General features: G+C 39.5%; 3 protein-coding genes, 2 long non-coding RNA genes and 1 pseudogene across 5 annotated transcripts in view; 4 read left to right on the top strand and 2 right to left on the bottom strand.

Moving 5' to 3' along the window:
- Positions 1 to 23, top strand: part of LOC120620879 (C-C motif chemokine 4) — a 4768-nt gene extending 4745 nt beyond the window's left edge. Inside the window, exon 3 of the mRNA XM_039885932.1 lies at positions 1 to 23. This exon is cut by the window's left edge and continues 590 nt beyond it. The gene's annotated coding sequence lies outside the window, so the exon portion shown is untranslated.
- An 8840-nt stretch (positions 24 to 8863) lies between these two features.
- Positions 8864 to 10695, top strand: LOC120620880 (WAP four-disulfide core domain protein 18-like). Its single transcript, XM_039885933.1, has 3 exons — positions 8864 to 8999; positions 9604 to 9752; positions 10455 to 10695. The coding sequence occupies exons 1-3, from the start codon at positions 8918 to 8920 to the stop codon at positions 10497 to 10499; spliced, it is 276 nt and encodes a 91-aa protein (XP_039741867.1). The 5' UTR covers positions 8864 to 8917; the 3' UTR covers positions 10500 to 10695.
- A 4393-nt stretch (positions 10696 to 15088) lies between these two features.
- Positions 15089 to 15531, bottom strand: LOC120621152 (60S ribosomal protein L26-like 1; annotated as a pseudogene).
- Positions 15532 to 28214: 12683 nt separating this feature from the next.
- LOC120620874 (uncharacterized) lies at positions 28215 to 31532 on the top strand. Its single transcript, XR_005658018.1, has 3 exons — positions 28215 to 28364; positions 30267 to 30382; positions 31383 to 31532. It is a non-coding gene; the product is annotated as an uncharacterized LOC120620874 (long non-coding RNA).
- Positions 31533 to 33419: 1887 nt separating this feature from the next.
- On the top strand, positions 33420 to 64468 carry HEATR6 (HEAT repeat containing 6). The gene is made up of 20 exons (XM_039885926.1): positions 33420 to 33663; positions 35880 to 35987; positions 38136 to 38276; positions 38725 to 38840; positions 39707 to 39821; positions 41270 to 41371; positions 42532 to 42669; positions 44621 to 44919; positions 45696 to 45873; positions 50644 to 50850; positions 51241 to 51340; positions 53152 to 53507; positions 54337 to 54459; positions 54832 to 54918; positions 57552 to 57686; positions 58404 to 58526; positions 59249 to 59373; positions 60179 to 60275; positions 61283 to 61487; positions 63134 to 64468. Exons 1-20 carry the CDS (start codon positions 33445 to 33447, stop codon positions 63673 to 63675), a joined length of 3516 nt encoding a protein of 1171 aa, XP_039741860.1. The 5' UTR covers positions 33420 to 33444; the 3' UTR covers positions 63676 to 64468.
- A 5463-nt stretch (positions 64469 to 69931) lies between these two features.
- Positions 69932 to 70381, bottom strand: LOC120621157 (uncharacterized). Its single transcript, XR_005658091.1, has 3 exons — positions 70370 to 70381; positions 70100 to 70221; positions 69932 to 69983 (listed from the first exon to the last, which is right to left on the bottom strand). It is a non-coding gene; the product is annotated as an uncharacterized LOC120621157 (long non-coding RNA).
- Positions 70382 to 71543: the final 1162 nt, after the last annotated feature.

The following is a 71543-nucleotide window of genomic DNA, read 5'->3' as shown; positions in this document are numbered from 1 at the left end:
GAAGTAGGGATTCTCACCTCCCAGCTTTACAGATGAGGAAACAGAGGCACAGAGGTGATGTGACTTGTTAAGGTCTGTAGGTCTGCTTGGAGAGCACCATGAAAGATGACCCCAAAGGATAGCCGTGATGCTAAGGTTATCATTTCAATATCTTATAGGGAAGTTGTAAATAGCAGCAGCAGCACAACATAGAGGGCAGACAAGGTAGTTCAGAATCAGAAAAGTGGGCCTCCATCACTTTTTACCAGTGTACTGTAGGGTGGAGGTAATATTATCTACTTTGAAGGGCTGTTATAAGTTGATGTGTAAAGCACCCACCACAGGGCCTGGTATCTGGAAGATTCTCTCTTTCCCTCTCTGAGCCTTAGCTTTTTCACTTCCAACAGGCATAGCAGCTATCTTCCCAGGGTCATTATGTGAATTAGATGAGTTAATGGATCAGCTCTCTAAAGCCCAAAGGAAATGTGAAGTGTTGTCATGTGCACAGAAGAATGAATGTCAGATTTGGTTCTGGAGTGTTGTGGGAGTAACCTAAAGGCATGTGTCCTTAATAGCCTTTCAATCAGAACTTCCTATTACAAAGGTCAGAGAGAACATGGGTCTGAGATAGAATGCATGCACAATCAAGCCTTGATCCACAGGACATAAAATCGTCTATTAAAGCTGGCAGGAACCTCTCAGATTATCTGGTCCAGCCCTCTCATATTATGAAAACCAAGGGCCAGGGACAGGGAAGTGACTCGCTAAAGGCCACTGAGCAGGTGTGTGATAGAGTAGGATGGTCAGTGCCAAGTCCCAAGTTAGCCCTATTTTCTGTGCTACTTGCTACTCTGTGGTCCCCCAAAGAAAAACCCATTGTGTAAATATACGGGAAAGAGGGGGCAACCTTGATCATTATTTTCTTAGTCCAGTGCAAAAGCAGAACTGGGAGCCTGTTCCACTCTGGGGCCAACAGATACAATTCCTTTCCTTGCCCTGTCCTCAGCCCATCATCCCAGAGCCCCAGTAGATTCCACAAGGACTGAGAGAAGGAGGTTGGGGCAGAGCTGGTCCAAAAAAGTATGAGAAGAGGCTAGCAGCAAGGAATCTCACTGGTCGTGGCTTCTGCTTTTCATCTACCTAGAGCTGAGCTGTTCAATATGTTAGCTGCTTGCCACAAAGTGGCTATTTAAATTTCAGTTAAATTTAATTCTTCAGTTGCACTAGTCACATTTCAAGTTTTCACTGGTCATCTCTTAGAGAGTGAAGGTATAGAACAGTTTCATCATGGCGGAAAGTCCCATAGCATGGCACTGTCCTAAAATAGTCTGAGGGCATAAAGGAAATGAAAGGAGAGGGTGCTGGGGTGGCCTGGAAGGTTAGAGTGTGGTCTTCTGTGAAAGATACACAAATCTATTCTGAGGGAAGTGGTAGGAGAGAGAATGGATGATCCCCAGACCTGAGACAGTATAGATCACTGTGGTAGGCTGAATAATGACCCCCCAAATGTCCACATCCTGATTCCCAGAACCTGTGAATATTACCTTCCATGGCAAAAAGGACTTTGCAGATATGATCAAGTTAAAAATTTTGAGATGGAGAGATTATCTTGGATTATCAGGTTAGGCCATAAATGTAGTCATAAGTGTCCTTATAAGAGTGGGCAGAGGAAAACTTGGTGACAGAAGACAAGAAGACAATGTGTCAGCTGAAGGAAGATGCTATGCTACTGGCTTTGATGTTGGAGGAAGGCGCCAGGAGCCAAGGAATGAAATAAAGCAGCTGTAGAAGCTAGAAAAGGCAAGGAAATGGTTTCTCCCCTAAACCCCCCAGAGGGAACTCAGTCCTATTGACACCTTGATTTTAGCTCAGTGAAACAGATTTTGGACTTCCGACTTGTAGAACTTTAAGAGAATAAATATGTGCTGTTTTAGGACACTGCATTTGTAGTAATTTGTTACAGCAGCAATAGGAAGCTAACACAATCACCAACTGAAGAGTCACCAACAGTGACCCCCTCCAGCTCAGTGTAAAAGGTGATGGAACATTCTAGAAGGTGATACAAAACTTTCCTGCAGAAGAAACCCTGGGTGGAATGACCACATTCCAAGGCGATGGAATATAACGAGGTGAGACATCTCAAGAGGAGGATCTGCTTCAGCAGCTGAGAATGAGGACAGAGGCTTCACCAAGGGTACAAAACCCACAAGCCAGACTAAGAGGAAGCCTGCTTCTTCTTGAGACTCCTGTGTTCTTCTGGGGGAGCAGATGTCTTGGATTCCTGTTTGGAAGATTCTATCCTCTCATTTGTCAAATGAAGTCTAGAGCAGAGCCATGACTTGCTTTTGGTTATATTATTAGAGGTTTGGGGCCAGAGTCTCCTCCCTCACAATGGAATCCTTTCCCCCACACTTCCCCACCCCTGAGCAAATTGAAAGGGAGGAACTTAGTTCCACAGGGGCCGCATCGCCAGGGAAGGTTGCTGGAGAGCTGAATACCCTCATGAAGAAAGGCTTCACCCAGGAATGACAAATGAAAGCATGGAATCCTCACTGTGGGGCAATGTTAGACTTCACCTGTTGCACAATACGACTTTTGTTTTTTCCTTTCTCCTCTTTTCTAAAACTTCCTTCCCCGCTCCGAAACCAGGCAGTTGGTATTTGTGTACTTGACTTTTTAGTTGCGGTTTCTCTGTGTTTCTTGGATGGGGGCCGGAGCGAGAACAAACAAAGCAGGACAGGGGATGGGAGCTGTTTGCGGAACAACTTCTGTCAGTCAGGCTTGTGTTTTTCTACTCTTGCAGTGCCTGTCTCTGACATTTCCCTTTCCAGATAGGAGGGACTCTGTTTCCTCGTGTTCTGGTTTATGCAAACTTTCTGTCCTCTCTCTCTCTCTCACCCTAACCCAGAATCTTCTGTAATGCTCTCATGACATAGGCATTTTCCTCCTGGGCGGCAAAGAGCTGAGAAAGCAGAAGTAGGGACCAAGGATGCGAGTCAAACTGCAGACAGTGAAAGAAACCACAGTTCTTCCTGATGACCGAGCCCAGTGGCCACGCAGCTGCTCTCCATACTCACCCTTCACAGACTCAAGGGGCTTGTCCTCTCTCTTTTCTAGTTGTCTCCACTTGTTCGCCCTTCTTAACTGCTCACTGCTCAGGTTCCAGTGAGTCTAAGCAGACAAGAAAATGGAAAAAGATGTAGAAGTTGAAACAAAATTATAACTGCATTTTTCTACTTTTAAAATAGTGTGGATGAAAAAGGGCCATGTACTAAACCTGACAAGCTCAAGGAGGCCTGCATGGCTGGCCTTACGAACTCGGAGACCAAAAGTAACCACATAGGATGGCCTGAACATAAAAATTCCTGATGAAAAGTGGGTCATGATGGGTAGTTATATCCTAGGCCTGGAGCTTCCTTGACAAAGGTTACTCTTTGCCTTAGGTGAGACTGTCTCTTATCTTTGTGTATCTAAGATAACATACCTTTGAGTCAGCATAATTTTCTTTTCCAGATCACTTGAAGGCACAACCGCCGGCACCAGAGCATGAGACCACATTGTTATCTTGTTGCCCACAAACCATCTCTATGTGCTGTAAATGTTAACTAGCCTGTACCTGCCAGTGTAAAAGAAGTACATGTCTCTCCATTTTGATTTTTTTATCCAATTCCAGATATTCTCCCTTTGCTTTCTCCTGCCCTCTTAATCTATTACCAATGGATTTCATGTAACCCTCCTAATATCTCCTTCTTTGATTCTAATGTATAAGATAAGCTGCAAAACTGCCATTCTCTAGAGCGTTTTCTCAATCTGTTGAGAGTTTGCTTCCTGGCAATTGTCATCAGTTTAGCTCAAATAAACCCATAAAAACTCTCTACAGGTTTGGACGTTTCTTATGTCAATGAAAGTTTTGTTGCAGAAAAATCATACCGGCAAGAAACCAAGCACCACTCAGAGTGTTGGAGAACTCAGATTTATTACTCCAGCGGTCCCAGAAAAGCTAGCACTCTAAAGATCTGGGCCCTGAGCTCAGGGGCAACCTTGCTTTTATAGAACTTATCCACGCAGTTACAGTTGGCATGGGCCGATTGATTAATTTGTCCTGAGGCAGTTACAGAGTGCTGGAGTTGCTATGGATTACAGGCAGGCACAGAGCACGAGATATTCAGACAGGAACTCAAGCAATACATCTGTTATCTAGACAGAACAAGCAAAAGGGAGGATGAGTCTTTAGTTAATTTCAAGGTCACCCTGCCTTTTGGCCTATGCGGCAAGCATATCTTATCTACAGAAGCAGAACAAAGAGCTGTTTACAGCCTTTTGAGTGGAAAATTCCTCTTCAGTTTCATTTTTATATATATAATTGTGTAAAATACATACATTCAGAAGAAAAGAGAAAATTACAAATTTTTTTTTAGAGAAAGACAGGCTTGATACTAACAAGATGGTTTGGGGGACTCCTCTTGACCAAACAATTTGATATCATACACCCAATGGTCTTGAAATTAATAATTTTTAAATAGGTAACGATGGACATTGTATAAAATTTAAAAGGATATGCAACGAAAAATAAAAGTCTCCCTCTTAACTTTGTCACCCAAATATCCATTTCTCTTCCCTAGAAACAATGAATGACTACTATCACTCTTTTATGAATTCCTTCAGAGGTTCAACAGCTTTTTAAAAGTATTAGGAAATGAAACGACAAACGCAAGAATCGGGAATGCCCAAACAAATGGGCCCGAGGTTTCTAGCCTTTATCCTGAGGTGCTTTCAATTTCTCCTTCTATATGTCTAGATTTACAAAGTTCTCCACAACTGTGCTCTGGGACGATTTAATTCTGACCATTAAATTCCTGAAGCTTTGAAAATGCTAACTTCTCTTCCCTTTATTCGATTCTCTAACTAAGAGGTTGCTGGAAACATTTTTGATAGGTTTCATAGGACTGCTTATTTCACGTGATGCTTATAAATTTCAAAGTCACAGCGTTTGAGATACAAAAAATGTAATTTTATTTTTTCCACGACTGAACCCAACTCTGCAGTCCTCATTTCTTTTAATTTAATCTGGCCCCAAGGTAAACATAATTGCTTCCTGATGTTTTTTTTTTTTCCAGTCGAGAATCTTGCACCTGCCGTCCTTCTTTCTTCCCTTTCTCCTTCTCCTATTTTTCTCGGGCCCATCTACATCTTAGAGGGTGTGCGATTAGGCTGTGGGGCTCTCAGGAATCTTGCTCTTTGTTGTCTCCTGACCTCTGCTAGCATCTGCTGAGGTGCATCTCAGCCCTTGGTCACTGGGCATTACCTCTATGCTTTTTCACTTGTCCTCCCATGACCTTCTGGGTCTAGTCTATGACTCTGCCCCTTTTTGTCCCACTCTAAGCTCCTCCAGGCCTGGGGCTTCTTGGAAAGGCCGGCAGTCTTCTCGGGCCACATCTCCCTCCTGCTCCCTGTAGTCCACACTCTTCCAGGGCAGGGTCGGGGCCCGATTAGGATCATTCTCAGATGTCTAACTTGTTGCCTCACTTTTGTCACTTTATTCTCCCACTAGTGTCTATCTTACTTTCTTTTCCAATATGTGGGAAACTAGCTCTTATAATCATTATAGATTTAAAAAATACACGCGTCATTTATGGCATCAACCCTACCCCCAGTTTCTTTTGAGGCTTGGTCTTATAAACATCCTCTGTTCCCTAACTCAAATCCTTTTCTCTCAAGACGCCCAGGTCTTCAAATGGAAAGCCTGTGCTTTCAAAGCTGTAATGTCAATTAGAGTTTTAAGAAAAACCCACTGAGGAACTCAATTGACTTGTTTCTTTTTAAGCCATGTCTGCCCTCCCCCGAGGGCAGTGAGTCTAGTTTACAACTGAAGGCTTGCAACAGAGGAGAATGGGAGTAAGTATAAAGAATTGGGGGAGTAAGATACGGCACATTATACATTTTTCAAAATATTACCTGTTACAAAATATTACCTGTAACATAGAAAGGTAAACAAGCTCACCTGTGCCCAAGAGACCTCCTTGGCCAGATCTGTGCCACCTGATTTTTAAATTTTTATTGTCTATGACCTCTCATGCTCTCTAACAAAATGTCTTGGTATTTATCCTCAGCTTTCCAAGAACCAGGACAAAGATGCAACATGAACAAGGTCTGGGACTGTTGGGCGGAGCACCTGGTTAGGTGTTGGCAGGGATAGGAAATGACTTTTTGAAATATGAAATTCCAGGAAAAATGGAATTCCATCTGCTGCACCCTCCAGGTTTTACATACTAGCCTGAAAAAAAAAAAAAGAATAAACCTTTGATGACTATAGGTATAAAGGGTGGGTTTTGTAGGCTGAGGATGTTTGGGATTCCCAACGTCTGGATTCAGTCTTTTCCCTTAATTTTTTTATTGTGTTAAAATACACGCAACATAAAATTTACCATCTTAACCATTTTTAAGTGTACAGTTCAATGGTATTAAATACATTCACATTGTTGTGCAGCCATCACCACCATCCATCCTCATAACTCTTTACATCTTGTCAATCTGAAACGCTATACCTGTTAACAACTCCCCATTTTCTGCTCCCTCTCTGCCAGCTTCTGGCAACCACCTTTAAAGTTTCTGTCTCTATGATTTGACTACTCCGAATACTTCATATAAGTGGAACCACACAGTATTTGTCTATTTGCAACTGGCTTATTTCACTGAGCATGATGTCCCTGAGGTTCATCCATGTTGTGGTATATTGGAGAATTTCCTTCCTTTTTAAGGCTAAGAAATATTCCATTATATGTATACTACGTTTTGCTTATCCACTCATCGATAGACACTTGGGTTGTTTCCATGTTTAATTATTGCAAATAATGCTGCTATGAACATGGGTATACAACTATCTCTTTGAGATCCTGCTTTCAATTCTATTGAGTATATACTCAGAAGTGGAATTGCAGGGTTATATGATAATTCTATATTTAATTTTTTGAGGAACTTCTATACTGTTCCATCCTTAATTTTTTATATATGCCTGATAGTTGTTGCAGACACCTGACTATTATCAAATGATAATATGTCATGAGAATTTGCCAAATGCTCAAATTTGTGATTGTTAGTAGAGCACTAGAAATCAAATTTTTATGGAGATATTTCTTTTTTTTTTCTTTTCACAAAGAAATGAAGGTTTTATTAAGTAGGTGAACTGTTCCTCACTTCTATGTGCATGAAAGCAACTGGGGAGCTTTCCTGAAGTCCACCACTGGAGGTTCCCCATCAGCGGGCCCATGATGGGGTTGAAGTGTTTGCAAGGCATGAACTTCTCTTGAGTCTCAGTTTCTCCATGTGTGACATGGGGCTGCCAATGGAAGCAGCCCCATAGGCTTATGAGGCTTCAGTGAGATGACAGCTGTGAAGTACGAACACAGGGTCTAACGTACAATTGCGTGCTTAATAAAGGTCAAGTATTGTTGTTATAATTGAAGAGAGGCCCTGCTTAGCAACCTTGCAGCTCCCATTATTGAAATGCACACTTTAGCATAACTGCAATAGACCCTAATTACTCTTTGCCTCATACTGGAAACTTCAAGTGCTAGAGTAGCAAACACCAGATTATATTGTCTTAATGTCTGCTAACTGAATTTTTTTACATAACTGGAGTGAGAGTTTTTTGCCTCACAAATGGGATACATCCTGAAGCGAGTATGAGAATATATACAGATTGAAATATTCCATTAAAAATTTAACTTGGGGAAGCAAGATTACAAATGCATTGGGTCAGTGTAAATAGGTAATCTTTATAGGGGACAGTTTGGGACAGTAGACACATCTTTTGTATTTCCATGTTTAGGTATCTCTTCTGGGGGGAAATACTGACATGTATAAACAAAGAAGCATTTACAAAGTGTATGATGCATATAACAGCAAATCATTTATGATAAACCAAAACCAAAACAAAACAAAAAAAACCAGAAACCACCTAAATGTTCAACAACTTAAGTCTGGTTAAATAAATCATAAACCACACAGGTAATGAAATTTTAGATAGTGGTCGTTTTTAAAAAAGGGAAAAAAAGATACTTATCCAGGCCTCCCCATAGGTGCTCATGAGGTACTTGACCCAGCTCTGACCACCAAGTACAAAACAGGCTTTTTCTTGTTTCCGTGGTCATTGGAGTTTTATCTCTACACCCCTTTCTCTAAGATTCTGTAACTGTGGTAGGAAGGAGGGCGGCTTCTTACTGGGGTCCCTGTACAACATTTAGTATTCTTCTCCTGTGTTCAGCTCATTGTAGCTCACCAACACAGCTCTCTCTCTAAGAACCTTTCAGTATGGAGCAGGATAGGCTCAGAGACCACAAACCATGAAGATGGACCCTGTCTCTTAATCCCGAAAGGCCCTGCCAGCTTGCGATCTTTGAACATCCATCTCCTTGGATGAGTGACCTTACTTTCTTCTTATTACTACCTTTGTGATAAAGTGTGACACACATTCCACCCCTGCTTAGGGATCTCAGCCCCGGGCAGTTTCAAAGCACAAATTCACCAACTTTCCCAGAAGCATGTCAAAGCCTCCTGGAATGGACTTCCAGGAAGCCCCAGATGGGCCCCGATGAAGAGTACCTAGCTTCATTGTTTAAGCTCTTACTCTGAATTCTAAATTACACAGAGGAAGTTTTTTTCTTTGGCTACTGTTCCTAAAGGCACTAGGGAAACCAGTGCCAAGCTGTAACGTAGCAATGCACAAAGCATTTTGGAATGCTCCTGTCTGATACTTGCATTTCCAAGAAAATGATTAGAGAAAAATAAGTTGTGAAATAGAACAATCTAGATCATCCAGGGGAATTCCCTAGAGAGCCAATGTTTATATATCCTCCTGCTCTATTGCCTTTCACCCACATTCCTTTCTGAGTATAAATTGGGGCTGGGCTCTGTGTGTGCATTCACATCAAATGCCAATATGAAGACAGGCACGGTCTTTCTTCTAGTGGTTTTCATCACTCTGGGGATGGAGATGGTCTGCTCTCAGAGACCTTCCAGAGGTGAGAGTGCTGAGGCGGGTCTTACCAGAGAGTAGAGAAGGCTCAGAGCCCAGCTTCAGACCTGGGAGTAGTTTGGCACAGAAGCAGGCAGTACGCCGACTGCAGAGTGGAGTTTTGGCATTGATCAGATCCATTTCTTTTGACCTACTCGAGCAATCACCCTGCATTCCCATTCTTCTTATCAGGTCAGGTTGGGTCTGATTAGAAGTTGGGTTCTCTCTAGGTAGGAAATTTGCCTTGGGTGTGGGACTCCAACAGAGAGTAGCTGTGGGATGAACATGGGGTGTGTGAGGTGGGGAGATGGCTGTCTGTGATCAGAGATTTTCTAATTTCTTCTTACAAAGTGGTAAGAAGTGGGTTATGACAGTGCAGGTTTCTTGCCTGCTGGGACTGTGCAGCCCTTGGAATAGGTAAAAATTCTCCCGAGGGCTTGACTGTGAAAATAGGGGCTGAAGAGTGAGAGGGAGGAGTACAGGAGCACAAAGGAAGAAACAGCAGAGGTGGAAGTTCTGCCAGAGATGAGGCTTTCAGACTTCCAACACCAGTTCTCATGCCTGTTTTAGTGACTGTTCCAGACTCCACAAAAAAACATTATATGTTTCAGGATCACAAAGATCTGGAGTCTGCCCAGAGGTGCCCAAAGGAGTCTTTGGGATTTGTGCTGAACTGTGTGCAGGAGATAGATCATGTCCCAGGGGAATGAAATGCTGCAGCAATGGATGTGGTCATGTCTGCGAATATCCTGTCTTCAGAGTGAGTATATATCACTTAAGAGCTGTCCAAAGATGCAAACAACTTCCCAGTGGACTTTGCTGATGCTCATGTGTCCACTGCACACAGGAGTCTGGATAACTCCAAGAGAAAGGGGCTGGAAATAAATGGCAGAAGGACATCTAGTTGCATTATCTAAGGCCCTCTCCGAGAAGAGAAGCCCTATCCCAGGACAATCCAGGGATCTCTCAGTTAAGACAAGTAACCACGATCCTAGATTCATAGGCCATTAATAACCTCCTTCCTCTCCCCCACCAACAGGGCTTATTTCTTCCTGGAAAATGGGTGATCATGGGAGGAGGAGAGAAAGGAAAGCGAACCCCAATTTACTGAGTATCTCCTGTGTCAGGATTTCTACTAAGTTCTGTGGGAGCAAAGGGAAGAGTTCTTGGGTAGGTGGGTATAGGGAAAGTTGACAGAGACTAGAGAACATTTAATGGAGAGCTTAAAAGATGCATAATTTGCTGGAGGAAGGAAGGGCAGTTGAGATGATGAAAGAAATGTGGGCCCTCCATTGGAGATGGGAAAGTGACTGTGGTGGTAGAAGGTGCAGCATCGCAGGGGCATGACAGAGGGTCATCCAAGCCAGAGTCCAAAGAGGAATGAGCTGCCTGACAAAGAGTTTGGTAAACTGCTGGAGGTTTTCGAGTAGAGAAAATGTCATGATCGAATTTGTCTTTTTAGAAGCGTGGAAATGATGACGGTGTAGTAACTATAATGGAAGGTTAGAAGGCATGCTTGGAGACCAGCCCCAGAAGATTTCTTATGAATCCAATGCTTGGTATACCAGCAAGACCCTTTCACAAACCATTCCTGGCTATTCTCTATCCCTAGAATTGCAGCTCTAAAAGATGAAGATCTAAAATGTCAGACTGATTGCTTTCTAAAGAGCTTGTGTCCAAAATAAACTGTATCTGTAGCATTATTTAGTCTGTGTCATTCTTCCCATTTGAGCATTCTAATGGACCCTCTGTGGATGAGCAGGACCATATACACTGCACTAAGCCCATGAATATAGGCACTCAGGATACCAATACATCAGAGGCAAGGTCCTCTCAACTAGTTCTTTTCCTCTTTCCATGTCCATGTCTCTAGACAGGGCAAAGGGCATTCTGTGAATCTGATTTTTATCAAGCAAATTAATAATAATAATAATAATAATAATAATAATAATATAACCACCTAGCACATAGCAGACCTGTTGGAGCAGCCTTTATTAGGGCAAGACTCAGAAGGAACAGGAGCAGGAGCTGCAGTAAGTGGGAGATATCCCATTCTAAGGCAACACACTGACATTTAGCAGGAACACATGCCTAACTCTAGGGGAGCAACCCTGGTCCTTGGGATGTGGGGCTTTGCGTGGCATAGGCCAGGAGTGCCGGCTCCTGCGCTGGAGTGATTAGGAGTTAGGATATTGTTAGGAGATAGGCTCTGAGGGTGGAGCCTCTGAATCAGACTGTATCTGAAGCAGAGGATAAACTCAGGTCTCCCAAAGAAGCCCTGACAAAAATGATGGTCTGGGCTGGCTGCTACAATCTTCATTCCCCAGGCCTCTCGCTTCACTTCTTTCTACCTAGATTCCCCCGCTTAACCTGCTGAATTTTGTATCCCATATCTGCATGTCCTTGTTCCTTACACTGCTCTTGCTTCTCATACAGCACATCTTACAATCCAAATGGCCTATGGCCTCACCAGCCTGTACATCGGGATGCAGACATATTAGCATTGATATCTTCTTTATTGGTTGGTCATCCACATCCCAAATCCCATCACGCTCCAGTCTTGCTTATTTATGGGGGTTCACCGTACGTGCAAACATATTGATAACTTTAATTTTTTTACTCATTAAAATATTTTGAACATCCCTCGGCATACTTTATTTTTAACTTTTTATTATGGCAAATTTTAAACACATACAAAGCAGACAGAATAGTATAATGATAGACCACGTACTGATCAGCTTCAACCCTTATCAACATGTGATCTTTCATTGCTAATCTCATCCACTTCCCCTCATCCCATGTTATTTTGAAGCAAATTCCAAATAATATGTAATTATTTTATTACATATTATTTCTACATGTATCTCTAAAAGATAAGAACTCTTTTTTATCATATGGTTTATCCTACCTTTTTAGTTATTATTTTATTTACTATTATAGTTTTATTCCCTCTTTATTAGCTATATGATCTTTCATTGTGTAACCTATTTTATTTGTGTAATCTCTGTCTTCCTTTTCCTCTCTCTTACTATATGTTTCATATTTAGAAAGGTTTATATATTTTTTCTTTTTGATATCCTAACTGCTTTTCTCTTGCTGCTTTTAATATTCTCTCTTTGTATTTAACCTTTGGCATTTTAATTATGATGTGTCTTGGTGTGGGCCTTTTTGGGTTCCTGAATTTTGGGACTCTCTGAGTTTCCGGGGGTTTTATGTCTATTTCTTTCACCAGGCGAGGGAAGTTTTCCATCATTATTTCTTCAAATAACTCTTCAACGTCTTGTTTTTTTTCCGGTACCCTTATGATACGGATATTTTTACCTTTAATAGTGTCCCATAGGCTCCTTAAATTATTATTATAGTCTTGGCTTTTTTCTTGCCATTCTGATTGAGTGCCCTTGGCTTTCGCATCCTCTATATAGGTCATTTGATCTTCTTCTTTATTCATTCTGTTTATTCCATTTAATATACTTCTCATCTCAGATAATGTGTTCTTCGTTTCTGACTGGTTCCCTTTTATAATTTCTATTTCTATTTTTATTTTTTCTATCTCTTTGTTAAAGTTCTCACTGAATTCATCTACACTTCCCCTAAGTTCATTGAGCATGTTTATAACCAGTGTTTGGAACTCTGCATCTGTTAGATTGCTTGACTCCATTATTTCTGGATCTCTGTTCTGTTCTCTCATATGGTTTCTGCTTCTTTGTCTTCCCATTTTGGCTGCCTTTCTGAGTCTGTTTCTATGTACTTAGCAAAGCTCTCAAATTTCTCAGTCTTATTAGTGAGGCTTTGTGTGGTAAGTGTCCAGTAGCACAGTCCTGAGCGTGGTTCAGCTGCAGGCCAAATTTAGCCCTAGCCTGTGCCTTCCCGGGGCCAGCTGTTAAGATTCAGCAAGCAATCCACAGATGGTGTGCCTATAGTTGCCTCAAAAGGCCACACCAGAAACCGAGGCCAGCTGCCACCATTGTGAGTCTAGGCGCTGCTCAGCAAGAGGCACCTAACTAAGAGAGGACACACCTGGATGTGGCTTGGGTGGAGCCCTGAGTTGGGGGAGGCAGAGTTTCAGGGAATCCTCTGGGCGGAGTGACCTCTGTTATCCAGTTTGATGGAGTCTCTGCTATGGCCACACTGAGTCCACGCACTGGGAGGAGAGTGGGCTCAACAGAGGAACAATAGATACTGCTGGCACTTCTGTATAGAGTGCATCTCGCCTTGGCTCTCACTGCAACAACTCAGTGTCTCCCAGTAAGTCCCTGGTGCCCCCCGCACAGCCTAACTGGCGCTGGTGCTCAGAACGAGCAGGTCTGTCACTGCAAAAGTCCGCTCGTGGACATGGCCCCTTTAAAAGGCATCTGATGCTGCCACAGCTTCAATACCACTCAGCCTCTCGGGACTGGCAGACTCGCGTCCTCACCCTGTCCTACCTTCTGCTGTTGCAGAGTGATTTCTTCGTTCTCTCCCTAGTTATATGGCTTGTTCATCTAGATCCCAGGTGATTTTTCCTTGCTGTTTGCTCCTTGTTTCTGTCACAACTTTGATTTGGTCGCCAGAGGGACGAACAGAGAGAGCCTTTATTATCTACACCATATTTTTTTTCCTAGAAAGGTTTAGATTTTTAAGAGTTACCTTATACTATGGCTTTTATGTACCATCCTCGGTCCTTTCTTTTCTGGGATTATTATCAATAGATGTCCTACTCCGAGTAATAGAATGATAGTGAAAAGTAGCTAATTTCCTCTTTTCCTCTTCCCCGCTCCCTTGAACCCCCAGCAACTTTATTTAACATTGTCTTGATTCAGGGCGAACACTTGGTAAGTTATATAAATGTCTAATCACTATGTCGTACACCTGAAACTAATAGAATATTGTATGTCAACTGTAATTGAAAAATAAAAAAAAAATAAGATTATCTTGATTATTCTTGATTTTTGGAATTTTGATATAAGTTTTAGAATCAGCTTATCAATGTTTATTTAAAAAATCCTAAGATTTTGATTGGAATTATATTAAATTTCAATTTGGGGAAAACTGACATCTTCATAATCACAAGTCTTCTAATCTATGAACATGGCATATCACTCAATTTATTAGAATATTTTAAAGTGTTTTCTTAGTAATGTAGTTTTTTTGAACATAATTTGTTAGATTTATACTTAGGTAATTGTTGATATTAGATGTCATTATAAAGACATTTTTCAATTTTATTTTCGAACTATAAGACTTAAAAACGCCTCACTGAGTCTTTCCTTTCGTCAGGCATCTGTGAGCACCAGTGCAGAGGAAGCAGGGTCTGTGGGAAAGGAAAACGGTGCATCTGGAAGGGTTGTGGTCACGTCTGCTCCCCCATCATTCAGATAGGCAAGTCGTGACTCCCACCCTGGCCTGTCCCGGGAGAATTAAGAGTTTGGTGTTTTCTGAACTTTCACAATTGTGCTCGTCCAGAAATATGGCAGAAATACACCCGAATGTCTGAGGTCTCCCTTCCTCTGCTGCTGCCCTTCCTGAGGGAAAGGTTGGTCATGAGGCCCTTTTTATCCCAACATTTTCAAGTAAAAGAACCCTAAAAAATTTTTTCACTTAATCTTTCTCAAGGAATACATACTCATTATAGAAAAGTCAGAAACTACAGAACAAATTGATGGCAAAATGTGCCAGTAATCTCATTACAAGGAGATAAACATACTTACATGTTTGTTCATATCCTTATGTATATGTATATATTCAGAGAGTGTGGTATAAAATAATCATTGCATTAAACTCCATGATCATTTTAAAACTTTCCCTTTTATTTTTTACACTCAATAATAAGTAGTGAACAGCTTTCCACGACTGTGGATGTATTTCTACAACTGTTTTTTCCCAAAGTCTTCAAAGCATTTTCATTATGGATATATCATGTTTTGCTAATTAATTCTTGACTAATGGACATTTAGGCTTCTCCAATATTTGCTATCAAAGGATTCCCTTGGAACTAAATCTTTTGGTGCACCCTTGATTATTTCCTTAGGAAATGTTCCTAGAAATTCTGGCTCAAAGGGCATGCATTTTTTTTTTCATTTTTACAAGTTTTTAATAAAAATTATATATAAGATTACTTTACCCCTGTATCTTCTCAATTATCTCTTTTTTATATTTGCCCTTTTTCTTTCCTATTTAGAAGGATTGGCTTTACTTTCAAGGATCTTTTCATGGTCTTTGTCCAACTTTAGTCTAGTAAAAACCACCTTGCTGAGGTGAATGCCCACATAAGCAGTTGTGTCATTAACCTTCTCCCACTGCCCTCATTCAAGGTAGATAACGTATTTCTTCCTGTAAACCTGGACTACTTTGCCAGTTTGCTGCCCTTTGTAGTGTCCTTGCACAACCTGAATTTCATCATCTTTTTTGATGGACATGGATCGAACATTGTACTTCTGTCTCAGCTCTTTGGAAAGAAAAGAAGACTTAATCTTCCTGCGAATATGTGAAGGTGCATTGAAATGCCTTTTACGGTTCTTGCTCCGGTCAGAAGTCAGAAAGGGATTGAACTTCATACTGGCCGGTGGCGCTTCAGTGATGACCACAGAAGGGAAGAGGCTCACACGCTGCTTCTGGTTCTATAAGTTTACTGGGCATGCATTTTTTAAAATTGGAAGCTACATTGCCAATTTGCTTTTGTGAGGATGTATTGTTTACACCAAAAATTTGATAAACTCCAAAATGCTGGATATATTTTAGTTTTCACTTTTTTTCTACAATAATAATAATTTCATATAAGTTTTCAGTTTTAAATCATATACTTTTAAAAACAACTTCAATTGTATTTATGAAATATTGACTTGTTTTTAGGGAATGTTTCAATCATTATTTGCAATGAGTTGGCATCCCCTAGAAAGAGAAGAGAGTAAAAAAAACAACCTCTCTGTGCCAGGTCTTTTCAAATATACTATATATATATTTTTTAATCTTGAGAGCTTTAGGTATGAGAAATGTAGGTATTCATCTCACCTCTATTTTACAGATGAGAAAACTGAGGCATGGATCAGGTACTTTCTTTTCTTTTGCTCACCTTGCCATGATTCTTCTCTACCCTCTTCCTTAAATCACTTGGATCACACTGTAATCAACGACACCAGGAGGCTATTATACTTAACGGTGTCCCCAATTTGCACTAAAGATTGGTGTCCCCTCCATTCGGGGAAAGCAAAGCCTGACTGCCTGCCTGGCTCAGGAGCAAAGCCTGGGATGGCTTTAACCCCATTGCGCCATCTGCTGGCTCTCACTGTCCAGTGCATGACCTAACCAGCAGTACCAGCTAGAGGCGATAATGTGGAAATATCTGTAAATCTCATACTTTTTCATTTGATCTCCATAACACCTTTTTGAAGTAAATATTATTACTCTTACTGAGAATTCTTAGAAACTGGGTCTCAAAGCACATAAGTTAATAAACGGCAGTTAATAAATGGCAGGGCTCATCACTTCCAAAGCCAGAACACTCTCTACCACACCATGCTGCCTCCCTCAATGAAGTAATTATGAGGGAACACTATTTATATCATTCTGCATTTTCCTCCAAACCATTCAAACTTTGAGAATAAAAACACCCAACATCTTTGCATAGAGTAGCCACAAGTGTGTGCTCTGGTGTGGCAGCTGCTGGCCATACTCTGACTGACTCTCATGGCCAAGTTCCCCATCTGGGACCCCTTCTTCCTGCTCAGACTCATCTTTTCCCGTTTTCTGAAAAGCTCAACTGGAACAAACAAGCTGTGCCCCAGTGGGGTTTCCCCATCTCTGCTGGCTGGCCAGGCTTTCTTCACAATCCCATCTCTTCCCCTAGTCAGGACGCACATAGCCCTAGCCTGAGGAGGCCATGGGGGCTCTGACTGGGGCAGCTCTTTCTAGGACATCATTGTCCTAGTTTGTGGGTGAACACAGCTGCTAGCTCCACAGAGACTTGGCAGTGGTAGTAGGAAGACATCTTTTCAAATCTTTCTTTGGAAATCAGACTTAGTTTAGATTCTATGTCCACCTTTTCCTAGCTCTGTAGTCTTGTATACATTGCTCAAGTTCTCAGAGACTCACTTTCTGTAAATTGGGATTAAGAATACCTACCTCACGGGCATCTGTGACAGATAAATGAGATCACAGTGTGGGCCATTTGCCTAGAGCTGGCACAATAACCAATAATCGCTAAATGGCAGGGAAAAAATCCTGGAAGCATGGGAGCCTGATATACCCCATTTCTCACCCTTGCACTGCCTCCACTGAAGAAACTGAGATACAGCAGATGATGGCCAGAGCCAGAGTGTCCTGGAGTCCTGCCAATCTCAAATTGAATCCCTGAGTTGTTGTGGACCTCCTCCTGTTATCACTTTGATCTCTGTTTGGAGGCTCATTGACAAGCCCCCATTCAAACCCACGGCCATGTATGCCTTTAAATATTTTGATTCTTATTTTCAAATTGCCCCACGAGGACCATTATAATGAAAAAAACGTTAGGCGACCCACGTAATGGTTGTAGTATCACACTGACCCAATTAAACTGCTTTGTATTTTATTGGATACAAGTTCCACATGTGTTTGAAAAATAGTCCCTTGTTCTTATTCTATAATATTTGGTGTCTAGGAGATTTTCGCAACCTCAGACAATCTCATGCTTCCCCAAAAGACATTCTCTGTGGGAAGAAACAACAAGTTCTAAGTTCCTGCCATTTACCAGGCAGGTTCTGAGATTATTGCTTTTAAATCTCAGAGTTACTCTGTAGAGTAGTTGATAGTATCACTGTTACAGAGATGAAGAAACTGAGGCTACAGCAGTGAAATGACTTACCCACAGCCACATAGAGAATGAATGGAAGAGCCCAGGTCTGTCTGTGCAGCATAAAGAAATTTGCACAGGCCCTGTACCGTGAACTCCATTTGCATAAATTAACAATATCATATTTTCTCATATGAAGTATCCTATTGTGCATAACATATTATATCTTTACAATTTAACATTGGTTATGGACAGCTTTCCATGCCAGCACAGATAGATCTCATTCTTTTTGGATTATGGGATTACTAATGAATGAATATACTGTAATTCGTTTATCCGATACCCTTTTGGTGGCCATTTATTTGCTTGACTTTTTTTTTGCTATTCTGCAGGTTGCTGTAATAAACATGAATTTATATTTTTGTCCACCTATGGAAGTGTTTCCTATAAAATAAATTCCTAAGAGTAAAGTGATAAGGTCAAAGGTTATGAATATTTGTTATCATAAATATTTTCTCTCCCTTCCTCTTCCCCTCTACTCGCTTTCTCTTTTCCTCTCCATTCTCCCCTTCCTTCTTTCCCTACCCCTTCTCTACATTCTCTTCCTCATTAACTGTAGGGACTTTCCTTTTTTCTCGGAGACAGAGAACTCATATTATGTTCTGCGTCTAGTCTATGCTCAGATCTCTAAGCCTTGTTCTTATATGTAAAGGATCACTTCTGAAATTTAGGAAACTTTTCTCTCAGCAGAGTCCTTGGTTAGCTTATTTAACAAAGTCTAATTTGAAACTCACTGCTGAGCCATGGCCCCTTTATTCCAGGTGGGTGTGCCCTCCCTGCAAAACAGGGGCTGCTGTTGGCTCAGTGATGGGGGAATCAGTGGGCAGCAAGAAACTGGGAAAAATCAGGAACCAAAGATACATTGGATCAGGAACCAAAGATACACCTCAGAATAATGTCATCTCCATTATGTCAGGCGCATTGTGAAAGCATTTTATAAACTATAAAGTTCTATATAGATAAACTTTTTCTATATGCCAAAACTTTTTTTGGCAGTAGTAGGCATTTTAATAATTCTAGAATTCATTAAAGTGCTAAAATGCAAAAGCTACCTCTTAGAAAGGGTACCATTCAATCTTTGCTCCATCCTTTTTCCGGTACCCACTCCTGAGACTTAAGTGTTTGATGAATCTTCTCTGGCAGGCATCTGTGAGCTCCAGTGCAGGAGAGACCGGGACTGTGGGGCCGGAAGACGGTGCATAACAAAGGGCTGCAGCAGGTTTGCAACCCCAACTCTACACAGGTGGGACCAGGAGCCCTGCCTGATTCCCCTGACCAGGTATCCCAGGCTTAGCCCACCTGGCCTTCCTAAAACTGGGCTGCTGCTCTAAAATGGGACAGAAACCCCTCGGTGTTCCTGGGACTCCTGCTTCCACTCCTGCCTTTCCAGAGGGAAAACAGGTCACAGGGCTGTGTGCCCAGTGTCACATTAATAATGACCCCTTAAAAAGACCTTTCATCATTTCCTTTTTTTCTCACAAGTAATGTTTATTATATACAAATCAGAAACTACTGATGAACCAATATATGTGTGTGTATGTTCATTATGATTATGATATAACTATTTTATATGTATGATATGCTTATATATAATCAATATTTTGACTGCCCAGAAAAATGAACATTCCAACAGCATTATGTTTATTACTTACATTCGTATAAATATTAATATTTTTATTATTATGTTTTAACCAAATACATGTTTATAACTTATGTTCTGCTGTGAGTACCTTTCACTGTCAACACTTATTTAATATATTTGATTTAATGTATTTAATTATTAAATTTAATACATTTATTTATTTACTTAATTTAGTTTATTCCACCATTATGAGGTAATATACCACATTACCTCAGTAAATCTCCTTCTAGTGGACATTTTAGGTAGAGTCTTTGTTTGGTTATTTTGTTTTTTGTTGCTATTCTAAACAAGACCTCCACGATGATTCTCTCGTTATATTTTGCATACCACCATATTGTGCCCAGATGCAGAAACTGAGGTTTCTTGGGTTTAAGTGACCCACGAATTGCTGGTGGTTGCAAAAACAGTAAGTGCAAAAACAGGCTGGTGCTTGGCAGAGTGGGAAGTGTAGGGCCCCAGAGCCTTCAGTCTCCCCTCTGCAGCTCGTGGGCATGGGGTTTAGGGCAAGGTACTTAACCTCAGGTTCCTCATCTACAAAATGAGGTAACACCTACCTCAGAGGGCTATGGAGAGGACTCAGTGAGCTAATGTTTGCAATGCATTTGGCCTTGACCCTAGCACATAATTAAAAAATAATTAACAGTAGGGAAAAGAATGAAGTAACAGGAAGCACTGTAAGTGGGTGGCAAGATCACACAGGATTAGGATTTTATCTCCAAATGTTGCTCTGACACTTGGGAAACATTTCATTTTTTTTAACTCTTAGTTTCCTCATCTGTGAAATCCAGAAAATGATATCTCTGTTACTGTGTCATGAGAGGATTAAACGAAACATATGAATGTGCATAGTATGAACATCTGATGAAGCCTAAGTGGTCAGAAAACCACTGACTGCCATTGCATGGGTTGTCCTGCGGCTGAACTCGTGGGAGCTGGGATGAGCAAGTCTTAGAGTCCACTTCTCCTCTCTCCCCTTTTCCTCCAAATGAGGCTATTTTCATTCATGTTGCCCAGAAGAAGGAAATGAAACAAAAATTGGAAAGGAGCAGATCAGACTCTCGGCTCTGACACGTTTTTTGATGTGGATCAACCTCTACTCTCAAATTACTTTATTTGTGTAAAAAACTCCATGTTTCAAACACAGAAGCTCCCCTGGAAAAGAAATAGACACTTCAGGAAGCCAGCGTTTGTATGGAGATGGAGCAGAGACCCTTTCTTCCTCTCCTCCCTTAACTGTCAGCAAAGCTCTACAATCACACAGGAGATGAGCTCCTTCACCGAGCAGTCTCTCCAGTGTATGCAGGGTTATATCACCCTCTAGCCATGAGCTGGGAGCAGGAAATCTGGGATCTGAACTCTCCTCCCATCTGGCTCGGGAGCCTCAAGACCAGAACCCCAACCCCAGTTCTCACAGCCAAGTTCACTGGGAGGTGAGCTTTTGCGCATATTGGCCCAGTTTCCCAACGCCACAGGGAAGCCAGACTCACAGCTGATCAACAGAATCCAAGGAGTTGATCTTTCCTGCAGGATTTGACACACCTTCCCTCTCTTGCACTTTTCTGCTGGGGCACAAAGCAGGATGACCCCACACCCAGTCCCCTAAAAAGGCTTTTGTTGCACATTCTCTTTAATTTGGCTCCCTACCCTAATTCCCTAACAACCTTTCTGCTTGATTCCCTGGACAGCTGGATCAGAACATTTGAGAGGTCCCTTAACAAGCTATACCTCAAATTGTCCTCCACTTTGCCCTCAACCGGTATCCCAGACCAAACCTTTGCTCCTTCAGAGTGAGTTTCTTTCCCACCCAATGTGGTTTTTTCATCTGTAAATTGGTGATAATTGAGGTCTTGATCCTGATATATGACTCCAAAAGCACAAGTAGCAAACTCAGCCAAGTCACTTAAAACAAGAGGAGACATTCCTTTGAACCAAAAGGACACTCGTTACAATGGCCACTTGGGCCTCTCAAGCACACCCTTGACCTCACTGCCTAGGATAGGATGAGGTTATGCCTCTGCTATGGCCAGGATGACAGGAACCTCTTCTTAAATCTAGTGACTTTAATAGTTTCTTCATGTCACTCAGTTTCACAGCTTCAATGACACAAGGTGGTTTTTGCTCAAATTAGCCTTTGATTAATTACTCCCCTGACATTCTAAGTATATGGTACATTTGTTCCTTCGATCCTGGGAAGGAAAGAGAAGGCAATAGAGTTAGCTATGTGTTGGACTTTAGGCACCAGAAAACTCTGGTCTTGGCCACTGCCAGTGCATCTGGGATGGTGTCACAAACAAAAAAGATCTCAGGAGGCACCAGGGTTTGGAAGGCTGAGAACCAATATCAGATGGAGGCCCTAACTGTGATCCACATAGGGTAGAAGGCCACTCCACACACTCAGGAAGCAAAATGCAATCTTCGTAGGTGCAGAGGTGGTGAGCATTTGAAATGGTCACACTCGATGGCAACAAAAATGCCTGGAGGTGAGGGATCTGCTTTCTCAGATGTTTGTGGGCTTCTGCCCTGAAGGTCGGCCATGAATCTCCTCCTCAAAAGCCCAGTCATTGTGCTTCCCAAAAGGCACTTTGAGCCATCAGACAGATAAGTCCCCAGAAGAACCAATCTGAGAGTGTATTTAAATCCACGTGAGTATATGTGTCTGTTGGGGAATCACAGAGAGAGTATTTGATATGGACTTCAGGGCCAGGTCTGCCTAGATTGCAATCCAGCACCACCACTGACAGGCCCTGACTTGTGAACTAGTCAGTTACAGTTTCTGAGCTCCGACTTCCTTGTTTCTTAAATGGGAATTACATACCTCTCAATAATTCTTTTTCCTTTCTTTCTTTCTTTTTTTTTTGCAACTTGCATAAGAATTGCTCAGTGAGAATGAAAATCCTTTTTTTCCTTCTGATCAACTGTTTGTCCAAAGAGCCGAAGCATATTTCTCTAAATTTTCTTTATTTCTCAATTTTTATATTTTTAAAGTTGCACATTTCTGGCAAAAGTTAAGATGTTATAAACTAAACAAGAAAGCTAAATCTGTTTACAATTTTATCCCATTGAAATAATCACTACTAATAGCTGGGTAAACATTATTTTAATTTCCTCTATGAATATACTAATATATGCATATTTTTACATTCTGTCCTGCTTCCTACTCCATTACACTATGTAATATATGCCACGTAGAGGTGGACCCATTGCCTAATCTCCAACTATGCTTCCAGAAAACCACACCTGAAACTTCTTTGTATTCACTGAGTCTTTTCTAATGTTAGGAATCTGTGTGGACCACTGCCAAGAAAACTGGGACAGTGGGGTCAGAGCACGGTATATCAGGAAGGGATGTGGTTGAATCTGCTCTCCAGCCCAGGAACAAGGTAACCCCCCCAGCCCTGTCCATGTCTCCAAACTCCACACAACCCAGGGAGTTTAGCTCTGCACAGACTTCTCTTTCTTAGGTGGTTAATCCCCATGGTTTCTGCTTTCAGGCTTGTCCTTCCTGAGGGAAAAACATGTCACAGAACTATGTTCCCTGACTTTTTGAGCACAGAATGCTTTTCTCCTATTTCTGTAATGCATACTCATTATAGAAAACTCTGAAATAATCCTAATAAAAAAGGATAAATTATCCACGATTCTACCACTCAGTTAACCATGTTAGCATTCTAAATAAAAGCTTCCATAATTCATACACAACACACACACACACACACACACACACACACACACACACACACACACACACACACAGAGGTACGTACTTTTTCAGATTTAACAATAAATAAATGTTTACTTTGTGGTTATTGCATGTGTGGCGCCGTGCTGAGTGCCGGGATTAAGAAGAGGTTTCTGTTCTTAAGAGATCTTACAGCAATAAAGATAAACATGTAACAAACCAGCAAAAATCTGGGAAACTAGCACGCATGTATGAGTTTTACAAACCGGGTGTCATATATGATTCCTAATCAATAAATACAACTCTGCCACATGTTTTAAATGGCTTTATTGTTTTCCAGCATATAAATATGCCTTATTTTGCACACCTTCTTCTACTGTTATGGATTTAGATAATTAGTCCCTTTGGGTTACTTTTTAATAATAGCTACACGATAAATGTCCTTGAGCTAAATCATATTTCTTTAGGATAAATTCCTAATAGTGGAATGCCAAATATACATTTGAAAGTTTTGATGGAAATCACTAAACTGCTTAATGAAGACATCCTTCAACAACTCCCCTCCTCAAACATGTATAGCCTCACACCATATATTTATAATTTAGTAGACTTGCAACTATTTTCTTAGTGAAGGATGTGGAGAGATACCCAATGAAACTTGAATGGTGGAGGTTGGAGCGAGAGGTAGATGAGATGGAGATTTGAAGAAAGAAAAGTGTGGAATAGTTATCTTGGAGGGTAGGAAAGTGAATTTTCTAATGAAATGTAGTGAGATTTTCGACATGTCAAGTGCCTGGGCTGGTCTGTATTCCAAGGAGGAAGATAAAATATATGGGGAAGACCTAAATTCCCCCAGCCAACTCCAGTCAAATCAGCCAACCTCAAACACATGAGTGCGCCCAGCCAAGATTAGCAGAGTTGCCCAGTTGAGCCCTGCCTAGATCAGTTGATCCCCTAGCTGACTCACAGATTAGTGAGAATGGTTGTTATTTTAAGCCACTGAGTTTGGGGTAGCTTCTGTTATAAGGGATAAGGATAAGGAAGAAAGAAAGGATATGAGTGGTGATGGATACTGAAAAATAGATAGGGTCCACAGATTGGGGATAAATAGTTATTGGAGGTGGAGGTGCTAATGTAAATGAACTAGCAATCTTACACGGGAATAATGATTCAGGTTAGATAACGCCACCAAAATAATTTTATTCAGAAGAATGATAATTTTGAAAGCAGGCACCCCATGATTCCTTAAATGAATGCCGGAATTGAACAGTTAAACCAAAATTATTTTAGATCCTCATCCTGTGGTACTGTGGTTTTAGGAATAGAGAACTACTAGAAGATAATAAGAATGCCTGTTCTCCTTGCGGGCATTTGGCAGAGGGTGGGGGTAGAGTGGTTAGGGCTTGCCCCAGAAGTAGTGTATATCACTTCTGCTCACATTCCATTGACCAGAACTCAGTCACATGGCCATAGCTAATTGCAGGGAAAGCTGAGAGCTGTGTTCGAAAGAGGAAGAAACGAGTCTGGTGCACACCCAGTCAGTCTGCCACTCATACGGGGACTTTCTTGATTGTGACCAAAGTTGAATGGGCGTATACTTAGTGGTCAAAATTCCTTATAAAATGAATGTTCTTATAAAATGAATGTTCTTCCACATAGCTTTATGCTCTGCAAAAGGAAAAATGAAAACTTATACATAAAAGCTGGATCAACATTTCAGTGCTCTGCTAATGAAATCTTGATAATTAGAAACATGCTAGATGAATTTGAATTCTGTGTCCTCAAAAGCTCATTTATTTGTGCCCCAGAGAGAACTCAAAATTATTTTCTAAGCATTTGGACTTAGCCTGACAGTAAAGTGTACTGGTTAAGAGCTCTGTTTTTGGAATTGGATCTTGGTTCTGCCATTTAACTATTATTTAGAGTACATTACTAAACCTATGACTTAGTTTTTTTCTACTGTAAAATGGCAATAATAATGACTATCTCTATTGGAAACCATGTGGGTATCTTCCTAATTGCGATGGCTTCCCGAATGCCCCCAACACACCCCCCCCTACACACACACACCCCCACACACACATCCCTTAGCAGCTTTGTTTGTATTTTTAGGGGATGGTGTGTGGGGTGACATCTGACTCAAGCCAGGCCAATTGAATTCTCTCTCTTAGTATTCTAGATTTGGGACTGAGAAAAATCTTGTACTTTTTGGATTGATCTTAAGCTTGGAGGTGTAGGGGTGGACATAGTCCCCCCAAAATACAGTTTGAGAAACAGGAGGATGGTCAGCAGAGAGAAAAAGATGAAGTAGATGTGAAAGTGAAGCAGAGATGGCACCTAGCCTCTTCATACTAAATTCTCTCTTTTAGCAATCCGACAAATTGACAAACTGCCTCACAGGCTTGTCCGGATAAAATGCGAAGATGTCTCTAAAGAGCTTAGCCTGGAATAAAGCAAGCACTCAAAAAATGGCATTTATGAATTGTTACACCCTTGGCTCAGACACAGGTCCTGTTGAGCTTTCTCGTTACAACACAAAATTAAGTTTCTTTAGATTTTATAGACAGCTAGGCTTAAATGTCTATTTAACTGGCAGCACAAAAGAGACACACACTGTTAAATCCAGGAAGACAATCATGCCAGCAACTGGGGAACCCTTTGAGGGTTGTTGATTCTTGGGCAAATTGGAAGCCCAATAAAGTTTAAATGCAAATAAGATTCCCCTTAGTAGGCTCGGGGGAGCCCGATGATATTTGGTTCCTAAAGTTTATTTGTAGGAACAGAGCATTGTCTTTGTCTCTTACCGGGATGTGTGCCGTAGAACATTCATTTGTTTACCTCCTCCTCCGCCTGCCTTGTTCTCTCCATATCCCCAGCATTTAGCACGGGGTGTGGCACATAGTAGGAGATGAATAAGTATTTTTCCAAAACCCGAATGCATTTTTTTTTTGCATTAATATTAACACTTGCCCACTGTCATGCACCCAGGAAGTGGCCACATGGAAGGATTCGAATTCAGGTTTATCCAGCTTGAAAGCAGCATCCCTTCTGCTATTAGTGCATTCATGGAGCTTCTACTCTGGCAACTAAAATACACCCCCGTGGGTCCTATGCAGGATTCTTAACCCTGTGCTTTTAAAATCCCTCCTGCTCTCTCGCTCTACTCATTCTCATCAACCCCCATGCTTTAATCAAAACGCCCATTCATTTATCACTCTCTCCACTGTGTTCACTGAATAATTATTGAACATAATAAATGCCCATCATTGAGCACAGAAGCCAAAAGATAAATAAGACCCTCTTCCATCCTAGCCATCAAAGCATTCGCAGGAGAGAATGTAAAAGTAATCATAATTGTTAATTATAATATAGCGTGCTCAGTGCTATGACCAGACAAGCACAAAAAGAGAGTTACCTCTCATATGTGGGAGGGTCGAGAAGAATTTTGGAAGTGCCATTTGTGCGAGCCTTTTTAGATATGGCAGAGAAAGAAAGGGGAAAAGAAATTCTAAGTTCCAGGAACAGCCTGAAGTGGGTTAAAAAGCATAGAGTACTTGTCAGGGGGCAGCAACCAGAACAGCCCAGAGTGCGTGGGAGGTTGGGGACTGGGGCTGAGGAGCAAGGGAGGAGGCAGAGAGGCAGGCTGGGGCCCCATTGCCAAGGTGCTGAAGGCCCTCGTCAGGTCTGAATCACCCAAAGGACAAATGAAGCATGTGCTTAGAACACCAGGAAAACAAGACACCCAAGATGAAATCAGAAAAGAAGACATCTAAAAAGAAATGAGTTTAATTTCAACATACCTTGGAGTTTTGTGCAATTTCAGAATAATACTTTTATTTCAAGTTTTAGCATTTTTTAAAGAAATTTGGAATTACATATGTACACTATCGCTATAATCTTTCAGTGTTTAAGGTCTCTAAAGGTTTCTTTCTGGCCCTGACCTGGTTACAGAAATTGGACACTAACCAATTTCGGTTTGGGGATTGTCAGGGTTGAGTGAAGGCAGTTTACAGAATTACCTCCTAAGTAACCTGTAACTATACCCAAGGACAATAATAATTTATGAGATCAGTTATTTGCCCAAAAAACTTCCAATGGGTGGCATTTTAGAAACTGTGACAAATGAAGCATAACAGGAAGGACCCCTTTCTGTAGCCCCAGAGTTAGGAACCAGGGTCTTTTAAAGAGGCTGCAAACTGATTCTGCCATTCTCAATCAGTCCAGTCACACTTATCTCACATTGAGTAAGACATTTTATGACAGCATTCATGGCCAAAAGCTATACATGCCTCCCTCCATCCCCACTGCCACTGGGAAGGGAAGAGGGCGTATTCTTCCAAAAAACAAGTGTTTCAGAAAATCACTCATTTAGATTAGGAGTGTCTACAAGAAGTGGGGAAAATAGATCTCACTCCCCATTCCACGCCCACCCCAGTGCTGCCTGATGACAGAAATCCTGGAAGAGTTTCATATGTATTTTGGGAGGGTTCTCAGAGATGAAGGTGGACAAGATGAAGTGAAACTCTATGCCAAGAACATTACGTATATCAAATAGGCAAAGATAGCACACCCGCGTAGGTGCCCAGCAGTGGAGGGATTCGGGCCAAGCCAGAAGGAGAACTAAGGTTACCTTCTTACCACCTGCAGGCATGCCTCTGCTGTCTCGCCTACCGCTTCTCCCTGCCATCAATACCAGAAGTGCTAGGAAGAAGTGAAAGAACCTCCTGTAGCCTCGCTAGCTAGCACTCAGTACTTAGGTTGTAATTTCTATATTCTTCATGCCTAGCACATCCTTGGCCCAGAGAAGACATTTGATACTTGTGTTGAAAAATGAATGAATGAATTTAAGTACATAGTAAAAGTTAGTTACCACCTCTGACTCCCTTTCTCGGTCATGGCTTTCCTGGTTTAGGAGTCTTATTTCTTAGAGGAGGGTGTTCCCTTGGCTCAGGGACTTGTTTAGGTAACAATGTGACATGGTCCAGGATACACTTATTGTGTGCTCTCCAAAACTATCAGTTTCTGGGCAGGGCTTAAGTCCCACCCCTAGTCCCACCCCTGGCCTTGCATTTCAGCTCAGTGGGCGGAAGGGCATAAATTGCAGCTGTTTGCAGTCCTGCTGCATTTTTACCAAAGGCTTCCAATAGCACGATGAAGTTGGCAGGCTTTCTCCTCCTGGTGATCCTAATCACCTTCAGCCTAGAGGTACTGGAGCTTCAGGCTGCAGTGAGACCACTGCAACTTTTGGGTGAGTCCAGACAGAAGGCAGCTCCATTCTTCTTTGAATGAGGGAGCCAGCAAGTAAAACATCAGAGGCCAGTGTGTGCAGGGGGGAGGAGGGGAAGAAATAAGAGAAAGAAAGACATTCTAGTTAAGGAGTCGTTGCCGGGGACCCACCTTGACTGCAGAACCTCTCTTCTTTTGCCTCTACCTTCTCCCATCCTTTCCCTGGGTCCCCCCTCCATCTGGACACTCCTCTATTCCTCCCTTTCTGCCCCCTCATCAGCCATCCTCCATCTCCCCGGCATCTCTCTCTCTACCAGTTTCTTCTTCTCTCAGTAATCATATCAATCTCTTCCTTTTACTATTGATAGTCTCGAAGGAGTAATCAATTCTTTGCCCTTATTGCCCCACACTTCTTCCCTTAACCCCCTGAAGACTGAGTATAGTCTCCATTGCTGCCCCCATCACTTTGCTGAACCTTCTCTCCTTAGTCCTGCTGACAAATCTCTTGACTCTCTTCAGTAGCCAAACTCTTCACCTCTGCAGCATCTGACATTTTTTTGCCACTCCATCAGTCCTCAAACTTTCTTCTCCCCTGGATTTTCTTCACTGTATCTCTTTCTTCTCCCTAAATAATATTGGATTCAACTCTTATTCCCCTCTCTTCTTTGCTCTCCCCCCACTACATTTAACTGGTTGCTAAATACCATCATTCTTTGAAATTGTCTCTTGCACATGTTTCTTCCTTTTCACACCCCAGTTGCCACACTGTATTTCCAACCCTGGTTACCCCATGCTTGGGCCAATGCAATAGCTTCCCAGCAACTCTCCCCGCCCCTCTCTTCCTCCTGAAAGTTGCTTGCTTATTGAATCGTGGTTTGTTCTGTGCTCTCACATCAGAATAACCTTTGTAAGTAAACAGTATATCCCCCTCTGGGCCTACCAAATGAAATCCAAACTCCTCAGGTCCTCAAGATATGTCCTCTGCAACTTTGTCCCTACCTACTTTTCCTGCTTAATTTCCAACTGTTCCCTAATTCTTATCCAGCCTTCCATTTGCCATTCCTTCTGTATTCCTTGTATTTCAGGGTGAGGAGTGAAGCAGGTGAAGCACCGAGGGCACAAAATTTAAGGAGGTGCTTACTCTCAAGGTTGTGCAAGGTCCTCCTTAAATTTTGTGCCCAACGTACCTCATGTACCTCCCCTTGTCCCAGCCCCATTGCATTTTTCCCTTGTAAACTTTTGCTAACAATTCTTTTCTCACAAACTCTACTATCCCTTTCAATTCTGCCATAAAAAGATTTCTGTACTTCAAGAATCATCTTTTCTGACTAATCTGATTGGACGTAATGTCTCTCTTTTGAGCCCCTTTAGTCTTTTGAATATACCTCTCTCAGTACACTTGTCTCACACTGCTTCGTTTTTAGTACTTTAAACATAAGTCTTGTTTCCATTGTTAGACTCTAAGCTGCTTGAAGGTAATGACCCTATCTTACATCTTTGTATTTCCTGAATAACTTACCTCTATGCTTTATACATAGGAAGAAATCAACAGATATAATGAGTGACTAAATGCCATGAGTGAGGACAAGAAGTCTTTAACCCTTTCATTGTAAATCAACAGCTAATGGAAACATGGAGGGATGATGTTTTCTCTGAAGTGTGAAAGTACATCGTAGACATCCCACTAGGCCCCCTTCTTACATATCTTTAAAGTAGGCCCTTGATAATTGGGATTATCTGAATGCATTGTTTTTAATTGAAAAATATAAGATGTTAATGAGCATTATTCTTCAAGTAATCATTTAAATTACATTATACATTGAATTAAAAGAAAAAAGTGAAACTGGCTCCTTAATCAAGGGCTGTTTTCTCTAGCACCTGTGCCTAAAGCATGGCTGTAGTCAGCTGGTCTGTTTTAATGCAGGCGCCTGCATTGAGCTCTGCAGCGGTGACTGGGACTGTGATCCAGGGGACCACTGTGTCAGCAATGGGTGTGGCCACATCTGTGTTTCAGACTAAAGACAAGTGAAAAAAAATCAGGTACTTTCTTGCTGCCTCACACCTTGTCCAAGCCAGACAGGCTGTACACTTGGCTCTGATGGGACTTTCCAGATATGGGTGGGACAGAAGCCTGTCTCTCTGTGGCCTCTCCCTCTTTACTGACCCATCCTCCCAAAGGAAGCAACTATCACAGGATTTTGATTTCCAAACCTTTAAAATCATTTAATTACCTAGTATATCCTGGTGAGAAATCAGATTACTTGATCAAAAAGAAGATAAAAATCACTCATAATCTTCCATCCCCAAGTGGCATCTGCTTAACACTTCAGTGAATATTTTAAACACACACACAAATATATAATATAAAAATGAGATAATCTTGTGCCTATTTTTATTGCTTGATTATTTCACTTAGAAATAGCTAGTGAATAATTTTTAATGCCAACACTGATGCTTAAATACTTACCAATCTCAATTAACACACATTTAGTTTCTTTTTATATTATTAATATGGCTGTAATGAATATTAAATTGGTATACATGCCCTTATTAATTTTTGTTAAGATAAATTCTAAGAAGTATAATTAATGACCAAAGAGCATGCTCATTTTTAGCCTCTGATGCACACTGCCATATTGACACATGAAAGCTCCTTTCCTGTAAAATTATTTCAGGGTCCTTACATGATAATTTCTTCATTTTCAGTAACCATTAAATTTAAAAAGCATAATTAAAAGCTACTATGAAAAAACGCTTAATTATAAATTAAGTTGTATCAAACGCAACAGAATCAACATATACTTTAAAAATAACCCATTTGTGTTCCAAATGTATTATTTGTCCAATCCACCCACAATTCTTGGGATCCTTTTGGCCTTGCTATCTCCATGCAGGGGCTTATTGATTCCCAGAACTGGGAACTTTTGCCTCTCAATTGTTTTCTGTGGATTCAGGTGTCACACATTTTTTTTGTCCATTTCCCAGATGAAAACTTATCTTAAGGGTCATCCTTCTCTAATAATTGCTCATCCCTTCCTAGAGTTCCTTATCTTCAGAGATGTGACTGTTTGGAGAGCCTTGCTCAGGAAGACAGATGAAAATGGGGACCTGCGAATGGAGATTACGAGGGACGTGGTGGAGGGAAAAAAAGTTTTTTTGTTTTTTTAATAAATCAGCATTGTTAAAAGTACCCACACTACTTGAATTATTTGGGCAAGGGTGATGAAGAGGAGGAGGAAGAGGTGGGGGATAGATGATCTTTGTTGAACACTTGCTATGCAACAAGGATTGTGTTATATTTTCCACAAGCATCATCTAATTTATCCCTCCAGGAACTTTGTGACTGCTTATTACCATTGCCATTTTACGTGTAAGGACACTGACGTTTGGAGAAATTAAGTAATTTGCTCAAAGTCATATAGCAGCTAGGTGTCAGGGTCTTAACTATAATCCCAGTGCAACCTAAGATGAGCCACACTAAACTCAAATCCTTTCTATACTCTCTTTCACTCCACCTCTTCTGTGGTGATGACCAGGCCTCATGTCCTTCTAGCCCAGTGTGTTGGACAACTCTTATGCACTGCTTTAGATACTCTTCACCTTATACTCTTATGCTAAGCATTGCTACAGCAATCAGTTTATTTCAGGCATCTATCTACTAGCTTAGCATGAGATAACTTGTCAGAGTCTTACTGAGAACTTGTACCCTAGTATCCCACACCTCTCACTTTTGCCTCAGGGCTTCTCTGATTATACAAGAGACTTATGCAGGAACCACCACATACTGATGCATGTTCAACTCAGAAGACCGGAGAATTCATGCTTGTTGGGGCAATGCTTGACAATAGAGGTCAAAGGCTGACAGATATATGCTTCCCCCTTCCATACCTCAGGAGACGGGTTCTGAGAGCATCCAATAAGGCTTGTCAGAAAGTCCTGAGGTGTGAGCAATCACTCATCCCTTGCAATGGCCAACTCAACAGCGCACATTTGTCTTGATTCTCCTTTCTTCTTTGTTCATTCTTGAATAAATCACCCACATACCAACCTCATCCGTGGCTCTGCTTTAGGAGAACTCAAACTAAAACACGAGTGACTAGGTCTCAGCTCCTGATGTCTGAGCAAAATGCTTGAATATCACAAATACACACATATACATAACATACATATACACACATTCCAAGAATAAACAATAATATACAACCATAGTGAAATCTAAATTCAAACAAAAAAAAAATAGTTATCCCCAAAGAAGCCCAAAATCTTCAGAGAATTAGCTCTTCTCAAGCAAACATTCAATTTTCATTGCTAAACAGAAGTGTTTTATTCTCAGGATATAAAATATACATTCAGGTGGCTACAAGGTTTTCCCTAAGAGCCATGGGTGAGAACTTGCCTCATATTTGCATAACTCAAAGGTTTTCCCAGTCTGCCTGAATTTAATTTCAAGCTTTCACCTATTGAGTAATTGATGACTGTTCACAGCTTTTGAAATGGCTATTTTTCTTTTCCAGCATCTTGCTTTTAAAGTTTCAGGAAATCTTGGGGTGTCCAATCTCAACCAGGTCACCCTTTGGCAGGTTATAGTTTACATGATTCACTTTGAACTCCAACATTACTTTTCTTGTGTGATGAGGGGTCTCAAGATCCACAGGATTCACAGCCAGCTACAAAGACTACTGGAAAATTTAACATTTATTGTGTGGTTTTGTGCCTGGGGAAAAAATCAGGGGCCGTAATACGATGTAAGAAAAGTAGAAGAATGTCGTAGAACTTGCAGTTTCTGTCACTGCCATCCACAACGGCTCCTCACCAACCCCGGCCAGAATCTGAATCGCTGATACTAAACAGGAATGTCGGCCCTGATCAGGAACAAACTTTCTGGACGGATAGTCTCCTTCAGTCAGGGATCTAGGAGAAGTGGGCGGCGAAAAAGTCTCCAAGCTAATTTCTGATGAGTATTTGTAGGGCAACAGTCTGAGGAGGTGGTAATCGTGGAACTCTATTACGTTGGATTCTGGACCAAATAAGACATTTCCGGGACTGGCGTGAGGGGACAGGGATGCCCCGGAAGTACTTCCCTGTTGTTCTACGTAGGAAAGATGGCGGTGGTGCAAGTTGCAGGCTCCCTGTTGGGCGGGTCGCCCCGGGAGGCGCCGCGGGAGCCACCCCACGAGCTGGGCACTGGGTTCCGCCGCTTGTCGGCCAGGCTCTGCGCCTTGCGTCCGGATGACAGCAACTCCGCACGCACCGAGATCCACCTGCTCCTAGACCAGCTCATCTCCGAGAACTACAGCGAGGGCGGCGACGTGGCCCCGGAGGTAGGCGGTGTGCGGGGCGGGGAGGACTCCGGGCGCGCCTGCTGGCCCCGCCCCCACCCCTCAGGGACCCTAGCTGGTAGCTCCCGCCTGCCTCTCCCGGCTTTTCTCGCTTCCACTTGGCATTACTTAGTTCCAGGCTCGTTTGCTCCCTTCAGCCGTGGCACATTCCCTTTCTCCCTCTATCTGGAAGACCCTGCAGTTCTTCGTAAATTCGTATTTTTAAAACCCAACTTAGATGACTTACGTTGTGATAGCAACGCAGGTGTCATCTCTGGTACCACCTTCCCGTCTCCCTTCTCCACTCCCTGCATCTAGAATACTTTGTATATAAGATTCACTACTACAGTTTATTGAGTACGTGGTACACGGACCACATACTGTACTTTCCCGTGCACTGTTCCAGGAACTTAGAATATGAGTATTATTAGGTCTATATTACTGGGAAAAAACAAACAAGCAAACAAACAAACACTGAGGCTCATAAAGATCCAACGTCATGTTGCTGGCAAAAGGCAGAACTAGAATTGGAACCTAAGTCTGTCACAATGCCTGCCATTTTCTGTGTCTCCATACTAGTTCTGCCCTCTGTGCCTCTTTAGAAGTATGCTGACTCTGAGTACTGTTCACATACATCAGGCCTACAGTGCTGCTTACTGAATTCCCTGAATCTTTTGACCCCATCATACCACTGCCTTCTGGTGCACACAGGCACCTCAAACCAGATGGTTCCTAAAAATGAGTATATTATCCCTACACACACACGCCGTTCCCAACCTGTTCTGTTCCCCTACATAGACAGCCTGCCAACCCACAAGGGCACAAACTGGTTCTTTCCCTTTCCTTCTTTCCAGATCCTATCCAATCTGGATTTCTTCGAATCTGTCTCATAAATATTTCTCAGTCCATCCCCTCCTCTCTTATTCCCATTGCCAATCCCTTAGGCCCTCAGGCAAGATGACTCTTGGACTATTCCTCTGGTCTCCTCTAATTTATCCTGGGTCCAGTCCAGCTCTTCTCCAGACCATTCTTTGCTCTGCTGCCAGAGTGAGCTTTTCTTTAGTGGAAAAAATTCTGATTAGAAAAGTAAAACTTTGATTGGGAAAGATCTTCAACACATATTGGTAAATGGTAAAAGCAAGTTATAGAACAGTTCATACAGTATGAGATTAATATAGTCGGGAAGTTTAAAAATTTATATACACTTATAGTTTCAAAGAGTTCACAACAAAGTAATAGTATGCATCACTAGGGAGTGGAGTGGAATTAAAGGAGTAGTGGAGACTTTAATTTGTATAATTTTATAATTTTGCTCCAAAAATATGTGCCATTTCAGTTTCCTGTCCTGTCACTCCTTTTGTGCTGTGTGCAGTCATTTCACACTTGTTCCTGAAGCACCTGCTGGTGTTTCATACCTACTGGTATTCTGTGTTTTTGTACCCTTCATTCCCTTTGCTTGCAGTGTCTTTCATTGCCTTGTCTGCCTGCAGGTATTTACTCATCCTTCAAATCGTTCCAGATTCTGCTTAAAAATCACCTTCATAAGACCTTCCTAATTATCATTTCTCCAGACTTTGTACTTAATTCTTTCAGCACTTAATTCTCTCTTAAGTATTTGTGAGAATTTCTGTCTTCCTAACTAGATTGTGAGCTTTTAGGGGTTCTGAAATATGTTTGTTTACCTTTGGAATGCAAAGACCTAACATACTTCTTGACACATAGTAGGTACTGAGAGTCTTTTCATTCAGTAAACATCAATGGGTGAATGAATAGTCTGATTTGCAAATAGATTCCTCTTTTTTTCTTTCGAATTTCCTAATTTTACATTAAATTCATCCAAGCATCATTTCTGATTTTCCCACTGGCTTTGAAAATCTAGATTGCTAGTTCTTGATATTTTTAACCTAAGTATGTGCTTTTATATTATGGAAGCCTTTCTTTAGTTATTTAATTGTACTGTCTCTGCATATGTATAGTCTTTTTTAGGAGTCTTTAGCCTGTCATAAGCCATGTTGATTCTTTTGCTTCTTTTTTAGCACATCTTAGTTTTGTACTTCATTTCATTTTTACCCCCTTTTTTCTACCTCAAGTTTCATCCTTCCCCATTTTGAGTGTGAACAGTCACTTTTTATTCCCATTTGGCTGTGTTGTTTTTTGGTGGGGCGTCTTCATGTGACTAATAGGTATGTCACCTTTCTATTGTCTTTTTTTTTTGGTAGGACGTCAGTGCTCTTCTAGTCCAAGCTTGCCGACTGGTGCCTCTTAATCAGAATCATCTTGTCAGCAAAGTGTCTCAGCTTATCCACCACTTACTTAACACATTACAGGTAATCATTCATGTAACTTTAGAATTCAGATCATGAACTTCAACAATAAGTACTTTTAAAATACATATGTGGTAAGTGCGATAGGCCAGTCTTTTGAGAAGCTATAGAAAAAGCAAATGCCCACTAAGAATGATATTAAAACAAATATGACTCAGACCAAAAAAAAAAATTCTGCACAATTCTAGAAGTTTCTCCATTAGAGGTATTCCTTTTTGCTTAGTTCAAGAGATGAGAATCATTCAGGCCCCTGGGTCTTAGAATTTTTCATGAAAGATGTATTTGTCCAAGATATATCTAAGAACAAATTGAAATAATTCCCTACCCCTTTCCTGCCAGTATTTTTCCCTCTTTTCCAAAGCTACCATTTTTGTGGGCTACTTTCCGTCTTCATAAAACTGGAGAACTAGCCTGGGGGCAAAAGGGAGGCTAAATAAAAAGACTCCTTTTATTTATATCAAGGTCTGTACTAGCTCCCTTCTCTCCAGAACCTTTTCCAATTTGTTAAATAAATGTATTATCTTTTTAGGAATAGTTAAAGTTGTTACTATAAGATACACATGAATATGCAAATGTAGTTTGAACAAAACTTATCAGTTAGCATTATGTAATCTAAGGTGCTGTTGGCTGCAAGAAACAGAAAAGCCAACATCGAGAAGTTAAACAATTTTTTAAACAAATTATGTTGCGTCACAAGCCTTGAGGGAGGCTTTATTGGCATCTTTCCATTCTGCCATCTGTAGTACGTGGGTTATCCTGAGCTAGCATCTCTCACGGTAATAAGATGGCTGCCTTATTTCCAGGCATCCCATGCAAAATAAATAACACCCAGAAGAAGCAAAAGAACCATTTATTTTGTGTCTTTTTTATTTAAGAATAAGGAAATGTGTCCTATAGACTCTCTGGCAGACCTCCCTGATATCTGGCTGCGGAGATCGAGGTCATAATGAGAGCCCCTCTAAAACAGTTTGATGAAGGGAATGGTATTATGAGTGGCTTAAACCAGGGATTTCAATCTTGACTACACATTAGAATCACCTGGAGGGTTTAAGCTCCCTAGATGATTACAGTGTGCAGCTCCACCCTAACATCTAGCTTTCTCAACCTCAGCACTACTGATGCTTTTGATTGGATAATTCTTTGTTCGGGTGTGGGGGAGATGGTGGGAAATTACTCTGTGCATTATAGGATGTTTAACAGAATCCTTGGCCTCTACCCACTAGATACCAGTAGCTTCTCTCCAGTTGTGACAGTCAAAAATGTCTATAGACATTGCCAAATGTTCCCTAAGGGTCAAGATTGCCCCTGTAGAGTACCACTGTCTTAGACTAATTAGGATTCACTCTCAGGTCTCATGGGAATGGTAGGCACCCAAATAAAATCTGTTCTGCCAGCAAGAAAAGAGGAGGCCAATACTGGTAGGTACCAGTCTGCTACATATGACTTCTTAAATGGAATAAGGCTGTTTTCAAGTTTAGAATTTTTCAAACTGATGTGATAGCTTCTGAATGTTTACTATTCTCAGTTATATTATCTTTGTAACACTAGCAATTAGAATAGTTTCTTATCACTTAATGGCATCTACAATTCTTAACCAACTCTCTAGCATTTGATGATAGTTTATGTCAGTTGTCTGTGAATTGACACTTGGATTAGCCTACTTTGTCCCAACAAGATTATAAACAACTTGAGGTTAGGGATATGCCATCTCTTCCTGTTATATTTGCCATATCATAGTAGAGACTTAGTAGTATTTAACAGACATATTTATTCACAATGTATTTGTTGAGTGTTTACTAATTCAATAAGGCAATTTAGTTGAATTAAGAAATATCAGTGGATCGAGTCTTACATATCTGTGTATTTACAGCTGCCAGTGTCTGGTTAGTTCAAGGACAAGTTATAAGGATTTTGCCATGTTCTACTTTGAGAGGAGGGAATAAAGGGTAACAAGTGAACAAGACCCTGGGGCAAGGAGAAGGCTCTATCTTGATTGAGCTTTCAAGGCCTTTAGAGCTGATCTTTTTGACACAAAAAAATATGGACGCACAGGCGCTCTCTCTTACACAGCTTGATTCAGATGAGCATGTTTCTGGAAAGGATAAAGTTTTTTATAAGTTAGCTCATATGTATTTTTTCTTCTATCGATAGGTAATTGTCGATGAACAGAACCTGGATTTCCTGTTGGCGTATACAATTTCTGCTCTTCAACAATGCAGTTCCTGGACACATGTGAAAATTCTTCAAGCTCTGGCAGCTCTGGTTTACTGCAATGGCTCAAAATGTCAGAAGGTAGTTTGAACTACATTTTGTTTTTCCTTTGAAAGGTTAGGAGCACAGGCTCTGAACCAACAGGCTTGCATTAAGGTTTCCGTCCTGTCATTAATTAGATGTGTCATCTTGAATAACTGTTCCTTGACCTCTCGAAGCCTCCTTTCCTCACATATAAAATATTTTCTCGTACTCATGAAATGCTTGGCACTCAGTAAATAGTAACCAATATCATTACCCATTAGCTTAGCAGCCAAGACTAAAGAGCTTCAGCAACTCACTAGCCTGGGAGTGATGATCCTTCCTGATGTTTTTTGGCATATCTTCGTGTGCCCATCTGAAAGATTTACCTAGCAGTTAGTCTTTGGTACTTAAACTGTGCTTTAGTTAAAAAAATGAAATCTCTCTAAAGAGTGATATTTTCCAGAAGCTATTCTTCGACCAACATTGGCTATTATTTTTTTTTTAGTACCTCCCAGACTTGTTAGGTAAGAGCGGACTCTTGATGAAGTTGAGTGACTGGGCTCAGTCCGACCCTGAAGTTAGGCGAGCTGCAGTGCATTGTATGGCAAACTTATGTCTCAGGTATGTGGATCCAATCAGATTTCCCAGTTGTAATAAGATAAGGCCTCTTGTAGGCCCTTTGTAGGTGGTTCAATCTGTCTGAAGCCAGAGCCAACTTAGAAAAATAACCTACTTTACATTTCCTATGTTCTTTGCTAATAAGTACATCTTATATTGTTTATTTTTAATTTTAATGTTGCCTATAAAGAAAGTTTGTAAAGAAACGAAGGAAAAATAGACTAGGACTTTATGCCTAAAATACAGTAAAAGTGATATATGTGAAGTCTGTCATGCATGGTGTTGTTTTCTATCGGTATAAATTCTAACCTTATTCAGTCTTTTAGAAGGATATATTCATATGAATTTAAGCTTTGGTGAGATTTATCTGTCAAGGCCAATTTCTTCTAAGAAAATGAAACCAATCCCAGTTCTAGATTCATGCAATAGAAAATGAGCAGCACAAACTTGAACCGATGTATGATATCTTGTCTCTATATTGCAGTGTTGTTCAGTGACTAGGAGGGCAGGTTCAGCTGTGTGATTCTCTCTTGACAAATAATGCAGGACCTGTCTGCATTATTTTCCTTTAAGAACTGAAAAGCAGAGCTGAATAAGGTTTCTCTTTCTCCATACTTCTTCCATTACAAACTTCTGTATCTTTTCCCTATAGAAACCATTCTTCCTTCTTCCTGTTCATTCAAGTCTTGTGCCTGTCCCATAGCAGTAATTAATTAACCAAAGTGTACAATCTTCCATAATACAGTTTTATTCAAGGATATATTCCAACTCCATTAGTCTGTATTACTGCTACTTTTAATTCTTATTCTTTTGCAAGCCCATTTCAAGGGAGACTTGAGTTTGAGCTGCTTTCTCTGTGTGTGTTTCAGTGTGCCAGGACAGCCGTACTTGGAGGAGCCCTACCAAAATATTTGCTTCCAAGCTTTCTTGACCACTTTACAGTCTCCAAAATCATCTGATATGGATGATATCACGTTTTGCATGGTAGGTGGGACTCACTAATCTTGTGAATGTTTAGATGTGTTAGATGTAGCAGTGAAACAGAAGCTGTTACCAAAGAGTTTAATTTGGTTGCTGTATTAGTTTTGTCTAGAGAAAAAGGTATAAGTGTAATGTTACTAGCCTAAAAAATTAAAATCATATTTTTCAAGTTTAAATTACAAGACACTGTTTTTGTTTGGGTTTTTTTTGCTGTTGTTCTTGTTTTGTAATTCTAGGTTTTTAAGAAAACTATTTTTTCCCTCCTGACTATAAAAGCAATACCATTTCAGACTAGTGACTGTCTTTTAGATGGAAGGGAAAGGAGTGGATTCAACGATATCTGCAATATTTTATTTCTTTTTAAAAAAAATCTGTTGCAAATATGACAATTTCTTAACATGTTTTAAATTCTGAGTAGCACATTTCAAAAATTATAGATCTAAGATGGTAAAAGTTCCCTATAGCTCTCTGCTCAGATATAACCACTGGAAACAATTTGTCCTACGTGCTCCCAGATTTTTTTTTCTATATATAAATGACCATATTTACAATTTTTAAATGGGATCATGTTAAATACACTGTTTTGCCACTTTCTTTTTTAATATCTTGGACCTCTTTTCAGTACCTATTCAGGACCTCTTTTCATGTACCTCATGCTTTCTAACTCTCTAGCTAGGAGACCTTGGGCAAGTTACTTAATATCTCCATGTTCCTTATCTCAGAAATAGGACAGATGATATAACTACCTTGTTAAGGGTCTTATGAGTAGTATGTGAAATAAAGCATTTAAAGTGCTTGGCAAAATGCATGCTATTATTATTGTTGAGTTTCACATGTTAGCAGAGAGTTAGCTTCTTATATATTCATTGTCATGATTGATGGACATTCAAGTTTTTTCAGTGTTTCCACTATTTCAAACAAGGCTACAGTTCACATTCTCTCCAAGTGGGGCGTATTTCTAAAGGACAGAATCCTAGAACTGAGATTTCTGAGTCAAAAATCAGTCTCAATCAGAAGTGCCCTCCAGAAACCTGTCCCCAGATACATTTCTTTGCCTATAAGAGCTGCTGAGGTTGCTACAGTATAGATATTCCCTGCTTCTGATCTCTGCTGCCGTTTTTTCATTCCAGTCATATTCTTCCCACCAAACATCTCTTCCCTCCCTCCCCCTCCTTCACTCATCATTTGTACATGCTGATTTATAAACTCTTAAAGATCACTCTTACTCAATAAGAGCACCCTGTTCTTCTGGAAAATAATTAGTAGAAGCTAGAAGAGAAGATCTCTTCTTTGGATCTTCATCTCTACTTTCCCCACCACCCCACCCTTCCCGTCTAAAGATTTTTTCATCACCTAAAGACTTTATCTCCATTTTAAGTGGTGCTAGAAAGTTGATGCCTAGACAACCAAATTTCATTTATCTTTTAACTTAGTCTCCTTTCCCCCCCTAGTTGTTACAAAATGCTTTAAAAGGTATACAGTCTCTTTTAAATGGTGGGAAGATGAAATTGACACAGACTGATGACCTTGGAGCTCTTCTAGCGGTGCTAAAGGTAAGGCATTATCTGTTTAAACTCCATGTCCTCATTATGGTTAGTATCTTTCCTATTAAACCCCAGGAATAAAGACCACTTTACATTATCACTCCAAGGCTAGCTTTAGGGTATTTTTTTTTTTAAGAGAAAAGCATAAAATGTTTATATTCAAGCATACTTAGAATTAATGGGGACTTGGTTCCATAGTGTAGCAGTTAGCACGTCTGCTTTACACTCAGAAGGTCCTGGGTTTTGTGCCCCAGTGGAACCACGGTCCATGGTCTACGGCCACACCACCCTGAACAAGCCCGAGGTCTGATCTCGGAAGCTAAGCTTAGTACTTGGATGGGAGACCACCTAGGAAGACGAGGTGCTGTAGGCATAAATAATAATAAATTAAAACAAAAACAAAACAAAACAAAAAACAATGGAGAACAATAAACCTTGCTTTAGTAAATATATTTTGACTTAGAAAGGGAATAGGTTATGAGGTATGATCTGTAGATAATTTTAAATTATTTTGAATCTCTTTGTACTTGAAAGAAGAACCAGAGTTTCTCCTTGGCTCTTGTCCCCAAGTAGTGGGCAGGCCAATCGAGATGTGTGTCAGTAGGCTGCCGTCTTTTGGCTTCTGAGCCTGTGAGTCAGTGGGCAAGTCAGGTCAGCCTCTCTGGGGCTCAGCTGTCTTTTTGTGCTTCTCAGCTTTGTCCTGGCCTCAGATCAAAGCCATGTATGATAACTTAGCTTTATCATGATGAAAATTTTTATTCTTTCTCTGTGCCATCACCACTACTTCTAAATAGATAGATATCTGGATGTGGACATGGATAAGCTAAATATAAATGATAGATGGGTAAAAAAAATTATAGATAGATAAAATAATTGGATAAAACTGGTTAGGTAAATTTTAAAAATTAATAAATAAAAATAAGTAAATAAGTAAACTAAAATCAAGCCTAACTTGATCTGGACAAACCAGACCCACCTGGAGCCTGGATGAGATTAAATTCTTCTTTAAGTCCTAAACCTTTAAGCTATCTATTTTCTCTCATGTTTATTTCTTTAATTAAACTTCTAAACAATAATCTGTTTGTATGATCCAGAACACAATGAATAATTCTGGTTTCTGATTTCTGATTTATGTTTTTTGTGTGTGTTTCCTTAATCATCATCATTAGAAATCCATGTTTCATGGACTCCCTGGAGTAAACATAGAGATGCCCACGGTATTGTACCCCACTCCACTACCTCAGTATGATGGGCGACCACCTGTCAAACCGCAGCAATTAGAATCCAGCGCTTCTCGACCAACTGTGGTACATTTATGCAAATTTACATTTAAGTTGCAGATTGTTTTTAATTGCTTGCTGTGTGTTTTCTGTGATTTGCGTTACTACTGTGCCAAAGGCTCACACTGAATTTGATTCAAGTTAGGGGTTTTAGCATAGTAAATTTAAATTTATCACACTGCTAAAAATACCAATTAGAGTATCTTATATTTTAAGATGTCTAAGTAGTATAACAGCTATAAAAAATAGGCATTCAGTTTACACCCAAAGCCAAGCATCTTCATCTCTCAAATGCTCAAGACCGTAGGTCAACAAACTTTTTCTGTGAAAGGCTAGCTGGTACATATTTTAGGTCTCTGTTGCAAATGCCAACTCTGATGTCCTAGGGCAAAAGCAGCCATAGACACTGTGTTAACGAATGTGTGTGCTGTGTTCCAGTAAAACTTTATTTACAGAAACAGGCTGTGCACTGGGCTGGATTTGGTCTTTGGACTATAATTTGCCAGCCCCTCTGTGGACCATTAGAATCCACTTACCAGTCAGCTAACTATCTCCATGCTACTTATATTTACCAATTTCCCAGCCTTTCCAGATAACTGTCCTCTCCCTCATGTTTCTGTTGGAGAAGCTAGAATCTACAGATACATGGCCAAGGTATTACATCTAGAAATGTAATACCTGATAAAAATGCTTATAATTAGGAATTCTTTCACTCATTCACTTAATCTACATTTACTATACATTTGCTATATCCCAGATATTGTGCTAACCAGTAATGATATAGTCTGTTTTTAGGAGTTTGGAGGAAAAGTGAAGATGGATAAATAAACAATTATAACGCAATATTATGGTTTCTTTCACCAGAATATTCACAGGGTACTTTGGGAACACATTCAGGGTACCCAATCAAATTAAGGAATAAGAAGGCTTTTTAAAAGATGTGGTGGCTAAACTGAGACTCAAGAATTGGTAGTGGTACATAAAAGGAAGGAAAGTGTTTTATTACAAGGGAACAAAAGGTGTGTAAACATAGGGAACGAGAGTGCGTGTAGCCCATGGTTAACTAGTTGAGCTAGAGTGTCAGGTACAAGGAGGGGAGGGTTGGGGCAAGTATGAAGCAAAGGCCAAGTCATAAGCGTCTTATATAGTATGCTAAAGAGTTTGGGCTTTTATCATATAGATGGGAGAGATTCACTGAAGAATAGTATATAGCAGAGTGATGTGATAAGATTTGCATGTTAGAAAAATCATTGTGGTTTGAGTCTGGAGCCACATTAATAACTTAAGTTGGAAGCAATGAAGATCTTTTTCCCCAAGTTCAGAAAATTCGAGAATACAGAGAAGAACACAGATTCCAGAGATATTTGGATGTCAGAAAGAAGGAAAAGAAAGAAACTGGCTTTTACTTGATATCTATACCTACAAAACCCTAGTGCCCTGAAACATGCATTATATGTAATGGATTAACATCTCTCTTATGCATCTAGAGTGGTACTAATTATGGATCATATTTGGGAGAACTGAGAAAACAGTCACTCAGGACATTTTCTGTAGACCTTAATTCTCTTGCAGAACACAAGTTGAGAAGGCTGAATGCTTTCACACTATGCAGTGTGTAAGGTCGGTAGCATTAGCTTTATACGTACAAATGAGAAGGTCAAGCTCATAGAAGCTAAACGATTTGCCCAGGGTTACAGGAGTAGAATGTAAACCCAGGCCACAAGTTTTGCTCTGTCTCACACTTTTCATACCTTGCTTTGTATAGTCCCATAGGGTATGTGTAAGCACTTAAGATAGTGCCTGACATATAGAGTGTTAAGGAAGTGCTACCTTTTTTTTTTTTCCCTTCTTTTCTCTCTTCCAATGACATATCGGGGACATATTTGGTAATTTTCAAATGAGAAAGTAATAATGATTCAATTAAAAGCCATTTTGAAATAGCTATCATATAAATGTTTTCATTTGCTTCTAACATCAGAATAAAAAGAAAAAATCAAAAGTAAAACCAAAGAAAATCCAGCAAGGTGAGGAGGAGGAAGAAGAATCCAGTGGTGAAAAAGAAGCAGCCCCGGTCACTGGCCTGGGCAGAGTAAACCTGCATGAAGGGACCACTCAGCGTCTCTCCTCCCTGGGTGTCCAGAGTTTGTCATTAGATGGAAGTGGAGCTGCAGGAAAAGATCGAGTCTCTTCACCCTTCAGCTCTCCCAGTTGGAAAAAGCTCAGCAGCAGTGAGTCAGATTATTCTGATGCTGAAGGAGGCCTGCAGAGTAAAATGAGGTAGTAGTATTTTGTTATACTTTTATGCCTTATATTTTAAGTTGCATGTAAGTTTTTATAACTTCACTAAGTTATATGACTGCTGCATGTGATTTAATTTGATTCTCATTTATGTGGGACTTTGCATTTTGCCTTGTTCTCTTGATTGGCCTTTGTACATGTAGTTCCTCTGCCTGGAATATTCTTTCTTTCTTTTTCTTTTTGCCTTTTTGCCTTGTTAACCACTACTCATCTTAAATATGAGCTTGGCAATCATATCCTCTGAGAAGCATTTTCTGACCACCCAATTCTGGCTTAGGTAACCCTTTTACCTATCTCTGCTTTAATATTGATCATGATGTGTTGTAGTTATCTCTTCAACTGTCTTCTCTGGCATTAATAAGCTCATCAAGGGTAGGGACTTGGTTTATGTCAGCACAATGCCTGACACACATGAGGATACTCGGTACATGTTTGTTGGATGAATGGCTACTCCACAATGTCTCCTGTAATACTGGTTTCCTATCATCAAAATGCTGCCCTCTCATTCTCTATCTAGTTGTGTTTTATTAATTGTCAACTTTATCTTAATTTGTTATATAAACAAATTGCTTTAACATGTTTTAATTGCATTTTGAAAATATTATTTTTTAAAAATATGTTGCCATCTTTAGGACTTATTCAGGATGTTGAATTTCTCCATGTCATTTGAGTTGGCTTGAATAAATAGTATTTCATGCTTATATTTTTTAAAAAACTATTAAAAGACTTTTTCTTTCTTCTCTTGGTTATTAAAGGTCTTACCAAGCCAAAGTTCGCCAAGGAGCATTAGCTTGTTTTCTTTCAACTATAAAATCAATAGAAAAAAAAGTTCTTTATGGTTACTGGTCAGCCTTTGTTCCTGATACACCTGAGCTGGGAAGCCCACAGTCTGTCTCCTTGATGACTCTTACATTGAAAGATCCTTCGCCAAAGGTAAGGGCATTCAAATTCCAAGCATTATGCCAGGAGGAAAACTTTACAAGTCTTTATGGTTTTCTCTGCCCTATTCAATCTTAGCTGAATGCAGCTCGTACACTACCAATGGAAGTCCTGACTTGAGAACCACTGGGTAGGCGGGAAATGGTCTTATGTGGAAAACAGGTTGAGGGAGATCACACTGTCACTTCCTGCCCCAGGGCCTGCTTGAAGCCTGAGCACACTTAGTTATTGTCCCTTTTGAGCTGCACTGAAGCAGCTGTGCTTCTCTTTTATGGAAATATTGATTGCCATGGTACTCATAATAGGAAAAAATAAAAAATGGCTTAATCAGTGAATATCATGGTACATAATGATTATGAAGTATGTGTAAGGCTTATAAAAATGCTTATGACATTTCGTGAAAGTATACAATATAGAATTCCTCTTAAAGTGAATAGTTTTATTTAGGACAGTAGTATTTTTTGTAGGTTATTGAAAATACCCAATATCCTAAGTAGTCAAACCAGTAGAAAATTTTCAGATGGACTAAATTAATAGCAAATGAGAACCTGGGAGATAAAAGGAAAATGAATGGTGGCAAGTAAATCAATAATGAAGCCATTCTAATAATTGAAAGGAAAACTGTTATAAAGGCTAACATATATATTTAAAGACCCTCCAGCTGAGGGGAGCTGCAATAGATAGCCAAGGAGATGGTGCCATGGAGCAATTAGCAGGCCAAGTAAACCAGCTGCACTGCAGCTGAGGGGATGTGGGACATGCGAGTTTGGGATATGAGAGGTTATGAGGTCATGTCTAATGAAAGTGGATTGAAATAATTTTCATGATGTTTATGTCTTTATATTTTTTAAATGTTTACATTTGACTTAAGAGTGCCATGAGAAATTTAATGTACTGCAAAGCAGTTGTCCTTGGTTTGGGTTCCTTTTAGATATGTTCTTGCTGTTTAAATTCAGTGACTATAAGAAAAGTGATGAGTAAAAAAAGTACAAAATTTCCTTCTGGGAGATGTCCTAGGTCCAGTAGTACAAAAGCCACTTGAAGGCCCTGGAGAAATGGAAAACTAGTCATCATTCTTAAAGAGGATTTTAAAAAGGTCAAAATAATGATTAAAATTCATCAGTTCAATGTAATGGCAAGTGAAATGATTATATCAATAGATTCTTAGCAGCTATTAAATTTAGAAGGGTGTAAATAAGTGTGATAATTATTGTGCACAAGAGGTTTGGAAGCATACCTTGGCACAATGTCCATAGTGTAATTAATTGTGCACCAAAACACATGGTAAAAGAAAGTTTTTTGGTAGATGACGGCAGTCTGAGAGCCTTTTAATGAAGACTTCTAGAAAGTTATATGCGAAAACTTAGAAGTACTAGTTCACGTAATTGGAATGGAACAGCATTTTGGATTGATCAGAGCTAGATTAAGAGATGCAGCCATGTAGAAAGTCTGAGTGGTCATCTTTTTAGGTGCTCATTGAGTATAGGGGTGGCTGACTGAAGTTCCTCTTATCCAGGATGAAACATGACAAGATAACAGTAATGGTTCTTGTCATCGAAGTGTACAGTGATGATAGTATGAGTTCATAGCAGCTCTGATATGACCAGTGGTAGATTCAACTGAAAGCACAATTTTTACTAATACACTGAGAAATTTTCCAAAGAGAAATGGACTGAAGGAAAGTTGATTGGACTCTTCCATTCAGAACACCAACAATGACAGATTACTATCAGGAAATCGGAATACGAAATTCTAGAATGGTTCAGTGGGAAGGAGAAAACTTAGAAATTTCTTTTAGGATTTGGCAATTTGGGAAATTGTCACATGTTTACATTTTGGAAATGTGCTTCAGAAGGCACATCCTGTGCTTCCAGGTAGCATGGAGTAATCAGTAAAATAACACAACTAATTTAAGAATTTCTTCTATATGATTTCCTCAGGTGTTACAAAGGTAGATTATGTAGATATAAGTCCCATTGGTGACTTGATCTAAAGAACAAACTATAGGAAAACCTTCCTCTTCGTACCTTGAGAATTATCCTGATTTTCAAATTCCGTGATGATTTATTTCTCTTTTTGAGAGTTATGAAATGTGGAAACAAATCAAAATCTAGATATTAGATGGTAAAACTAGGAAAGAGAATAAAGGGTTAGAGTTTTTAACTGTCATTGAATGGTAGGTAATCAGGTTTTCTCTTATGTGACCAACCAAGAACAGGTGACCTTTGCTTGGATCTCTCTGAATCTAGAGACTCTGACAAAATGTTCAAATGCCTCTATCTAAAAGGCAACCAACTTTGGAAGTGTGAGTCAATGAACTTAATCCTGAACATGTATGAAGAATAATCAGTACTTGGACAAAGCCAAAGAAGAAAACAGCCCGGTGCCCTGCATTGACACTTCCATGGTACCCACTCCCAGCAGTGATTTCTTCATCACCCTCCAGAAATACTCTGAGATACAACATACATAAAAAGGAAAAAATAACAATAGACTGAGCTATCTCAGCAGATATTTTTGCTACATTCTTAAGCAGTAAAAAAGGAAAAGTGCTTTTCTGTTTCTTTACCTTTGAACAAGCCTTCATGCCCAAGGCGGTGTAACTACCCTCTTGTGAAACTGAGCACTGGTGTTTATAAGGTTGAAGTCTTTTCTCCATCATTGTAAATATTCTGACAGTAAAAACTTAGGAACAAAATAAGCTCTCTGGAGAGCTGTACCTCTAATAGTTTGCTTGCACATCAGTAATTTCTGCTGAAAGTGCTGATGAGAGCTGGTAAACAGTATATTAAATATTGGTATAAGAATAAATGAAGCAGAACTTGAACTGGATTGTGTCATAAATAGTATTTTTATAACAAGAAAGATATTTTAAACAGAGCTTAAAAGAAATTAAATCAGAACTATGAGAAGTATAATTTGATATAATATCACATTTCTATAAAGATTTTATACTTCTGTGGTGAAAAATAACCAATTTCAGTGACATTTCTTTTGTTTTCATCTATGATAGTCATGGATGCTTTTTGTCTCTTAGGGTACCAAAGTTAATTGAACTGAATAGTTTTTATTTTTGAGCGTCGTTTATTTCCACAACTTGGTTTTTAATTTTACTTGGTTTGCGAGCTGTCAGAATTATGATTTTTAAAATTTCCATCTAAAGAAATGGAAGCTTAGCTAATATCTACCTTTTCAGTTCAGACCAGTAACCCATCTAATCAGGGGTTGGCAAACTGGCCTGTGGGCCAAATTGGCTCACTACCTGTTTTTGTATGACCCATGAGCTAAGAATGGTTTTTATGCTTTTAAATAGTTTTTTAAAAATCAAAAGAAAAATAATATTTCATGGCATGTGTAAGTTATATGAAATTCAGTTTTCATTGTTCATAAGTAAAAATTTATTGGAACATTGTCACATTTATTCCTTTATATAGTTACCCTGGCAGAGTTGAGTGGTTGCTCCAGAGACTCTGGTCTACAAATTCTATAATGTAAAATATGTACTACTGGCCCTTTACTGTAGAAGTGTGCCAGCCCCTGATGTAAGTTCTTGGATCAGCTGACGTGAGCACTAGCCTGCTAGTACACTCTCGTGTGCACTTGCTCATGCATTCAGATGCTCTTGCTTTCCCTCACATATAATTTCCTAATACATTATCAACTTTCTAACTTAAATGATATGCTTAATTCCAAAGAATCATACTGCTGTGCTATAAATTTCTTCTCAAAGCAATAACTCTTTAGTTTTTTGTTTATGAAATGACTTATTTATTCCTTGGTTACTTGGAGATTATATAATTGAGAATTTTCTGAAAAACCTTTTTTATACTAAATTCAGATATGCTTCATGTTGAGTTAATGTTCAAGTTAGATCCTAGAATTATGTCGATTCCTGCTTTTCAAAAGTCTGATAGAAAGTGTTTAATTGGCATTTTTGGGTGAGCTACTCAGAGAGGGTACAGCATTTTTTCGTATTATTATCATTTACACTTTATTTTAGTTAAATTGGCTTTCTTTTAATTATTTTCTTGTTTTCAATGCTACAAAAGTATCACAGTGTCAATCGAAAGTAATCTTTTAACCTCATGAAGAAAATGCATTGATGTGGTGACACTTTTCCTGACAAATACAAGTCCTATGACAAAGGTGCACTTGTTTCCTTTTCATCCATCAAGGTATATTAAGGGTATTCTTTGATTATCAAAGACTCTCGCTGCAGGCAGTGCTATTTCCTGCACCTAAGAATGAAAAATTTGGATCACTAACGGTGCCTGCCAAATCGAATTTACACAGTTCCTAATACCCTATTTAATTAACATTGAACACTCAAAGATGCTTCAGGGTAGAATATGAACAGACTGTCCTCAGAAATTTTGATATGAAACAGAATCTAGACATACGTATTTTTTTCTGTCCCATTAGCTATCCTCTCTTTTCAGTTGATTATCTGCTTGAATAAACTAGGACTCTAATCTTTAAATTATTCTCATGCTCATAATTTTAGGTTTTTGTACTATGGTGTAGCTTGGACTTATTCCTTACCGTAAGAAAACCTAACAGCAATGTGATTCAAGAAATTTTTTAAGTGTGAGGTACAAGTGGTCTAGTTCATGGCTACCTTTAGGGCCTGATAGGTAATCCCAGTGCCTTTATTCTCCTAATTAAAATAAGCCAAATACTTTGAAAATTAAAAATGTATATAGGAAGAAGGGGATCTGGTGCCTGCTTTTTAACTAACTGATATAAATCATCCTGACATTTCAGACACGTGCCTGTGCTCTGCAAGTTTTATCTGCCATCTTGGAAGGCTCAAAGCAATTTCTTTCTGTTGCCGAAGATACCAGTGACCACAGAAGGGCTTTTACTCCCTTCTCTGTAATGATTGCTTCCAGCATCAGAGAGTTGCACAGATGTCTTTTGTTGGCTTTGGTGGCCGAGTCATCCTCACAGACCCTTACTCAGATAATTAAGGTAAATATGCCAGGTTATATATCAGTAGGTTCTAGAAGGGGTTTCTCTGTTTCAGTTTTGTATAATGTTTTACATTTCCCCAGAGTAACTTGGCTTAAGAATATAACTGTCATAATTTTTAAAAAGATATTCTATTTGGACCTACTTGTTTGATCTTAGCTATCATCTGTATGTCCAAATAAATGATTTACTAAAAATACTCCTTTATTTTTAGTTTTAAGTTGTACCACTGAGCATACAAGTGCTATTCACCCTAAGGAAAAAAAAAAAAAAAGATCGAATTTTCAAATAAATGGGAAGACTTTTCTTTTGAAATTAAATGCTATAAAATTTTGTCTTTGTACTATGGCTCAATCAGGCCTTTTGACAAGCTATTCTTGTATTTTGCAGTGCCTTGCAAATTTAGTATCAAATTCACCTTACAACCGTCTGAAACTCAGCCTGTTGACCAAAGTCTGGAACCAAATAAAGCCTTACATCTGCCACAAAGGTTGGTAGTAGTTTAAAACTACTTGCTTCTTTATATCAATCAAATCTAGATTGTTAGTTAAAAAAATATTCATAGCAATTGTGTAGCTCTATGATAATCTCTCCTTACTCTTCTCAAGTTTTCAAGAGAATCAACTGTTGCTAGAATTTTACTTTTGACTCCTGAAAGAAATGAACTGGAGAAATTGTAAAGTTTAATGCCTCTTCGATGCTTCAGTGCAGTAACTAGAGTATCCCTTTAGAATTAGTATTAAGCCAGGTGCAAGGGGTCCCCCTCTACTGTATAATACTCACATTATTAGGCATAAGTAGAGGCTGGATGGACAGTCAGATAGACAGACATCATCTCTTTGGAAAGAAAAACTGGAATATAAAGCCTAACTTCTTTAATATTGTCTCCTCTGAATTTTAGATAAAATTCCAGAACCTGAAATCCCCACCAACTACAGGGTCTTATATCTTGATATTTTCTGACTTTTTTTCACACATAATATATTTGTGTTATATATATGTACTTGCCTTTAGAACATTTATTTGCAAGCTTTAGGATCAGACCACATTCTGATAAGTTGAGTTTTTCCGTCACAATTACAGGACTTGAAGGAGGTGTGGGTGTTTTTTGTGACGTCATGGGAAGGGTGCTAGACCCAGAATCAGTCTGAGGATCTGCAGCTCACTCCTATTTCTGCCATCTCATACTCATGGCCCTCTCTGAACCCTAATTTCCTCCTAACAGGAAGAATTATACTTCATAAGATTTTTATGAGGCTTAAGTGAGATAATGATGTGTAGACTAGGTTCAGTTCACTCCTTTTACCAACATGTAAAATGGGACTCAGAAAGGTAAATTTTGCCTTAAGGTGTCTCCTCATCTTAGTGGCAGAAGTAAGATTAAAACAACCTGAGTCTCTTGCTCAGTCCCCTGCTTATTCCACTGCACCAGCTTTTCTTTATCTGTAAACTGAGGGGAGTGGACTACGTCTTATGGGTACCTTTCAAGTGTCTGGCTTTGTCTTCCAGTAAGTTTTTATTATTAAAATGATCAAACCCACAGAAAATTTGAAAGAATAGTACATTGAACACCTGTCTACCTCTACCTAGACTTAATAGTTGTTAATATTTGCCATACTTGCTTTCTGTGTCTCTTTCTACATAAATGTATCTGTGTATGTACGTATACATATGTGCGTGTATATATGTATATGTATGTGTATATATGTGTATTTTTTATATGTAAATATATTTAATAGACCTTTTTTCCCTTGAACTGTTTGAAAGTAAATTACAGACATGATATTCCACCTCAACATGCATTGCCTAAGAATGAAGACAACCTCCCAAAAAACACAAAACCATTCTTGCACCTAAGAAATTTACATTGATTTCATAATATCATCTAATATCTAGTCTACATTCAAATGTCTCCATATGTACCAAAATGTCTTTTATAGCTTAAAAAAAAAACAAACCCTAGGTTCGTTCAAGATTGATGCGTTACATTTAATTTTTATGTCACTAAATCCAGAGTAATGCCCCACCTTTTTTTTCTTTCATGATACTGAGTTTTAGAAAAGTCCAGCCTGATTGTTTTATAGAATGTCTTACATTCTCTATTTGTCTGATTCTTTCTTTATAGTGTTGTTTAACTTATATTTCTGTCCCATGTATTTCCTGTACACTGGAAGTTAGGTCTAGAGGTTTAATTAGATACAGATTAAACAAGGATGCCATAATTCTTAACTGCCTGCAGGGATAACTATGGTCATGACAGCTGTTCCTACGGTGATAGGTTCTTACTATTTCCTTTGACAGATGTTAATGTTCGTGTGTCAAGCCTCACACTCTTAGGAGCCATAGTGTCCACTCATGCCCCTTTACCTGAAGTCCAGCTGCTTTTACAACAGCCCTGTTCTTCCGGACTCGGCAATAGCAATTCAGCAACTCCTCACCTCAGCCCTCCTGATTGGTGGAAGAAAGCCCCCTCAGGACCCTTTCTGGACGAAGCATCAATTAGTTCGCCAAAGGGGTCTTCAGAACCCTGCTGGCTCATTCGACTTTGCATTTCCACTGTTGTACTTCCCAGGGAGGATTCCTGTTTGGGTCTTGATGCTGGTTCTGCAGCAGGAAGCACCTACGTACCATCCCCTATGCGATTGGAGGCCTTACAGGTAGGAAGTTTCCTTTCCTCATCTCTGAAATGGAAGCAGTTATTCTTCCTTCACAGGGTGTTAGCGAATCTGAAAATGACGTAAAACCGAACCACATGACAGTGGTGTTAGTGGGAATTGTATTTTAGGTGTGAGTTCTTTGTTGTTGCTGTTTTGTTTTGGTGGGAGGGGGGAGCTTTGGTTGTAAAATGTCAGTTTCATTCCTCTTTGTAAGCCATATTAGTCACCTCAAGTATTACGTGACAGGTGGATGTAATAATTCCATAGTAATTCTGAAGGAAATTGTATAGTCAATCTTTGATTTCTACAATATAATAAGTGTTTTATTCTCTATAAACTTTTCTTTGGTCTTATATCTGCTTAGAGACAACTAAATATAATTAATTATTCTTTCAAAGGGAGAAAACAATTCTGGATTGAAGTATTTGTTTTTTCTGTACTGAAATATAGTGTAAGACATGGATTTGGTCCTGGAATCTGCTGCTAATTATGGTTAATATTAAACATGTCCTTTAACTTCTTTAACTTTTTCAGCTTAGTTTCTTCAGCAGAAATATTCAGTTAACACCTACCTCAAAAAATTGTGCTCAGGCTTAAATGAGGTAATATTGATAATCTTAATGAAACACATTTTATAAATTACAAAGCACCGTAGACGTATATGAAGTCATCGATTTTAGTCATAAAATAAAGATTATAGTTGTTCATTTTATTCATCATATTTCACCCCTTTGTTAAAGTGTGAGTGATTTCTGAAATATTGAAATACTTTTTCAGATGTTGCAGCCCTGCATTCAGGTCTTGGGGTTAATGCTTGTTCTCTTTGCAGGTATTGGCTCATCTGGCAAGGGGCTACTTTTCAGTGGCTCAGGTATACCTGATGGAGCTTGGAGAGGTGATTTGCAAGTGCATGGGGGAAGCAGATCCATCCATTCAGCTTCATGGAGCAAAGGTAATTTTCATTAAAAGCCATATGCTTTTTTCCTCGGTTTTCCCTTTCTATTCTTCCCTCTGGTACATGTTCATTGCTTCTGAGGTTTCTTCAAGAGGTTTCAGGTAGAGAAGTCATCATACATTCCTCTATTTTTAGCTCTACATATAATCCCAAAAAATGGATTTGGTAAGAAATTAACAATACTGTATATAGCTGGTGATTTTGCTCCTGGAAAGAATGCCTCTGACACAGAAGTTACAGAAGAAAGAAAGAAAATCAATTGGAAATTATTTTACTCCTTGATTTGATGTAATCTCCAAACTGACGTAGTCTTTTACCTTCATAGTTCTAACATTCTGCTTTGATAATCTATTTCTTTTATCTTGACAGCTTCTGGAAGAACTGGGTACAGGCTTAATTCAACAGTATAAACCAGATTCTACCATAGCACCTGATCAGAGAGTGCCAGTCACCTTGGTAAATAAATGTCAATTCATAGTTTTGCCTTTTCTTAGTGCTTCAGTCAGTTTTATGTTGAGGCTCAGTGATTAAGTGGAGTAGACACTATGGTTTCTTCCAATGTCAAAAATTATAGTTTCTAATCTAGGATGATATACTAGCATAAATAGGTTTTATTTGCATTTCAGTTTATTTGCAGTTCAATATGTGTTAGGATTATATGTAACATACAGTCAGCAATGCAAAAAACAGTATTCCTTTTGCATAAAAACCTAGTTTGGTTACTCAGCCTGCCCAACAGTCAGACTAGAATGGTGAGAACAGCCAACGATTTAGAATCAGAAGGCATGAGATCAAATCTAGCAAGCACCACTTAATGGATATGTGATTATAAGCATAATTTCCTCATGGTAAAGAGGAATAAAAATCCTTAACTCATAGGGCTGTTGGAAGATCGAATGAAACATAAAGATGCTGACAAATTGTAGCTGCTCAATGAATGTTAATCCCCTTAACTCCTTCACTGTCGCAGCCTCGCCACAATTCCTGTTAGATTCGTGTGATCTTAGGTTGTTTGTGGCCCCCACACTGTCTCAGTTCTTCGTGGGAGGAGGAACACGTGGCCTCAACAAAAAAGTTGTCTACTTTGTGTCAAAAGAAAAATCATCTCAACATTAGTGATATTTTCTCCCTGTGCCCCTTTTATCCTGCTTATTTTTTTTCCCTTCACAATTTCCATCATTATTGTAGTGAATTAACAAAGTCTAGCCCTAGTTCCTCCCTTAGTGTGCTACTAAAGCTGAAATGTCACCAATTGCAGGGAAATGGGTTGAACTTTGCCATTAGACAGACCTAGTTTTGAATCCAAACTACTCCCCTTGCTCATCAAGTGACTTTGGGCAAGACTCTTAACTGTTCACACAGGTATCGTTTCATTTGTATAAAAGATATACTTTCCATATTACTTTTGTTGAGGAATAAATTATCCTAAACACTTAGCAGCTTAAAACAATATACATTTATTTTCTCACAGAGTTTCTCTGGGTCAGGAATTGAGAGCAGTTTAGCTGGGTGGTTCTGGCTCAGGTCTCTCACGACACCGTTAGTCATGATGCTGGCAGGGGCTGCAGTCAGCCGAACTTGATAGGGGCTGAATGATCGTTTTTCAAGGTGGCTCACTCACATACCATAGCAAGTTCGTGCTGGCTGTTGGAAGAAGGCCTCACTCGCTTCCTCCCCATGAGGGCCTCTCCAGAGGGCTGCTTGAGTATTCTCTCGATATGGCAGCTGGCTTTCCCCATAGCAAGTGGATCGAAGAGAGAGAGAGGCAAAGGGGGAAAGAGAGAGATGGAGAGAGAAATACAGGGTTTTTATGACCAAGCTTCAGAAGTTGTTACAATGTCACTACCACACCATGGTACACAGGTCAGCTCAAGTTAGTGTGGGAGGGGATCACTTCCTAAACATTAAGAGTCAAGAATCATTTTGGGTCATCTTGAAGGTCAGCAACCACAGCTATCCACATTCTTCTGGTTTGGGATGGGGAGGGCCCAGACTGGGTTTCCAGAAGCTAGGCTTGTGGGGAAGACAGAATGGGTACACAGGATACACAGCAAAACTCAGGACTAAATCCGTGGGGCAGAGGAGACACCCAAACCCCAGAAAGATTTGCAAATGAACCTGAAATCTCAGGGATTTAGACACCCAAACCCCAGAAAGATTTGCAAATGAACCTGAAATCTCAGGGATTTAATAAAGCATGGGAAGGAAATTGATAAAGGTACTCTTTGGATGCCTACCTCAAGGGCTTTGAAGTGAGGTAATTCTTCAAAGTGCTTAAAACAAAGTGCCTACTGCTCAATTTGAGTCTCTGCTATGCACTAAGCACTCTGCTAGGAACTTTACACACAGTATTACATTTTATTATCGTACAAACTCTGCCAAATGGATGTCTATGCCTTGTTTTACTGAAGAGGAACCAAAGCTTAGACAGGTTCCATGACTCACCCAGGATTGCAGAGACAGGAAGCATAACTGAAAGACTCAACTCCAGCTCTGCCTCTGGATCCCATGCTCTTTGGACTCTGGTATATGGCCTCTGAACCACTCTGGGACCCTGATCTCTGTGCCCACGAGAGATCAGGTTGAAAGAGTCCCAGCTGGGTGTCAGTGATCTGGATTTTAGTCCAGCTCTACTACCTACTATCAAGTTACATTATTTCTTTGTGCCTCCGTTTCCTTGTGTGAATATGGAGATAGTGATATATACTACAGTTAGTTGTGCAGAGGGTGATATGAGCTGATATGTGTAAAGCACTTAGAACAATACCTGGCATATCATAAGTTCTCTAAAAAACATTAGCTGCTACCGCTATTGTTGTTACTATCATCATCTTCATCCTCCTCCTCATTATTATACCTATCACTTTTTCATGATAGACTGTAGTTTCCCAATCAGTAAAATGGAAGGATTCAGTTAGTTGTTTTTTAAAGTTTTCATTGCTGTAGAAGAAGAACTAGCAAAAGCATTTACAAAAAGTTTCCACTGTGAGGAAAACCATTTCATTACTTTGGTCACTGGGATAGTCTTAGTGTCACCTTAGGTCCACTGTTGCTTCTGGGCTGTAGTTTTAACTGTGCCCCTATTCCAGGTGGTGCTGTTCTGGACTATGATGCTGAATGGTCCTTTACCCAGAGCCCTGCAGAATTCAGAGCACCCGACTCTGCAGGCGAGTGCCTGTGACGCCCTGTCTTCCATCTTGCCAGAAGCCTTCAGCAGTCTGCCGGTAACTGTTTTCTCATCTTTAAATCGTGCCCCTGAGTGTCAGAGCTTGAGTTTGACTTTGATTCTTTTTTGTTTGGACCAGTATTCAGCATTATTTCTGAGGAAAAGGTGCTTAGTCTGCTGGAGTGTGGGGCGAGGGCAATGGGAAAACTGAAAATATTAATGTCTCAGGAGAGCTTTTCCTCCCTGTGCTTAGAAGGTGGGTGGTAGAGGTGTAGGGAGCAGAGTCTTTGAAGTCAGAGAGATTTCAGATATATTTCAAATCTAAACATTAGAAAGACCTGGGTTTAAATCCTAGCTCTTTCACTTCCTGGATCTTTGATTATCTTAACTTCCCTAAAACTGCATTTTATCATCTATAAAATGGGAACGACATGAGTAATAACATGAAGTACATGAAAATACTTAGCTGGTACCCAGCACCATAATAGTATCCAACCTGTCCTTTCCTTTAGTCCTCAATGGTATTTGCATCTGTTCTTATTTATATAAATGAGCTTTTATAAAGAAGGCAGCTTTAATGAAGTAGGATAAAATGACCTAATTCATACAGTTGTAAAGGTTAAGCGATCACAGATGCTGTGTGTGCCCTGTACCAAGTGGGTACTCACATAATAAGGAGTTGTTTCAACTTCCAAATATGGAGTCAAACACAGACCTGTCACAGTCCCTTGTTATTTCATTCTCACTTTTTCTTTGCCAACCTTTCTCATTGCAGAGTGACTGGCAGATCCTGTGCATCACGATGCTGCTTGGGCTGAACGACAGCAAGAATCGTTTAGTGAAAGCTGCGGCTTCGCGGGCCCTTGGAGTCTATGTGCTTTTCCCCTGTCTCAGACAGGTCAGAGTGAGCCTGTATAGCTCTTCTGTGTCTCTTTTGTAGTCTCTAGCAATCCTTTTTTTTTTTTTTGAAAGAGTGGATGTAGAGCTTCTGAGTTAGACAGTAAAGGAAATTAAATTGCTTTGTAATCTAGTTTCCTTAATTGCTACTAAAATATGATAGTACCAATAGTTAATTTATTTTTAATTAGCACACTGCCCAGGACTCTAGGTGCCCAGTAAATGTTTAATGAACAATTGGGAAAAAATAAGATGAGACCTTACCAGGTGATAGTAATAATTTAGAAGGCTGATTTTTACTAAGAAGGAAATAAATTTCTCCTTCACTCTTACTTGTGACATTTATCTCACTGAGAAGTATGTAAGTAAGTAATATATGTTTTGGAAATGTATTTCATTGTCAACATCATTTCTCAAGGTGGAAATCAATCCAAGCTCAGAATTCATAGATAACTGTCACAGGCTAGGGTATAAAAGCAAATCCATAGGCTCCTCAGGTGTGCATGGCACATGCCAAAATCATGGGAGAACTTCCCCTCGGATTTTAATGAGTGTTCAGATTGTAATATATAAGAATGATAAACTGAGTAAATGAGTTTTGATTTCCAAATAGAAATTTGTGGTAAAGACTTATTACTTTATCTGAAAATGAATTTGAGAATTTCCAGAGTAACAGTGTAAACTCCTAAAGTAACTACAGCATTTGTTTGGTTTATCTTATAGGATGTCATATTTGTTGCAGACACAGCAAATGCAGTATTGATGTCACTTCAAGACAAGTCTCTGAATGTCCGGGCCAAAGCAGCCTGGTCTCTGGGCAACCTGACAGACACTCTGATTGTTAACATGTAGGTGATTCAGCTTATTTCCCTTGGGAGACTTCTGAGGCTGAGGTCCCAAGAGAAAATCTTTGATCTCTACTATAAAAGAATTAGCAGTAATTCACCCCATATTTTGCAGTCAGTCTTCTTGCTTTGTTTTGTTTTATATTCCTTCAAGTAGTAAGATTAGTAAGCAGTTCTTATATATATATGTATAAAAAACTGTATGCTGATATAAGAAATACATCCACATTATAGAAAATGTGGGAAATATGAAAGTACATATCTAAAACCTTTGAAATGGTTTCCCAATTTCTCAAATATCACATTTTCATTTTTTAATATATTTACAGGTGATGGAAAAAGTTCAAACAGTACAAAAGCCTTTCTCTTACCTTAATTGCCTCATTCCCCTCCCCAGAGGCAGTTGTTGTTATTTATAGACAAGTGTTCAGCTTTTTGTTGCTTAACTCTAACCTACAACATGTATATGCATTCTCTTGACTTTTTATAAATCATTATTTATTTTACACAATCATCACTTTGCGATGATTATTTAACCATTTTTCTCTTATTGAACATTTATGTCGTTTTAGGCTTTGATGTGCAGTAAATGTTTTTGTGCATGAAATTTCCATTTGAGATATTTCTTTTAGTTATATTCCTAAATGTGGTCAAAGGATATAAACCATAAGTTCTTGGTATAAGCTGAACAGATTTGTTAAGCTGTTTTCCTAAAGTTTTTATAGTTATACTAAATGAATATATTTGTGTATATATACATTTACATGGGTTTTACCTTTTGACATTTTGCCTGCTTTGGGTGGAACAGGGAAACACCAGATCCAAGTTTCCAGGAAGAGTTCTCTGGGCTCCTGCTCTTGAAGATGTTGCGATCGGCTATAGAGGCATCCAAGGATAAAGACAAGGTAGACCCACAACAAAATCTAGTATTCGTCAGGTTGATACTTAGCGTATTATAGTTTTATTCCATCAGATCAATCCCTGTTTAAAGGAGATTGAGGGTGTACTTAGGGTAGAAAGTGGCTCACTCCGCACTTACACAATTTCTTTGCTATCTTTTATCTCATGAAAAATATCAGTGCCATTTGTAATACTACTCCATGATAAGTCCATGTTGTTTTAATATTAATCTGATTTTTTCAAAAAAATCTTTAAGTAGAATTGACAAGTCAGAAAGATGAGCAGTCCTTGGTTTTGAATATCCCGTCAGGCAGACATAGTTCAAATCTTGGCGTGCCCTATAGTAGCTGGGTGCATTATTTAACTTCTCTGAAGGTCAGTGTCCTTAGTTATAACATGGAAGTGGTTACATATACCTCATTGGACTCTGAGACATCTTATGTTAAGGCACCTAGCACAGTACCTGGCATAGTACCTGACCCATACCAAGTGCTTAATTTAGTACGGTAGTTCTAAAAACCTGGGAAGCTCTACCTCAGACTAATTCAATCGGAATTTCTGGAGTTAGGGCCTGGGAATTGTTTTTTTAAAAAGAAATCTCCTCAGATGATTCTAGTATACTACAAAGAAAAAGATGCTTTTCTCTAGTACAAAAATATTGGACTGGAATTTTGAAACCCAGCTTCTCCTCCTAGCCTTGCTGCAAACCAGCAGTGTCTCCCTGGGCTTTACATGCTCTCTCTAAATCGAGATGCATCTCTCTGAAGTCCAGTCTAACGCAAAAAATATCAGGGTGAGAAGCTCTATAGAACCTCATCTTTCCAATGGCTCAGAGTGTTAACCACACAAGACCTTGTAGAGATCTGAGAACTGGCACCTTTACAGGCTGCAGTTTTCATTAACTCTCTTGCTTCAGGGCGTCTAGGACCTCCTGGGTTTTTTTAAGCTGAAATAATTTCTGAAACATCTTTTTGGCAAAACAGATTTCTAATGCTTTTATGTTTTATTCTAGGTGAAAAGTAATGCAGTCCGGGCCCTTGGAAATTTGCTTCATTTTCTGCAGCCATCTCATATAGAAAAACCCAGATTTGCTGAAATTATTGAGGAGTCTATCCAGGCCTTAATTTCTACTGTTCTAATTGACGCTGCCATGAAAGTCCGATGGAATGCTTGTTATGCAATGGGAAATGTATTTAAAAATCCTTCTCTTCCATTAGGTGAGAAATTTTCCTCTTCCCTCTAGTGGAAGTCCTCTTTGGACAACACACCCCAGTCAACACTGTTATTAAGATGTTTATCACAATATTATTTATCACAGTAATAAAAAAAAGAAAAGGAAAGATACTGATCATGGTATGTATATTCAGTGAGATATTGAGGCATTTTGTTGCCTTTAAAATTATGTTTACAAAAAGTTTTTGATAATCTGGAAAAATACTTCTGATGTTAAATGAACTAGAACAAGATATGAAATTGTTTCTACAGCATGATCTCTCTAAACTGTTTAGAAAAAAGACTGAAAGGAAATTAGCCTAATTATTAACAGTGGTTGCCTCTGGGCAAGATGATGAGTAGGATTATTTTCTTATTTCATTTTTTAAATTTTCTACAATGAGTGTATATTATTTTAAAAATCGGGAAAAAAAATAAAGGAAAACACTGGCATGGGAGAAAGAGGGTATAAATTAGAAATCCTGTGAGCCCTTAGTACTAAAGTAGAATGCTGCATATAAGGACATCTGTCTCTAAGTTATGATGTGCCATGCACCTCAATATAGCATCAGTAGCTAATAGCTGCTTAGGCATATAGATCATAGCCTCCAAATCCCATTCACTTTAATTTCCAGCATTTGCCTTATACATTTGTCTTTGTGACAAGATTTGAAACATAGTGTATGTTCCTAGAGAGGAAAATCATTCTGGTCCAGCAGAGCATGCATCAAGTTAGGGGAATCTGGCTTTGCTTTCCTTTATTGCCAAGAGCATCCAGGCAGACCAGTCAGCTGGGAGCTAGTGGATAAATAGCCTCATGTCTTTTTCTATTAAGGAAAGCACCTAACGTGGCTTTTAGAGTTGGCGTTCATTGAGGGTGGGTGTTAGCTTGGCTGTCTTCAGAGGCAACATAGAAGTTGGAAGGGCCAGGAAAGTTAGGAAAGCTCAGTTCTACTCTGCTGCTGATCTTGAGGAATAAGGAACCCCCCCCGCCCCCCCAAATGGAATAGGTAGTGGTATCTCTGACAAGGAGGAAAGCAAGCTGATTTTCTGGAAGGGAAAGAAGACAAAAATCTGGGCATCATCTTCTCTAAATTAGAGACTTGACCCTTTCCTTAATCTGAGTACTGACTCCTAGTTACTGCCTAGACAGTATTTTCTTTTTCTTTACAATAAAATGCATGACTTATGGCCAGATCAGTGTCTGGATGCTAATCTGAGTAAAAAAATATTCTTTTACTAGCACTAACAGGGCTGGGCAAACAAACAGTTGTGGTTTGCACACTGCTCAGATGTACCAACTAAGGGAACGATTCAGTCCATGCTCCTCCCACTAAGCCATACCCCGTCAGGACAGCATCTTCCCAGAGAAGTCTCTTTCAAAGTCACCAAAGTCTCTGTTTTGGGTTGCAGAGGCCCTCAGCATGTGGCAGACTTATGTAGGGAAAGAGAGAAGTTTGAGTCGGTACTTGGCCACTTACCTAGGATCCCACAGTTAATCACTCACCACTCTGATTCTATAGGATTATTGCAAGAATTAAAACATAAACTAACGAGCACTAGTGTCTGTGTGTTTTCTTCTGCCCTTCTCCCTCTCACCGTACTTACATCTAATCCTTCATTTGTTTAAATGACTGTGGATTCTTTCTAGGAACAGCCCCGTGGACCTCCCAGGCCTACAACGCCCTGACGTCGGTTGTGACATCATGCAAGAACTTCAAAGTGCGCATCAGATCTGCCACTGCCCTTTCCATCCCGTGCAAGAGAGAGCACTATGGGTCTGTTGACCAGTATGCTCAGATCTGGAATGCACTGGTCACTGCCTTACAGAAGAGCGAAGACACCACAGACTTTTTGGAATTCAAGTACTGTGCTAGCCTACGGACCCAAATCTGCCAGGCGCTGATTCACCTCTTGAGCTTGGCCAGTGCCTTAGACCTGCCCTGCATCCAGAAAACCCTTGAAGTGAATGGAGACATGGTCCAGTCCTATATCCTACAGTTTTTAAAATCAGGAGCAGAGGGAGATGATACCGGAGCACCCCACAGCCCACAGGAAAGAGACCAGATGATCAAAACGGCCCTGGAGCACTTAAGCAGTGTCCAGGTCATGGCTGGTGACACAGCCAAAAGGGTCATCATGGACTTTTTAGAAGATATCCTGACCATTTATTTTGATTCATCTGGATCATAAATAGCACTTCTAGGATTAAGAAATCGGTGAATATTTCACCACACTTTCTAGGGGTCAAGTGTAACAGGAAGGTGGGAGCTTTTGAGCATCTGAGGTGTGGGATTTAATCTTCAGGACAGAAGTAATCCATCCATTATTTATTTAGAATGGGTTACCAACTATGTAAGTTTTTCTAAAAGTACTCAACCACTTCAGAGGTGGTTCTGCTGCATTGGCCATGATCGGATTGTTGGACCCTTTGACCCATGCAGTCAGGAGCTAAGGAGTTGAGTTGTGGTGTGGGCTGAGCAGACTGGGGAGTTGTGAAGGGTGTTTAGTCTCAGAAGATTTTTTAAAAAGCAGCAAAAGGATTTAGGAATTAGAATATTATATATTGTATCTGTGAGAATTGTCTTTCTTTTGTAATAAACTAATGAAAAATAGTCTGCCCATAATCTGCATTTATAGAGAGCTGTGAGCCATGCTGATGTTCAGCCAGTATGCACTGGTAACAGCTACAGTGGTTGCTAAAACACTGAAACTTTTCCTTGTAGGTTGGTAAATAGCTGCTGTGCTGAACTCCCCAAGTACCCACTGTGACGCCCCTCCACGTCTCTTGAAGGAAGCGGCTTATTTACCTATCATTTTCATAAAAGAAAAAATGTGGCATATGTAGTTTATTCCTGGTGCTTTGGGCTTTCACCGGTGGGTTTCCTGATAAAATATTTGTGAAATGACTTCGAATGGTTTCATTTGATAAATCACTCTTATCCTTTGCTCATCTTGAATAAAATCTAATTTTTTTCTTTTTAAACCTTTTGCTTCTTTGAAGCTTTCCAGGTCTTTGAAACAGATGTTAATGTTCGTACGCAGGGGAAGACCAAGGATAAGCAATTATAGAAATTCCAGTAAAATTCTATGAGTCCAGGCTACGGCTTCTGTCCCGATGGAATGTTGACGGTCTCCTCACTGTGGCATTGTGGCATTGTCGGTGTACACCATGGGTGGGAGCCCGGCTCAGACACCTTGGGCTGGTGCCTCAGTAAAGCTGCCATCATGAAAGGCAGCCATGCAGAGAATAGAGTTTGAATTTATTTGATGTAGAAATGAGAAAGTCTGACTCTGATTTAGAATTCTAATTAAGAATGCCAAATTCTGACCTGTCTTTTGATATTTAAAAAAAAAAAATTGACAAGGGGTCATCCTGGCACAGATGGCTAGCGCTTTTTATTTATTAAACTGACAATATTATGAATTATCACTTATATTCCTATATGAATCTTTCCCGTGACCATTAAAGGAAACACTAATTCCTAACCAATCACTGTAAACTCATGGAAGGCATACATCGTAACCTTTTTGTGATAGTAGTGAAGCGGATGTCTTAAGGTGATTACAGGGCAGACAGAACCCTCCCATAGAACAGTCAGTGACTTCTGGATTTTGATCTTTGTACATGAATCCAAACCGGGAGCAGAACCTCACCATCTTTCCACCATAAAAAAATAAGTGGACCGTAGTTACTCTGGTTTATTCAGCCTTCACTTCATTAGCACAGTATAGCGATTAAGAGCCTAGGCTTAAATCCTGGCTCTGCTGCTCTGTGTGAACGTTACTAACCCTCTTGTACCTTAGTTTTCTCGTCTAAGTGGGGATAATAGTACCTACCTCATAAAATGTTATAACGGTTAAATTTGTTAATACATGGAAAGTTCTTAGGATAGCTTCCAGTACTCAATAAATATTAGCTATTTATTTTCCTTGAATTTTTAGAACACTAGGCAGAAATACTGTCAACACACCATGAGCTTTCATGATGACAAACAGCTGGATTCCCTGACTGCACTTATGAGATGTTAGCTTGGATGCCTCAGGAACCTGGATCCAGTAGTGTGGAGAGGCACTACCCCAAGACCTCTGTAGCCAGAAACAGCCCTCCATCTTGACCCCACAGATCCCTCATGGGCAAGGGAAAGGACTACAAGTAAGAGAGGCCACACACTTAACAAGGGTGTCGTATCTGTTGTCCTAGTTCTGCCTCATCCCTGAATGCCAGTCTTCAGAAATTACAGACCAAGTTTACACAAGCTTTGAAATTACAACTGGTTTTTAAAGGACAACTCTGCTACTTAGTAACAAAGTCCTTGGGCAAGTTACCTGACCTATCTGTAAAATTGGATAACAATACCTCATAGAGTTTCAGGAGTAGGTCACATGTGTAAAGCATCTGGCTGGGAGCTGGCACAGAGCAGGTGTTCAGTAATAAGTGGTACCCTCGTTACACTTTGGTGTCCTCCTTGGGCTTGAATGTTTGTCTCCTCATTACATCATTGGAGTGGGATCTTGGGGAAGGAGCATCTGCTTTCTAGTATAGATCTTGAGTCCTCAGGTCTAAACTAAAGGGATCCTTGGCACTCCAGTGGACAAGGACCTTATATTAGAGTTGGGGCCAAGATATCAAATATTGAGCTTTCATTTGCCCTTTCTGTCCAACACACCTGAGGACTATAATACTGCTATCAGTCACAGTAGCTCACTGGACTAATGGGGCCCAGGAGGGAGGTGGTGGTGGTACAACTTCTCTGGGGACATAATTCAAACCAGGAGCAGCCTGTATCATTTGCAAAAGCCCTTTCTTGGAAATTATTGCTCTACAATCTATCCATGACTAATGCAGATTTACTGTAGGTATGCAGGCATTTTCTTGAATGAGAAGTTTTGTGAACAAAATATTACCACATTAATAGGTCAAAGAAGAAAACCTGAATGGTCATTTTTATGGATGCTGAAAGAGAATTTGATAAAACTCAATCTCCTTGTTTGATCAAAATTATTTTTTTAAAGGAATTTAAAAAGCTACTTCATTCACATAAGACATATCTATCTTAATAGTGATTTTTCTAAAAAAGTCAGAACCAAGACAAGCAAGCCTGTCATCACCACTATTACCTAACATTGTTTCGGTTCTAATAGCCAATGTGATTAAATAAAACAAAAGTAGAATTTTTCAAAAAAATTTTTAAAAGAGAAGTTCTAAATTATCATGGAGCATCAGTCTGTGAGACTGAATTCTTAAATCATTATTTGCAGAAAATCAAGAAAATCAACTCAGAAAATAATAGAACTAATAAAAGTTCTGTAAGGTAGCTGGTTACAAAATAAATATGCCAAAATTAGTAGCTTTTCTTTGTATCGGCAAAAGCCAACTCAATTTTTTTGATGTTAAAAATCCCATTCACAATAGTAATAAAAATAATAAAATACCTAGGAATAAATTTGACCAAAGCTCGTATGTGAAAAATAAAATTTTTTGAAGATCATAAAAGAAGACCGGGCAGAGTGGGGGGAAGGAGGGAGGCTCAACCACGTTCCTAGATAGGACTAAATATTATAAAAAGACCACTTTTCTTTATATATATATCAGTGTAAATTCCTGTCAAAATCAAAATAAGATTTTTTTAAATGACAATAATTCTAAGGTTCACCTGAAATATGAATGCGAAAATTCAAACAAAGGAATCAGGCTTTTAGCCACCATACGTACTGTGGGAAAAGAGAATTTCTCCCTAAATTAGTATGCCCTGAGAGAGCATTTTTCAGCCTTTGTAAATCTGTGCTCCTGATTATTACATAAAAATCCATCTCTTATTCTCTGTCCCGTCCTAACTCCACCTTGTCTCTCCTACTGACCACCGAAGCTACTGGGCCTGGACTAAATGCATGGAGCAGGGATCTCAGAAAGGAAAGGAAACAGAAAGATCGGGGAAGGAAAAGAGAACTCAGAGCACCACCAAACGGGAAGTAAGTTTACCTTTTTAACCCTCTGGTATCTTCAGGACTGCACTCTAAGACAAACAGGAAACCTGGACCTGCATGCCAGATGCAGACAGAAAGAATTCCCAGAGAAGCTCTCTACTTCTAGTCCTAGGGAGGAGCAAAAGGTCCTGTACAGGTCAGGGAGGGTGGGGAAAATCCCTGTTTGTTGCTTCTCTTCTCCCCCATACCAGCTCCTTGGCAATCTCATTGGAGCAGCGGCTGTCATTGCCTAAAATTTCAGGGAGGGGCACTCTTGTCTCTGACCAGAGAACATGTGGTCCCAACAGCAAGGGAATAGGAAATGATGCTCATTGCTTTATCTCCCCCCCACTTCTTAGTTGACCTCTTAAGTATAGTAACATTTTCTCAATAGAACTCTGAAACCAGAGGGAAATTTGAAACTTTGGGAATGAAGGAAGAGCAACAGAGATGGGAAATATTTGTGTGGATATAATAGACTGCTTTCTCCGTTTTAAGCTCTTCATAACATGTATAATCAGTGAGAGCAAAACTTGCAACATTGTCTGATGGGCTTTTCAGTGAATGCAGATATAGTACATGAAAATTACAAACGTTGTAATTACATATGTTAAAGTGTAAAGGGATCTATGTAGTTGTAAGATTTCTACATTTCACTTGAAGTGATAAAATATGAATCCTAAACAGACTATGAAAAGTTAAGTATTTTGTAATTCCTAGAGTGACCACATTAAAAAATTGCACAAAAAGATTTAGTAAAAAACTCAATAGATACATTAAAATGAAATACCAAAAAAAAAATCCAAATAATCCTAAAGAAGACCAGGAAAGGGAAAACAGGAATGAAAAACATAGGGAACAAATAGAAAACAAATAATAAGATAGTAGACCTAAATCTAAACATGTCAACAAGTACATTACATTTAAAAGGTGTAAATATACTAATTAAAAGACAGATTGTCAGAATGTAAAAAAAAAAATCCAAGACCCAACTATATGGTATTTATTAGAAACCCGTTAAATAGTGTAGGTTAAAAATAAAAGGACAAAAAAAAAAACCTACACTATGCAAATACTAATCAAAAGAAATCTGGAGTAGCTATATTAGTATCAGACAAAATAGACTTCAGAGCAAGGAAACTGCATAATGATAACAGAGTCGAGTCACAAAGAGGACATAACAATCCTAAATGGCTATATACCTAATAACAGATCTTTAAAATACATGAAGCAAAAACTGATAGAACTAAAAGATGGTGAGTACTTATAGCTGGAGACTTCAATACTCACTCTTTTCTCAGTGACTGATAGAGCAAATAGATCATATTCTGAATCATGAAACAAATATCAACAAATGTAAAGGAATTGAAATAGAAAGTGTCATCTCTGACCATAATGGAACTAAACCAGAAATCAATAACTGGAAAATCTCCAAGTATGTGGAAATTTAATAACACATTTCTAAGTAATCCCTGGGTCAAAGGGGAAATCTCAAGGGATATTAGAAAATTGGAAATTAGAAAATATTTTAAACTGAACTAAAATGAAAATGCATCATATCAAAATGTGTAGGTACAGCTAAAAGCAAGGCCTGGATGGAAATTTATAACATTTGGTGATTGTTTTAGAAAAGAAGGGTCTCAAGAATCCAGAAAAATAAAGTATACCTAAATCAAGCAGAAGGAAGAAAGTTAGGCTGAGTGAAAGAAGCAACTCACAAAAGCTTCCCTACTGTATGATTCCCTTTACATGGCATTATGGAAAAGGCAAATTTATAGGAACAAAACAGTAGTTGCCAGGAATTGGGGTGGGGGAAGGATTTGACTACAGGAAAGCATGAAGGAGTTTTTTGAAGATGATGGAAGTGTTTGGAATCTTGACTGTGGTAGTGGTTACATAAATCTATGCATGTGACAAAAATAGATATGGAATAAGTCTATTTTATTGAAATAATATTGTAGCAGATAATAATTTTTAAAAATCACACACAGTCTCTCAATTTCTCTCACTGGACAAACTGTGTCTTATTGCCCAGTTTGGGTATTCACAGTTGACAGTGTGCCAGGTATAGTCACACTATATTTTTTAAATGGATGAAAGCCATTCATTCAGAATGACTCTCTGGTACTCAAAAGATGGTGTCTATCTTTTGCCTAACTATATGGTAATAATTAACATTTATTGGCTGCTTTTTATTTACCAAGCATAGAACAGATCATAGATGCATTATTATAATACATTTATAATTCTTAGACCATTCTATTAAATACAAGAATATATTTTGTAGCTAATTTATTACTTAAACATTTCAACTCTTTTCGCGTCTCTGATTCTTTTGGCAAGCAATCTGATTATGTAGGTAAATTATAGCAATGTAGGGAAATGGCCAGCAGATGGAGACAGAGAACACAAAATCATTTCAGACTCAGGTCATTTACCAAAGTTGTCTTAAGTCTCAGGAGCTGCGGCACCTGGATATGAGGTTGCATTCTTGATGACATTGGTTCTCGAACCTGACTGTACATTGGAATTACCTGGGGAGATTTTAAAAATACACATTCCGAGGTTAGCACTCTGGGGTATAGTCTTGTCACTGGAATATTTAAAATCTGCACAAGTGATTGTAATTACAGCAAAGTTTGAGACTCACTACTTTAGAGCAGGCAATAGCAATGGGTCTCAAGCTGGTGTGTTTCAGGACCACATGGAGAACCTGTGAAACACAGAGACTTAGGCTGTTGTAGTCGTCATCTTTCTGAGAACCAGTGCAGACTGAAATGATAATGTATTAAACTTAAGATAGTTAAATACATAATCAGGACTAAATCTGATACAGTCTCATAGTAGATTCTCATACTCCAGGCATCATATGTTTAAGAAAATTTGATAAGAAGAAAATTTAAATGAAGAGAATACTAACCATGAACTTAATTATTTACCCTGGAAATGGAAAGAAAATCAGCTGGGCCACCCCTGCACTGTCCTGTGGAACACAGGAGGGGCCCCAACGCTGGGCCAGCTGGTTTTTTCCTTTCCCGAAGAGTAGGGTGTCAGGTTCCAGAAGTTCATAGTCATGTTTGGTCCTTCCGTGGCAGGGTGTTAGGGAAAAGTAGAGCTGCTCAGGCAACGGGATGCCCAGCCTCGATGGGGTACACTCCCCAAGTTTGTCTTCACTTTTGTTCGTGAAAGTGTTTAAATTATTTTAATATTAGAGCCAGCATAGATTAATTTTCTAAATAACATTTACTGGTTTTCTGTATTATAAAAGTAATGAATCTTCATTGTGGGACTTTTGGGGAAAAAATAAAACAGTAAGTATGTGTAAGTAAAAATGACGAGATAATTGCTTTTATTGTTTTGATATGTTTCATTTCAGACTTTTTTCACGACCCATGTATATGTAAGTATGAGTATCCACTATACGTGTGGACTCATACACGCTCCAAATGTGTGTGCACGTGTGCTCACATGAGCACTCTTCCATTGTAATTATGGGAAATTTGTCTATCAAATTGTGATTATAACCTATATGCATTTTGTAGATAGCTATTTTACTTAATAATATATCATGAGCACTAAAATATTCTTCTAAAACATGACTTTAATAACTTGATAATAATCCATAGTATCAATATACCATAATTTAACCAGTTCTCTATTGAACATTCTCAATTGTTTGTTGATTTACATGCAAGTCTTTAATAGTTGTTAGAATTTTATCTGGATGTGTGACATGAGGCAGACATGTAACTTTATGTCTTTCCGAGTAGTTAGCCAATTGTCTCTGCACCACTGATTTGATAACCGGACCATCCTTTCTCTGGTCTGACGTGCCTCTGTGCTCTGATACTACATTCTTCTATTCCTGCAGAGCTGTGTGGGCTTCCTAGTCCATTCATCCCATTGCTCATCTGTCTAATGCTAGTCCCAAACGTCATCAGTTATTGGGCTTTATAGCAGAAAGTTCAGTAGCCAGATGACTAACTAGACAAAGGGGGTTTGTTGGGAGATGGGGCCAGTGTGGGGGTGAAGTAGAAATAGTGAAGCATACCTAGCAGAGGTAGCTGCTTGGGCAGGGATTGGGAAGGGACTGA

Source organism: Pteropus medius, unplaced genomic scaffold, assembly GCF_902729225.1.
Source record: "Pteropus medius unplaced genomic scaffold, Ma_sr-lr_union100, whole genome shotgun sequence".
NCBI lineage: Eukaryota > Metazoa > Chordata > Mammalia > Chiroptera > Pteropodidae > Pteropus > Pteropus medius.
The sequence above is the reverse complement of the archived record's forward strand: the minus strand, read 5'-3'. Positions and strand labels throughout refer to the sequence as shown.

Bases quoted from the DNA above. Each gene is read 5' to 3' on its own strand.
- HEATR6 (XM_039885926.1), top strand. From the start codon at position 33,445: ATGGCGGTGGTGCAAGTTGCAGGCTCCCTGTTGGGCGGGTCGCCCCGG. The intron at 50,851-51,240 runs GTAAATATGCCA...TGTATTTTGCAG, and splicing joins CCCTTACTCAGATAATTAAG to TGCCTTGCAAATTTAGTATC. The intron at 60,276-61,282 runs GTAGACCCACAA...GTTTTATTCTAG, and splicing joins CATCCAAGGATAAAGACAAG to GTGAAAAGTAATGCAGTCCG.
- LOC120620880 (XM_039885933.1), top strand. From the start codon at position 8,918: ATGAAGACAGGCACGGTCTTTCTTCTAGTGGTTTTCATCACTCTGGGG. The intron at 9,000-9,603 runs GTGAGAGTGCTG...TATATGTTTCAG, and splicing joins CTCTCAGAGACCTTCCAGAG to GATCACAAAGATCTGGAGTC. The intron at 9,753-10,454 runs GTGAGTATATAT...TTGTCTTTTTAG, and splicing joins GCGAATATCCTGTCTTCAGA to AAGCGTGGAAATGATGACGG.